This window comes from Crinia signifera, chromosome 9, assembly GCF_055691185.1.
Source record: "Crinia signifera chromosome 9, ASM5569118v1, whole genome shotgun sequence".
Lineage (NCBI taxonomy): Eukaryota > Metazoa > Chordata > Amphibia > Anura > Myobatrachidae > Crinia > Crinia signifera.
This window is the reverse complement of record NC_139225.1, coordinates 36,413,901-36,485,989: the sequence shown is the minus strand read 5'-3', so window position 1 is coordinate 36,485,989 and position 72,089 is coordinate 36,413,901.

Genomic DNA, 72,089 nt, shown 5'->3' with positions numbered 1-72,089 from the left:
ACACAAAAAAAGGCACTATACTGTATCAATCAATCTATCTATCTATCTTATCTATCTTATCTATCTATAAAAAACTGAATACCTTGTGCTGGCCAACCATTCGCAAGGCGGGTTAGATTGACCAGCAAGGATTGAAATTCGCATTCGAGCGAATATCGTATCTATCTATCTTATCTATCTATCTTATCTATCTATAAAAAACTGAATACCTGGTACCGGCCAACCATTCGCAAGGCGGGTTAGATTGACCAGCAAGGATTGAAATTCGCATTCGAGCGAATATCGTATCTATCTATCTTATCTATCTATAAAAAACTGAATACCTGGTACCGGCCAACCATTCGCAAGGCGGGTTAGATTGACCAGCAAGGATTGAAATTCGCATTCGAGCGAATATCGTATCTATCTATCTTATCTATCTATCTTATCTATCTATCTTATCTATCTATAAAAAACTGAATACCTGGTACCGGCCAACCATTCGCAAGGCGGGTTAGATTGACCAGCAAGGATTGAAATTCGCATTCGAGCGAATATCGTATCTATCTATCTTATCTATCTATCTTATCTATCTATAAAAAACTGAATACCTGGTACCGGCCAACCATTCGCAAGGCGGGTTAGATTGACCGGCAAGGATTGAAATTCGCATCCGAGCGAATATCGTATCTATCTATCTTATCTATCTATAAAAAACTGTATGGCTGGTGCCGGCAAATCATTCGCAAGGCGGGGTTAGGGTGACCGGCAAGGATTCAAATTCACATCCGAGCAAGTCAACCTGAACAAGGGCCTATGGCCTATGGATTGGCTAGACACGTTTTTTAGTGTGAATGTATACCGGGTACATATTATCAGTAATTAATATTATTAATTACCTGTCTTGTGTCTCCTGTGTCGGTACTTCGTCATTGATCGTTGTCTTGAATCGAAGTTTGCAGTTACCTAAAAAAATAAGAAAAGAGGTGTGATAATATGTTCTCGATACACATTGACACAAAAAAGGCACTATACTGTATCAATCAATCTATCTATCTATCTTATCTATCTTATCTATCTATAAAAAACTGAATACCTTGTGCTGGCCAACCATTCGCAAGGCGGGTTAGATTGACCAGCAAGGATTGAAATTCGCATTCGAGCGAATATCGTATTTATCTATCTTATCTATCTATCTTATCTATCTATAAAAAACTGAATACCTGGTACCGGCCAACCATTCGCAAGGCGGGTTAGATTGACCAGCAAGAATTGAAATTCGCATTCGAGCGAATATCGTATCTATCTATCTTATCTATCTATAAAAAACTGAAGGTACTTATGTAATATCTGGGCTCCCGTTTTTCTTATGAGACCGCGTCCCCTCGCGGGGCTCGCTGCGCTCGCCACGCTTCGGGCACGGTGGCTCGCTGCGCTCGCCACACTATATAAAATCAACTCCATGCGTAGTTGGATAGTAGGGGTATGAAAAAATGGGGTGCATTTAACATGGGAGCCCAGATAATACATAAGTACCAAACTGAATACCTGGTACCGGCCAACCATTCGCAAGGCGGGTTAGATTGACCAGCAAGGATTGAAATTCGCATTCGAGCGAATATCGTATCTATCTATCTTATCTATCTATCTTATCTATCTATAAAAAACTGAATACCTGGTACCGGCCAACCATTCGCAAGGCGGGTTAGATTGACCAGCAAGGATTGAAATTCGCATTCGAGCGAATATCGTATCTATCTATCTTATCTATCTATCTTATCTATCTATAAAAAACTGAATACCTGGTACCGGCCAACCATTCGCAAGGCGGGTTAGATTGACCGGCAAGGATTGAAATTCGCATCCGAGCGAATATCGTATCTATCTATCTTATCTATCTTATCTATCTATAAAAAACTGTATGGCTGGTGCCGGCAAATCATTCGCAAGGCGGGGTTAGGGTGACCGGCAAGGATTCAAATTCACATCCGAGCAAGTCAACCTGAACAAGGGCCTATGGCCTATGGATTGGCTAGACACGTTTTTTAGTGTGAATGTATACCGGGTACATATTATCAGTAATTAATATTATTAATTACCTGTCTTGTGTCTCCTGTGTCGGTACTTCGTCATTGATCGTTGTCTTGAATCGAAGTTTGCAGTTACCTAAAAAAATAAGAAAAGAGGTGTGATAATATGTTCTCGATACACATTGACACAAAAAAAGGCACTATACTGTATCAATCAATCTATCTATCTATCTTATCTATCTTATCTATCTATAAAAAACTGAATACCTTGTGCTGGCCAACCATTCGCAAGGCGGGTTAGATTGACCAGCAAGGATTGAAATTCGCATTCGAGCGAATATCGTATCTATCTATCTTATCTATCTATCTTATCTATCTATAAAAAACTGAATACCTGGTACCGGCCAACCATTCGCAAGGCGGGTTAGATTGACCAGCAAGGATTGAAATTCGCATTCGAGCGAATATCGTATCTATCTATCTTATCTATCTATAAAAAACTGAATACCTGGTACCGGCCAACCATTCGCAAGGCGGGTTAGATTGACCAGCAAGGATTGAAATTCGCATTCGAGCGAATATCGTATCTATCTATCTTATCTATCTATCTTATCTATCTATAAAAAACTGAATACCTGGTACCGGCCAACCATTCGCAAGGCGGGTTAGATTGACCAGCAAGGATTGAAATTCGCATTCGAGCGAATATCGTATCTATCTATCTTATCTATCTATCTTATCTATCTATAAAAAACTGAATACCTGGTACCGGCCAACCATTCGCAAGGCGGGTTAGATTGACCGGCAAGGATTGAAATTCGCATCCGAGCGAATATCGTATCTATCTATCTTATCTATCTTATCTATCTATAAAAAACTGTATGGCTGGTGCCGGCAAATCATTCGCAAGGCGGGGTTAGGGTGACCGGCAAGGATTCAAATTCACATCCGAGCAAGTCAACCTGAACAAGGGCCTATGGCCTATGGATTGGCTAGACACGTTTTTTAGTGTGAATGTATACCGGGTACATATTATCAGTAATTAATATTATTAATTACCTGTCTTGTGTCTCCTGTGTCGGTACTTCGTCATTGATCGTTGTCTTGAATCGAAGTTTGCAGTTACCTAAAAAAATAAGAAAAGAGGTGTGATAATATGTTCTCGATACACATTGACACAAAAAAAGGCACTATACTGTATCAATCAATCTATCTATCTATCTTATCTATCTTATCTATCTATAAAAAACTGAATACCTTGTGCTGGCCAACCATTCGCAAGGCGGGTTAGATTGACCAGCAAGGATTGAAATTCGCATTCGAGCGAATATCGTATCTATCTATCTTATCTATCTTATCTATCTATAAAAAACTGAATACCTTGTGCTGGCCAACCATTCGCAAGGCGGGTTAGATTGACCAGCAAGGATTGAAATTCGCATTCGAGCGAATATCGTATCTATCTATCTTATCTATCTATCTTATCTATCTATTAAAAACTGAATACCTGGTACCGGCCAACCATTCGCAAGGCGGGTTAGATTGACCAGCAAGGATTGAAATTCGCATTCGAGCGAATATCGTATCTATCTATCTTATCTATCTATAAAAAACTGAATACCTGGTACCGGCCAACCATTCGCAAGGCGGGTTAGATTGACCAGCAAGGATTGAAATTCGCATTCAAGCGAATATCGTATCTATCTATCTTATCTATCTATCTTATCTATCTATAAAAAACTGAATACCTGGTACCGGCCAACCATTCGCAAGGTGGGTTAGATTGACCGGCAAGGATTGAAATTCGCATCCGAGCGAATATCGTATCTATCTATCTTATCTATCTTATCTATCTATAAAAAACTGTATGGCTGGTGCCGGCAAATCATTCGCAAGGCGGGGTTAGGGTGACCGGCAAGGATTCAAATTCACATCCGAGCAAGTCAACCTGAACAAGGGCCTATGGCCTATGGATTGGCTAGACACGTTTTTTAGTGTGAATGTATACCGGGTACATATTATCAGTAATTAATATTATTAATTACCTGTCTTGTGTCTCCTGTGTCGGTACTTCGTCATTGATCGTTGTCTTGAATCGAAGTTTGCAGTTACCTAAAAAAATAAGAAAAGAGGTGTGATAATATGTTCTCGATACACATTGACACAAAAAAAGGCACTATACTGTATCAATCAATCTATCTATCTATCTTATCTATCTTATCTATCTATAAAAAACTGAATACCTTGTGCTGGCCAACCATTCGCAAGGCGGGTTAGATTGACCAGCAAGGATTGAAATTCGCATTCGAGCGAATATCGTATCTAACTATCTTATCTATCTATCTTATCTATCTATAAAAAACTGAATACCTGGTACCGGCCAACCATTCGCAAGGCGGGTTAGATTGACCAGCAAGGATTGAAATTCGCATTCGAGCGAATATCGTATCTATCTATCTTATCTATCTATAAAAAACTGAATACCTGGTACCGGCCAACCATTCGCAAGGCGGGTTAGATTGACCAGCAAGGATTGAAATTCGCATTCGAGCGAATATCGTATCTATCTATATTATCTATCTATCTTATCTATCTATAAAAAACTGAATACCTGGTACCGGCCAACCATTCGCAAGGCGGGTTAGATTGACCGGCAAGGATTGAAATTCGCATCCGAGCGAATATCGTATCTATCTATCTTATCTATCTTATCTATCTATAAAAAACTGTATGGCTGGTGCCGGCAAATCATTCGCAAGGCGGGGTTAGGGTGACCGGCAAGGATTCAAATTCACATCCGAGCAAGTCAACCTGAACAAGGGCCTATGGCCTATGGATTGGCTAGACACGTTTTTTAGTGTGAATGTATACCGGGTACATATTATCAGTAATTAATATTATTAATTACCTGTCTTGTGTCTCCTGTGTCGGTACTTCGTCATTGATCGTTGTCTTGAATCGAAGTTTGCAGTTACCTAAAAAAATAAGAAAAGAGGTGTGATAATATGTTCTCGATACACATTGACACAAAAAAAGGCACTATACTGTATCAATCAATCTATCTATCTATCTTATCTATCTTATCTATCTATAAAAAACTGAATACCTTGTGCTGGCCAACCATTCGCAAGGCGGGTTAGATTGACCAGCAAGGATTGAAATTCGCATTCGAGCGAATATCGTATCTATCTATCTTATCTATCTTATCTATCTATAAAAAACTGAATACCTTGTGCTGGCCAACCATTCGCAAGGCGGGTTAGATTGACCAGCAAGGATTGAAATTCGCATTCGAGCGAATATCGTATCTATCTATCTTATCTATCTATCTTATCTATCTATTAAAAACTGAATACCTGGTACCGGCCAACCATTCGCAAGGCGGGTTAGATTGACCAGCAAGGATTGAAATTCGCATTCGAGCGAATATCGTATCTATCTATCTTATCTATCTATAAAAAACTGAATACCTGGTACCGGCCAACCATTCGCAAGGCGGGTTAGATTGACCAGCAAGGATTGAAATTCGCATTCAAGCGAATATCGTATCTATCTATCTTATCTATCTATCTTATCTATCTATAAAAAACTGAATACCTGGTACCGGCCAACCATTCGCAAGGTGGGTTAGATTGACCGGCAAGGATTGAAATTCGCATCCGAGCGAATATCGTATCTATCTATCTTATCTATCTTATCTATCTATAAAAACTGTATGGCTGGTGCCGGCAAATCATTCGCAAGGCGGGGTTAGGGTGACCGGCAAGGATTCAAATTCACATCCGAGCAAGTCAACCTGAACAAGGGCCTATGGCCTATGGATTGGCTAGACACGTTTTTTAGTGTGAATGTATACCGGGTACATATTATCAGTAATTAATATTATTAATTACCTGTCTTGTGTCTCCTGTGTCGGTACTTCGTCATTGATCGTTGTCTTGAATCGAAGTTTGCAGTTACCTAAAAAAATAAGAAAAGAGGTGTGATAATATGTTCTCGATACACATTGACACAAAAAAAGGCACTATACTGTATCAATCAATCTATCTATCTATCTTATCTATCTTATCTATCTATAAAAAACTGAATACCTTGTGCTGGCCAACCATTCGCAAGGCGGGTTAGATTGACCAGCAAGGATTGAAATTCGCATTCGAGCGAATATCGTATCTAACTATCTTATCTATCTATCTTATCTATCTATAAAAAACTGAATACCTGGTACCGGCCAACCATTCGCAAGGCGGGTTAGATTGACCAGCAAGGATTGAAATTCGCATTCGAGCGAATATCGTATCTATCTATCTTATCTATCTATAAAAAACTGAATACCTGGTACCGGCCAACCATTCGCAAGGCGGGTTAGATTGACCAGCAAGGATTGAAATTCGCATTCGAGCGAATATCGTATCTATCTATCTTATCTATCTATCTTATCTATCTATAAAAAACTGAATACCTGGTACCGGCCAACCATTCGCAAGGCGGGTTAGATTGACCAGCAAGGATTGAAATTCGCATCCGAGCGAATATCGTATCTATCTATCTTATCTATCTTATCTATCTATAAAAAACTGTATGGCTGGTGCCGGCAAATCATTCGCAAGGCGGGGTTAGGGTGACCGGCAAGGATTCAAATTCACATCCGAGCAAGTCAACCTGAACAAGGGCCTATGGCCTATGGATTGGCTAGACACGTTTTTTAGTGTGAATGTATACCGGGTACATATTATCAGTAATTAATATTATTAATTACCTGTCTTGTGTCTCCTGTGTCGGTACTTCGTCATTGATCGTTGTCTTGAATCGAAGTTTGCAGTTACCTAAAAAAATAAGAAAAGAGGTGTGATAATATGTTCTCGATACACATTGACACAAAAAAAGGCACTATACTGTATCAATCAATCTATCTATCTATCTTATCTATCTTATCTATCTATAAAAAACTGAATACCTTGTGCTGGCCAACCATTCGCAAGGCGGGTTAGATTGACCAGCAAGGATTGAAATTCGCATTCGAGCGAATATCGTATCTATCTATCTTATCTATCTATCTTATCTATCTATAAAAAACTGAATACCTGGTACCGGCCAACCATTCGCAAGGCGGGTTAGATTGACCAGCAAGGATTGAAATTCGCATTCGAGCGAATATCGTATCTATCTATCTTATCTATCTATAAAAAACTGAATACCTGGTACCGGCCAACCATTCGCAAGGCGGGTTAGATTGACCAGCAAGGATTGAAATTCGCATCCGAGCGAATATCGTATCTATCTTATCTATCTTATCTATCTATAAAAAACTGTATGGCTGGTGCCGGCAAATCATTCGCAAGGCGGGGTTAGGGTGACCGGCAAGGATTCAAATTCACATCCGAGCAAGTCAACCTGAACAAGGGCCTATGGCCTATGGATTGGCTAGACACGTTTTTTAGTGTGAATGTATACCGGGTACATATTATCAGTAATTAATATTATTAATTACCTGTCTTGTGTCTCCTGTGTCGGTACTTCGTCATTGATCGTTGTCTTGAATCGAAGTTTGCAGTTACCTAAAAAAATAAGAAAAGAGGTGTGATAATATGTTCTCGATACACATTGACACAAAAAAAGGCACTATACTGTATCAATCAATCTATCTATCTATCTTATCTATCTTATCTATCTATAAAAAACTGAATACCTTGTGCTGGCCAACCATTCGCAAGGCGGGTTAGATTGACCAGCAAGGATTGAAATTCGCATTCGAGCGAATATCGTATCTATCTATCTTATCTATCTATCTTATCTATCTATAAAAAACTGAATACCTGGTACCGGCCAACCATTCGCAAGGCGGGTTAGATTGACCAGCAAGGATTGAAATTCGCATTCGAGCGAATATCGTATCTATCTATCTTATCTATCTATAAAAAACTGAATACCTGGTACCGGCCAACCATTCGCAAGGCGGGTTAGATTGACCAGCAAGGATTGAAATTCGCATTCGAGCGAATATCGTATCTATCTATCTTATCTATCTATCTTATCTATCTATAAAAAACTGAATACCTGGTACCGGCCAACCATTCGCAAGGCGGGTTAGATTGACCAGCAAGGATTGAAATTCGCATTCGAGCGAATATCGTATCTATCTATCTTATCTATCTATCGTATCTATCTATAAAAAACTGAATACCTGGTACCGGCCAACCATTCGCAAGGCGGGTTAGATTGACCGGCAAGGATTGAAATTCGCATCCGAGCGAATATCGTATCTATCTATCTTATCTATCTTATCTATCTATAAAAAACTGTATGGCTGGTGCCGGCAAATCATTCGCAAGGCGGGGTTAGGGTGACCGGCAAGGATTCAAATTCACATCCGAGCAAGTCAACCTGAACAAGGGCCTATGGCCTATGGATTGGCTAGACACGTTTTTTAGTGTGAATGTATACCGGGTACATATTATCAGTAATTAATATTATTAATTACCTGTCTTGTGTCTCCTGTGTCGGTACTTCGTCATTGATCGTTGTCTTGAATCGAAGTTTGCAGTTACCTAAAAAAATAAGAAAAGAGGTGTGATAATATGTTCTCGATACACATTGACACAAAAAAAGGCACTATACTGTATCAATCAATCTATCTATCTATCTTATCTATCTTATCTATCTATAAAAAACTGAATACCTTGTGCTGGCCAACCATTCGCAAGGCGGGTTAGATTGACCAGCAAGGATTGAAATTCGCATTCGAGCGAATATCGTATCTATCTATCTTATCTATCTTATCTATCTATAAAAAACTGAATACCTTGTGCTGGCCAACCATTCGCAAGGCGGGTTAGATTGACCAGCAAGGATTGAAATTCGCATTCGAGCGAATATCGTATCTATCTATCTTATCTATCTATCTTATCTATCTATTAAAAACTGAATACCTGGTACCGGCCAACCATTCGCAAGGCGGGTTAGATTGACCAGCAAGGATTGAAATTCGCATTCGAGCGAATATCGTATCTATCTTATCTATCTATAAAAAACTGAATACCTGGTACCGGCCAACCATTCGCAAGGCGGGTTAGATTGACCAGCAAGGATTGAAATTCGCATTCGAGCGAATATCGTATCTATCTATCTTATCTATCTATCTTATCTATCTATAAAAAACTGAATACCTGGTACCGGCCAACCATTCGCAAGGTGGGTTAGATTGACCGGCAAGGATTGAAATTCGCATCCGAGCGAATATCGTATCTATCTATCTTATCTATCTTATCTATCTATAAAAAACTGTATGGCTGGTGCCGGCAAATCATTCGCAAGGCGGGGTTAGGGTGACCGGCAAGGATTCAAATTCACATCCGAGCAAGTCAACCTGAACAAGGGCCTATGGCCTATGGATTGGCTAGACACGTTTTTTAGTGTGAATGTATACCGGGTACATATTATCAGTAATTAATATTATTAATTACCTGTCTTGTGTCTCCTGTGTCGGTACTTCGTCATTGATCGTTGTCTTGAATCGAAGTTTGCAGTTACCTAAAAAAATAAGAAAAGAGGTGTGATAATATGTTCTCGATACACATTGACACAAAAAAAGGCACTATACTGTATCAATCAATCTATCTATCTATCTTATCTATCTTATCTATCTATAAAAAACTGAATACCTTGTGCTGGCCAACCATTCGCAAGGCGGGTTAGATTGACCAGCAAGGATTGAAATTCGCATTCGAGCGAATATCGTATCTATCTATCTTATCTATCTATCTTATCTATCTATAAAAAACTGAATACCTGGTACCGGCCAACCATTCGCAAGGCGGGTTAGATTGACCAGCAAGGATTGAAATTCGCATTCGAGCGAATATCGTATCTATCTATCTTATCTATCTATAAAAAACTGAATACCTGGTACCGGCCAACCATTCGCAAGGCGGGTTAGATTGACCAGCAAGGATTGAAATTCGCATTCGAGCGAATATCGTATCTATCTATCTTATCTATCTATCTTATCTATCTATAAAAAACTGAATACCTGGTACCGGCCAACCATTCGCAAGGCGGGTTAGATTGACCAGCAAGGATTGAAATTCGCATCCGAGCGAATATCGTATCTATCTATCTTATCTATCTTATCTATCTATAAAAAACTGTATGGCTGGTGCCGGCAAATCATTCGCAAGGCGGGGTTAGGGTGACCGGCAAGGATTCAAATTCACATCCGAGCAAGTCAACCTGAACAAGGGCCTATGGCCTATGGATTGGCTAGACACGTTTTTTAGTGTGAATGTATACCGGGTACATATTATCGGTAATTAATATTATTAATTACCTGTCTTGTGTCTCCTGTGTCGGTACTTCGTCATTGATCGTTGTCTTGAATCGAAGTTTGCAGTTACCTAAAAAAATAAGAAAAGAGGTGTGATAATATGTTCTCGATACACATTGACACAAAAAAAGGCACTATACTGTATCAATCAATCTATCTATCTATCTTATCTATCTTATCTATCTATAAAAAACTGAATACCTTGTGCTGGCCAACCATTCGCAAGGCGGGTTAGATTGACCAGCAAGGATTGAAATTCGCATTCGAGCGAATATCGTATCTATCTATCTTATCTATCTATCTTATCTATCTATAAAAAACTGAATACCTGGTACCGGCCAACCATTCGCAAGGCGGGTTAGATTGACCAGCAAGGATTGAAATTCGCATTCGAGCGAATATCGTATCTATCTATCTTATCTATCTATAAAAAACTGAATACCTGGTACCGGCCAACCATTCGCAAGGCGGGTTAGATTGACCAGCAAGGATTGAAATTCGCATCCGAGCGAATATCGTATCTATCTTATCTATCTATAAAAAACTGTATGGCTGGTGCCGGCAAATCATTCGCAAGGCGGGGTTAGGGTGACCGGCAAGGATTCAAATTCACATCCGAGCAAGTCAACCTGAACAAGGGCCTATGGCCTATGGATTGGCTAGACACGTTTTTTAGTGTGAATGTATACCGGGTACATATTATCAGTAATTAATATTATTAATTACCTGTCTTGTGTCTCCTGTGTCGGTACTTCGTCATTGATCGTTGTCTTGAATCGAAGTTTGCAGTTACCTAAAAAAATAAGAAAAGAGGTGTGATAATATGTTCTCGATACACATTGACACAAAAAAAGGCACTATACTGTATCAATCAATCTATCTATCTATCTTATCTATCTTATCTATCTATAAAAAACTGAATACCTTGTGCTGGCCAACCATTCGCAAGGCGGGTTAGATTGACCAGCAAGGATTGAAATTCGCATTCGAGCGAATATCGTATCTATCTATCTTATCTATCTATCTTATCTATCTATAAAAAACTGAATACCTGGTACCGGCCAACCATTCGCAAGGCGGGTTAGATTGACCAGCAAGGATTGAAATTCGCATTCGAGCGAATATCGTATCTATCTATCTTATCTATCTATCTTATCTATCTATAAAAAACTGAATACCTGGTACCGGCCAACCATTCGCAAGGCGGGTTAGATTGACCGGCAAGGATTGAAATTCGCATCCGAGCGAATATCGTATCTATCTATCTTATCTATCTTATCTATCTATAAAAAACTGTATGGCTGGTGCCGGCAAATCATTCGCAAGGCGGGGTTAGGGTGACCGGCAAGGATTCAAATTCACATCCGAGCAAGTCAACCTGAACAAGGGCCTATGGCCTATGGATTGGCTAGACACGTTTTTTAGTGTGAATGTATACCGGGTACATATTATCAGTAATTAATATTATTAATTACCTGTCTTGTGTCTCCTGTGTCGGTACTTCGTCATTGATCGTTGTCTTGAATCGAAGTTTGCAGTTACCTAAAAAAATAAGAAAAGAGGTGTGATAATATGTTCTCGATACACATTGACACAAAAAAAGGCACTATACTGTATCAATCAATCTATCTATCTATCTTATCTATCTTATCTATCTATAAAAAACTGAATACCTTGTGCTGGCCAACCATTCGCAAGGCGGGTTAGATTGACCAGCAAGGATTGAAATTCGCATTCGAGCGAATATCGTATCTATCTATCTTATCTATCTTATCTATCTATAAAAAACTGAATACCTTGTGCTGGCCAACCATTCGCAAGGCGGGTTAGATTGACCAGCAAGGATTGAAATTCGCATTCGAGCGAATATCGTATCTATCTATCTTATCTATCTATCTTATCTATCTATTAAAAACTGAATACCTGGTACCGGCCAACCATTCGCAAGGCGGGTTAGATTGACCAGCAAGGATTGAAATTCGCATTCGAGCGAATATCGTATCTATCTATCTTATCTATCTATAAAAAACTGAATACCTGGTACCGGCCAACCATTCGCAAGGCGGGTTAGATTGACCAGCAAGGATTGAAATTCGCATTCAAGCGAATATCGTATCTATCTATCTTATCTATCTATCTTATCTATCTATAAAAAACTGAATACCTGGTACCGGCCAACCATTCGCAAGGTGGGTTAGATTGACCGGCAAGGATTGAAATTCGCATCCGAGCGAATATCGTATCTATCTATCTTATCTATCTTATCTATCTATAAAAAACTGTATGGCTGGTGCCGGCAAATCATTCGCAAGGCGGGGTTAGGGTGACCGGCAAGGATTCAAATTCACATCCGAGCAAGTCAACCTGAACAAGGGCCTATGGCCTATGGATTGGCTAGACACGTTTTTTAGTGTGAATGTATACCGGGTACATATTATCAGTAATTAATATTATTAATTACCTGTCTTGTGTCTCCTGTGTCGGTACTTCGTCATTGATCGTTGTCTTGAATCGAAGTTTGCAGTTACCTAAAAAAATAAGAAAAGAGGTGTGATAATATGTTCTCGATACACATTGACACAAAAAAAGGCACTATACTGTATCAATCAATCTATCTATCTATCTTATCTATCTTATCTATCTATAAAAAACTGAATACCTTGTGCTGGCCAACCATTCGCAAGGCGGGTTAGATTGACCAGCAAGGATTGAAATTCGCATTCGAGCGAATATCGTATCTAACTATCTTATCTATCTATCTTATCTATCTATAAAAAACTGAATACCTGGTACCGGCCAACCATTCGCAAGGCGGGTTAGATTGACCAGCAAGGATTGAAATTCGCATTCGAGCGAATATCGTATCTATCTATCTTATCTATCTATAAAAAACTGAATACCTGGTACCGGCCAACCATTCGCAAGGCGGGTTAGATTGACCAGCAAGGATTGAAATTCGCATTCGAGCGAATATCGTATCTATCTATCTTATCTATCTATCTTATCTATCTATAAAAAACTGAATACCTGGTACCGGCCAACCATTCGCAAGGCGGGTTAGATTGACCGGCAAGGATTGAAATTCGCATCCGAGCGAATATCGTATCTATCTATCTTATCTATCTTATCTATCTATAAAAAACTGTATGGCTGGTGCCGGCAAATCATTCGCAAGGCGGGGTTAGGGTGACCGGCAAGGATTCAAATTCACATCCGAGCAAGTCAACCTGAACAAGGGCCTATGGCCTATGGATTGGCTAGACACGTTTTTTAGTGTGAATGTATACCGGGTACATATTATCAGTAATTAATATTATTAATTACCTGTCTTGTGTCTCCTGTGTCGGTACTTCGTCATTGATCGTTGTCTTGAATCGAAGTTTGCAGTTACCTAAAAAAATAAGAAAAGAGGTGTGATAATATGTTCTCGATACACATTGACACAAAAAAAGGCACTATACTGTATCAATCAATCTATCTATCTATCTTATCTATCTTATCTATCTATAAAAAACTGAATACCTTGTGCTGGCCAACCATTCGCAAGGCGGGTTAGATTGACCAGCAAGGATTGAAATTCGCATTCGAGCGAATATCGTATCTATCTATCTTATCTATCTTATCTATCTATAAAAAACTGAATACCTTGTGCTGGCCAACCATTCGCAAGGCGGGTTAGATTGACCAGCAAGGATTGAAATTCGCATTCGAGCGAATATCGTATCTATCTATCTTATCTATCTATCTTATCTATCTATTAAAAACTGAATACCTGGTACCGGCCAACCATTCGCAAGGCGGGTTAGATTGACCAGCAAGGATTGAAATTCGCATTCGAGCGAATATCGTATCTATCTATCTTATCTATCTATAAAAAACTGAATACCTGGTACCGGCCAACCATTCGCAAGGCGGGTTAGATTGACCAGCAAGGATTGAAATTCGCATTCAAGCGAATATCGTATCTATCTATCTTATCTATCTATCTTATCTATCTATAAAAAACTGAATACCTGGTACCGGCCAACCATTCGCAAGGTGGGTTAGATTGACCGGCAAGGATTGAAATTCGCATCCGAGCGAATATCGTATCTATCTATCTTATCTATCTTATCTATCTATAAAAAACTGTATGGCTGGTGCCGGCAAATCATTCGCAAGGCGGGGTTAGGGTGACCGGCAAGGATTCAAATTCACATCCGAGCAAGTCAACCTGAACAAGGGCCTATGGCCTATGGATTGGCTAGACACGTTTTTTAGTGTGAATGTATACCGGGTACATATTATCAGTAATTAATATTATTAATTACCTGTCTTGTGTCTCCTGTGTCGGTACTTCGTCATTGATCGTTGTCTTGAATCGAAGTTTGCAGTTACCTAAAAAAATAAGAAAAGAGGTGTGATAATATGTTCTCGATACACATTGACACAAAAAAAGGCACTATACTGTATCAATCAATCTATCTATCTATCTTATCTATCTTATCTATCTATAAAAAACTGAATACCTTGTGCTGGCCAACCATTCGCAAGGCGGGTTAGATTGACCAGCAAGGATTGAAATTCGCATTCGAGCGAATATCGTATCTAACTATCTTATCTATCTATCTTATCTATCTATAAAAAACTGAATACCTGGTACCGGCCAACCATTCGCAAGGCGGGTTAGATTGACCAGCAAGGATTGAAATTCGCATTCGAGCGAATATCGTATCTATCTATCTTATCTATCTATAAAAAACTGAATACCTGGTACCGGCCAACCATTCGCAAGGCGGGTTAGATTGACCAGCAAGGATTGAAATTCGCATTCGAGCGAATATCGTATCTATCTATCTTATCTATCTATCTTATCTATCTATAAAAAACTGAATACCTGGTACCGGCCAACCATTCGCAAGGCGGGTTAGATTGACCAGCAAGGATTGAAATTCGCATCCGAGCGAATATCGTATCTATCTATCTTATCTATCTTATCTATCTATAAAAAACTGTATGGCTGGTGCCGGCAAATCATTCGCAAGGCGGGGTTAGGGTGACCGGCAAGGATTCAAATTCACATCCGAGCAAGTCAACCTGAACAAGGGCCTATGGCCTATGGATTGGCTAGACACGTTTTTTAGTGTGAATGTATACCGGGTACATATTATCAGTAATTAATATTATTAATTACCTGTCTTGTGTCTCCTGTGTCGGTACTTCGTCATTGATCGTTGTCTTGAATCGAAGTTTGCAGTTACCTAAAAAAATAAGAAAAGAGGTGTGATAATATGTTCTCGATACACATTGACACAAAAAAAGGCACTATACTGTATCAATCAATCTATCTATCTATCTTATCTATCTTATCTATCTATAAAAAACTGAATACCTTGTGCTGGCCAACCATTCGCAAGGCGGGTTAGATTGACCAGCAAGGATTGAAATTCGCATTCGAGCGAATATCGTATCTATCTATCTTATCTATCTATCTTATCTATCTATAAAAAACTGAATACCTGGTACCGGCCAACCATTCGCAAGGCGGGTTAGATTGACCAGCAAGGATTGAAATTCGCATTCGAGCGAATATCGTATCTATCTATCTTATCTATCTATAAAAAACTGAATACCTGGTACCGGCCAACCATTCGCAAGGCGGGTTAGATTGACCAGCAAGGATTGAAATTCGCATCCGAGCGAATATCGTATCTATCTTATCTATCTTATCTATCTATAAAAAACTGTATGGCTGGTGCCGGCAAATCATTCGCAAGGCGGGGTTAGGGTGACCGGCAAGGATTCAAATTCACATCCGAGCAAGTCAACCTGAACAAGGGCCTATGGCCTATGGATTGGCTAGACACGTTTTTTAGTGTGAATGTATACCGGGTACATATTATCAGTAATTAATATTATTAATTACCTGTCTTGTGTCTCCTGTGTCGGTACTTCGTCATTGATCGTTGTCTTGAATCGAAGTTTGCAGTTACCTAAAAAAATAAGAAAAGAGGTGTGATAATATGTTCTCGATACACATTGACACAAAAAAAGGCACTATACTGTATCAATCAATCTATCTATCTATCTTATCTATCTTATCTATCTATAAAAAACTGAATACCTTGTGCTGGCCAACCATTCGCAAGGCGGGTTAGATTGACCAGCAAGGATTGAAATTCGCATTCGAGCGAATATCGTATCTATCTATCTTATCTATCTATCTTATCTATCTATAAAAAACTGAATACCTGGTACCGGCCAACCATTCGCAAGGCGGGTTAGATTGACCAGCAAGGATTGAAATTCGCATTCGAGCGAATATCGTATCTATCTATCTTATCTATCTATAAAAAACTGAATACCTGGTACCGGCCAACCATTCGCAAGGCGGGTTAGATTGACCAGCAAGGATTGAAATTCGCATTCGAGCGAATATCGTATCTATCTATCTTATCTATCTATCTTATCTATCTATAAAAAACTGAATACCTGGTACCGGCCAACCATTCGCAAGGCGGGTTAGATTGACCAGCAAGGATTGAAATTCGCATTCGAGCGAATATCGTATCTATCTATCTTATCTATCTATCGTATCTATCTATAAAAAACTGAATACCTGGTACCGGCCAACCATTCGCAAGGCGGGTTAGATTGACCGGCAAGGATTGAAATTCGCATCCGAGCGAATATCGTATCTATCTATCTTATCTATCTTATCTATCTATAAAAAACTGTATGGCTGGTGCCGGCAAATCATTCGCAAGGCGGGGTTAGGGTGACCGGCAAGGATTCAAATTCACATCCGAGCAAGTCAACCTGAACAAGGGCCTATGGCCTATGGATTGGCTAGACACGTTTTTTAGTGTGAATGTATACCGGGTACATATTATCAGTAATTAATATTATTAATTACCTGTCTTGTGTCTCCTGTGTCGGTACTTCGTCATTGATCGTTGTCTTGAATCGAAGTTTGCAGTTACCTAAAAAAATAAGAAAAGAGGTGTGATAATATGTTCTCGATACACATTGACACAAAAAAAGGCACTATACTGTATCAATCAATCTATCTATCTATCTTATCTATCTTATCTATCTATAAAAAACTGAATACCTTGTGCTGGCCAACCATTCGCAAGGCGGGTTAGATTGACCAGCAAGGATTGAAATTCGCATTCGAGCGAATATCGTATCTATCTATCTTATCTATCTTATCTATCTATAAAAAACTGAATACCTTGTGCTGGCCAACCATTCGCAAGGCGGGTTAGATTGACCAGCAAGGATTGAAATTCGCATTCGAGCGAATATCGTATCTATCTATCTTATCTATCTATCTTATCTATCTATTAAAAACTGAATACCTGGTACCGGCCAACCATTCGCAAGGCGGGTTAGATTGACCAGCAAGGATTGAAATTCGCATTCGAGCGAATATCGTATCTATCTTATCTATCTATAAAAAACTGAATACCTGGTACCGGCCAACCATTCGCAAGGCGGGTTAGATTGACCAGCAAGGATTGAAATTCGCATTCGAGCGAATATCGTATCTATCTATCTTATCTATCTATCTTATCTATCTATAAAAAACTGAATACCTGGTACCGGCCAACCATTCGCAAGGTGGGTTAGATTGACCGGCAAGGATTGAAATTCGCATCCGAGCGAATATCGTATCTATCTATCTTATCTATCTTATCTATCTATAAAAAACTGTATGGCTGGTGCCGGCAAATCATTCGCAAGGCGGGGTTAGGGTGACCGGCAAGGATTCAAATTCACATCCGAGCAAGTCAACCTGAACAAGGGCCTATGGCCTATGGATTGGCTAGACACGTTTTTTAGTGTGAATGTATACCGGGTACATATTATCAGTAATTAATATTATTAATTACCTGTCTTGTGTCTCCTGTGTCGGTACTTCGTCATTGATCGTTGTCTTGAATCGAAGTTTGCAGTTACCTAAAAAAATAAGAAAAGAGGTGTGATAATATGTTCTCGATACACATTGACACAAAAAAAGGCACTATACTGTATCAATCAATCTATCTATCTATCTTATCTATCTTATCTATCTATAAAAAACTGAATACCTTGTGCTGGCCAACCATTCGCAAGGCGGGTTAGATTGACCAGCAAGGATTGAAATTCGCATTCGAGCGAATATCGTATCTATCTATCTTATCTATCTATCTTATCTATCTATAAAAAACTGAATACCTGGTACCGGCCAACCATTCGCAAGGCGGGTTAGATTGACCAGCAAGGATTGAAATTCGCATTCGAGCGAATATCGTATCTATCTATCTTATCTATCTATAAAAAACTGAATACCTGGTACCGGCCAACCATTCGCAAGGCGGGTTAGATTGACCAGCAAGGATTGAAATTCGCATTCGAGCGAATATCGTATCTATCTATCTTATCTATCTATCTTATCTATCTATAAAAAACTGAATACCTGGTACCGGCCAACCATTCGCAAGGCGGGTTAGATTGACCAGCAAGGATTGAAATTCGCATCCGAGCGAATATCGTATCTATCTATCTTATCTATCTTATCTATCTATAAAAAACTGTATGGCTGGTGCCGGCAAATCATTCGCAAGGCGGGGTTAGGGTGACCGGCAAGGATTCAAATTCACATCCGAGCAAGTCAACCTGAACAAGGGCCTATGGCCTATGGATTGGCTAGACACGTTTTTTAGTGTGAATGTATACCGGGTACATATTATCAGTAATTAATATTATTAATTACCTGTCTTGTGTCTCCTGTGTCGGTACTTCGTCATTGATCGTTGTCTTGAATCGAAGTTTGCAGTTACCTAAAAAAATAAGAAAAGAGGTGTGATAATATGTTCTCGATACACATTGACACAAAAAAAGGCACTATACTGTATCAATCAATCTATCTATCTATCTTATCTATCTTATCTATCTATAAAAAACTGAATACCTTGTGCTGGCCAACCATTCGCAAGGCGGGTTAGATTGACCAGCAAGGATTGAAATTCGCATTCGAGCGAATATCGTATCTATCTATCTTATCTATCTATCTTATCTATCTATAAAAAACTGAATACCTGGTACCGGCCAACCATTCGCAAGGCGGGTTAGATTGACCAGCAAGGATTGAAATTCGCATTCGAGCGAATATCGTATCTATCTATCTTATCTATCTATAAAAAACTGAATACCTGGTACCGGCCAACCATTCGCAAGGCGGGTTAGATTGACCAGCAAGGATTGAAATTCGCATCCGAGCGAATATCGTATCTATCTTATCTATCTATAAAAAACTGTATGGCTGGTGCCGGCAAATCATTCGCAAGGCGGGGTTAGGGTGACCGGCAAGGATTCAAATTCACATCCGAGCAAGTCAACCTGAACAAGGGCCTATGGCCTATGGATTGGCTAGACACGTTTTTTAGTGTGAATGTATACCGGGTACATATTATCAGTAATTAATATTATTAATTACCTGTCTTGTGTCTCCTGTGTCGGTACTTCGTCATTGATCGTTGTCTTGAATCGAAGTTTGCAGTTACCTAAAAAAATAAGAAAAGAGGTGTGATAATATGTTCTCGATACACATTGACACAAAAAAAGGCACTATACTGTATCAATCAATCTATCTATCTATCTTATCTATCTTATCTATCTATAAAAAACTGAATACCTTGTGCTGGCCAACCATTCGCAAGGCGGGTTAGATTGACCAGCAAGGATTGAAATTCGCATTCGAGCGAATATCGTATCTATCTATCTTATCTATCTATCTTATCTATCTATAAAAAACTGAATACCTGGTACCGGCCAACCATTCGCAAGGCGGGTTAGATTGACCAGCAAGGATTGAAATTCGCATTCGAGCGAATATCGTATCTATCTATCTTATCTATCTATAAAAAACTGAATACCTGGTACCGGCCAACCATTCGCAAGGCGGGTTAGATTGACCAGCAAGGATTGAAATTCGCATTCGAGCGAATATCGTATCTATCTATCTTATCTATCTATCTTATCTATCTATAAAAAACTGAATACCTGGTACCGGCCAACCATTCGCAAGGCGGGTTAGATTGACCAGCAAGGATTGAAATTCGCATTCGAGCGAATATCGTATCTATCTATCTTATCTATCTTATCTATCTATAAAAAACTGTATGGCTGGTGCCGGCAAATCATTCGCAAGGCGGGGTTAGGGTGACCGGCAAGGATTCAAATTCACATCCGAGCAAGTCAACCTGAACAAGGGCCTATGGCCTATGGATTGGCTAGACACGTTTTTTAGTGTGAATGTATACCGGGTACATATTATCAGTAATTAATATTATTAATTACCTGTCTTGTGTCTCCTGTGTCGGTACTTCGTCATTGATCGTTGTCTTGAATCGAAGTTTGCAGTTACCTAAAAAAATAAGAAAAGAGGTGTGATAATATGTTCTCGATACACATTGACACAAAAAAAGGCACTATACTGTATCAATCAATCTATCTATCTATCTTATCTATCTTATCTATCTATAAAAAACTGAATACCTTGTGCTGGCCAACCATTCGCAAGGCGGGTTAGATTGACCAGCAAGGATTGAAATTCGCATTCGAGCGAATATCGTATCTATCTATCTTATCTATCTATCTTATCTATCTATAAAAAACTGAATACCTGGTACCGGCCAACCATTCGCAAGGCGGGTTAGATTGACCAGCAAGGATTGAAATTCGCATTCGAGCGAATATCGTATCTATCTATCTTATCTATCTATAAAAAACTGAATACCTGGTACCGGCCAACCATTCGCAAGGCGGGTTAGATTGACCAGCAAGGATTGAAATTCGCATCCGAGCGAATATCGTATCTATCTTATCTATCTTATCTATCTATAAAAAACTGTATGGCTGGTGCCGGCAAATCATTCGCAAGGCGGGGTTAGGGTGACCGGCAAGGATTCAAATTCACATCCGAGCAAGTCAACCTGAACAAGGGCCTATGGCCTATGGATTGGCTAGACACGTTTTTTAGTGTGAATGTATACCGGGTACATATTATCAGTAATTAATATTATTAATTACCTGTCTTGTGTCTCCTGTGTCGGTACTTCGTCATTGATCGTTGTCTTGAATCGAAGTTTGCAGTTACCTAAAAAAATAAGAAAAGAGGTGTGATAATATGTTCTCGATACACATTGACACAAAAAAAGGCACTATACTGTATCAATCAATCTATCTATCTATCTTATCTATCTTATCTATCTATAAAAAACTGAATACCTTGTGCTGGCCAACCATTCGCAAGGCGGGTTAGATTGACCAGCAAGGATTGAAATTCGCATTCGAGCGAATATCGTATCTATCTATCTTATCTATCTATCTTATCTATCTATAAAAAACTGAATACCTGGTACCGGCCAACCATTCGCAAGGCGGGTTAGATTGACCAGCAAGGATTGAAATTCGCATTCGAGCGAATATCGTATCTATCTATCTTATCTATCTATAAAAAACTGAATACCTGGTACCGGCCAACCATTCGCAAGGCGGGTTAGATTGACCAGCAAGGATTGAAATTCGCATTCGAGCGAATATCGTATCTATCTATCTTATCTATCTATCTTATCTATCTATAAAAAACTGAATACCTGGTACCGGCCAACCATTCGCAAGGCGGGTTAGATTGACCAGCAAGGATTGAAATTCGCATTCGAGCGAATATCGTATCTATCTATCTTATCTATCTATCGTATCTATCTATAAAAAACTGAATACCTGGTACCGGCCAACCATTCGCAAGGCGGGTTAGATTGACCGGCAAGGATTGAAATTCGCATCCGAGCGAATATCGTATCTATCTATCTTATCTATCTTATCTATCTATAAAAAACTGTATGGCTGGTGCCGGCAAATCATTCGCAAGGCGGGGTTAGGGTGACCGGCAAGGATTCAAATTCACATCCGAGCAAGTCAACCTGAACAAGGGCCTATGGCCTATGGATTGGCTAGACACGTTTTTTAGTGTGAATGTATACCGGGTACATATTATCAGTAATTAATATTATTAATTACCTGTCTTGTGTCTCCTGTGTCGGTACTTCGTCATTGATCGTTGTCTTGAATCGAAGTTTGCAGTTACCTAAAAAAATAAGAAAAGAGGTGTGATAATATGTTCTCGATACACATTGACACAAAAAAAGGCACTATACTGTATCAATCAATCTATCTATCTATCTTATCTATCTTATCTATCTATAAAAAACTGAATACCTTGTGCTGGCCAACCATTCGCAAGGCGGGTTAGATTGACCAGCAAGGATTGAAATTCGCATTCGAGTGAATATCGTATCTATCTATCTTATCTATCTATCTTATCTATCTATAAAAAACTGAATACCTGGTACCGGCCAACCATTCGCAAGGCGGGTTAGATTGACCAGCAAGGATTGAAATTCGCATTCGAGCGAATATCGTATCTATCTATCTTATCTATCTATAAAAAACTGAATACCTGGTACCGGCCAACCATTCGCAAGGCGGGTTAGATTGACCAGCAAGGATTGAAATTCGCATCCGAGCGAATATCGTATCTATCTTATCTATCTTATCTATCTATAAAAAACTGTATGGCTGGTGCCGGCAAATCATTCGCAAGGCGGGGTTAGGGTGACCGGCAAGGATTCAAATTCACATCCGAGCAAGTCAACCTGAACAAGGGCCTATGGCCTATGGATTGGCTAGACACGTTTTTTAGTGTGAATGTATACCGGGTACATATTATCAGTAATTAATATTATTAATTACCTGTCTTGTGTCTCCTGTGTCGGTACTTCGTCATTGATCGTTGTCTTGAATCGAAGTTTGCAGTTACCTAAAAAAATAAGAAAAGAGGTGTGATAATATGTTCTCGATACACATTGACACAAAAAAGGCACTATACTGTATCAATCAATCTATCTATCTATCTTATCTATCTTATCTATCTATAAAAAACTGAATACCTTGTGCTGGCCAACCATTCGCAAGGCGGGTTAGATTGACCAGCAAGGATTGAAATTCGCATTCGAGCGAATATCGTATCTATCTATCTTATCTATCTATCTTATCTATCTATAAAAAACTGAATACCTGGTACCGGCCAACCATTCGCAAGGCGGGTTAGATTGACCAGCAAGGATTGAAATTCGCATTCGAGCGAATATCGTATCTATCTATCTTATCTATCTATAAAAAACTGAATACCTGGTACCGGCCAACCATTCGCAAGGCGGGTTAGATTGACCAGCAAGGATTGAAATTCGCATTCGAGCGAATATCGTATCTATCTATCTTATCTATCTATCTTATCTATCTATAAAAAACTGAATACCTGGTACCGGCCAACCATTCGCAAGGCGGGTTAGATTGACCGGCAAGGATTGAAATTCGCATCCGAGCGAATATCGTATCTATCTATCTTATCTATCTTATCTATCTATAAAAAACTGTATGGCTGGTGCCGGCAAATCATTCGCAAGGCGGGGTTAGGGTGACCGGCAAGGATTCAAATTCACATCCGAGCAAGTCAACCTGAACAAGGGCCTATGGCCTATGGATTGGCTAGACACGTTTTTTAGTGTGAATGTATACCGGGTACATATTATCAGTAATTAATATTATTAATTACCTGTCTTGTGTCTCCTGTGTCGGTACTTCGTCATTGATCGTTGTCTTGAATCGAAGTTTGCAGTTACCTAAAAAAATAAGAAAAGAGGTGTGATAATATGTTCTCGATACACATTGACACAAAAAAAGGCACTATACTGTATCAATCAATCTATCTATCTATCTTATCTATCTTATCTATCTATAAAAAACTGAATACCTTGTGCTGGCCAACCATTCGCAAGGCGGGTTAGATTGACCAGCAAGGATTGAAATTCGCATTCGAGCGAATATCGTATCTATCTATCTTATCTATCTATCTTATCTATCTATAAAAAACTGAATACCTGGTACCGGCCAACCATTCGCAAGGCGGGTTAGATTGACCAGCAAGGATTGAAATTCGCATTCGAGCGAATATCGTATCTATCTATCTTATCTATCTTATCTATCTATAAAAAACTGAATACCTGGTACCGGCCAACCATTCGCAAGGCGGGTTAGATTGACCAGCAAGGATTGAAATTCGCATTCGAGCGAATATCGTATCTATCTATCTTATCTATCTATCTTATCTATCTATAAAAAACTGAATACCTGGTACCGGCCAACCATTCGCAAGGCGGGTTAGATTGACCAGCAAGGATTGAAATTCGCATTCGAGCGAATATCGTATCTATCTATCTTATCTATCTATCTTATCTATCTATAAAAAACTGAATACCTGGTACCGGCCAACCATTCGCAAGGCGGGTTAGATTGACCGGCAAGGATTGAAATTCGCATCCGAGCGAATATCGTATCTATCTATCTTATCTATAAAAAACTGTATGGCTGGTGCCGGCAAATCATTCGCAAGGCGGGGTTAGGGTGACCGGCAAGGATTCAAATTCACATCCGAGCAAGTCAACCTGAACAAGGGCCTATGGCCTATGGATTGGCTAGACACGTTTTTTAGTGTGAATGTATACCGGGTACATATTATCAGTAATTAATATTATTAATTACCTGTCTTGTGTCTCCTGTGTCGGTACTTCGTCATTGATCGTTGTCTTGAATCGAAGTTTGCAGTTACCTAAAAAAATAAGAAAAGAGGTGTGATAATATGTTCTCGATACACATTGACACAAAAAAAGGCACTATACTGTATCAATCAATCTATCTATCTATCTTATCTATCTTATCTATCTATAAAAAACTGAATACCTTGTGCTGGCCAACCATTCGCAAGGCGGGTTAGATTGACCAGCAAGGATTGAAATTCGCATTCGAGCGAATATCGTATCTATCTATCTTATCTATCTATCTTATCTATCTATAAAAAACTGAATACCTGGTACCGGCCAACCATTCGCAAGGCGGGTTAGATTGACCAGCAAGGATTGAAATTTGCATTCGAGCGAATATCGTATCTATCTATCTTATCTATCTATAAAAAACTGAATACCTGGTACCGGCCAACCATTCGCAAGGCGGGTTAGATTGACCAGCAAGGATTGAAATTCGCATTCGAGCGAATATCGTATCTATCTATCTTATCTATCTATCTTATCTATCTATAAAAAACTGAATACCTGGTACCGGCCAACCATTCGCAAGGCGGGTTAGATTGACCAGCAAGGATTGAAATTCGCATTCGAGCGAATATCGTATCTATCTATCTTATCTATCTATCGTATCTATCTATAAAAAACTGAATACCTGGTACCGGCCAACCATTCGCAAGGCGGGTTAGATTGACCGGCAAGGATTGAAATTCGCATCCGAGCGAATATCGTATCTATCTATCTTATCTATCTTATCTATCTATAAAAAACTGTATGGCTGGTGCCGGCAAATCATTCGCAAGGCGGGGTTAGGGTGACCGGCAAGGATTCAAATTCACATCCGAGCAAGTCAACCTGAACAAGGGCCTATGGCCTATGGATTGGCTAGACACGTTTTTTAGTGTGAATGTATACCGGGTACATATTATCAGTAATTAATATTATTAATTACCTGTCTTGTGTCTCCTGTGTCGGTACTTCGTCATTGATCGTTGTCTTGAATCGAAGTTTGCAGTTACCTAAAAAAATAAGAAAAGAGGTGTGATAATATGTTCTCGATACACATTGACACAAAAAAAGGCACTATACTGTATCAATCAATCTATCTATCTATCTTATCTATCTTATCTATCTATAAAAAACTGAATACCTTGTGCTGGCCAACCATTCGCAAGGCGGGTTAGATTGACCAGCAAGGATTGAAATTCGCATTCGAGCGAATATCGTATCTATCTATCTTATCTATCTATCTTATCTATCTATAAAAAACTGAATACCTGGTACCGGCCAACCATTCGCAAGGCGGGTTAGATTGACCAGCAAGGATTGAAATTCGCATTCGAGCGAATATCGTATCTATCTATCTTATCTATCTATAAAAAACTGAATACCTGGTACCGGCCAACCATTCGCAAGGCGGGTTAGATTGACCAGCAAGGATTGAAATTCGCATTCGAGCGAATATCGTATCTATCTATCTTATCTATCTATCTTATCTATCTATAAAAAACTGAATACCTGGTACCGGCCAACCATTCGCAAGGCGGGTTAGATTGACCGGCAAGGATTGAAATTCGCATCCGAGCGAATATCGTATCTATCTATCTTATCTATCTTATCTATCTATAAAAAACTGTATGGCTGGTGCCGGCAAATCATTCGCAAGGCGGGGTTAGGGTGACCGGCAAGGATTCAAATTCACATCCGAGCAAGTCAACCTGAACAAGGGCCTATGGCCTATGGATTGGCTAGACACGTTTTTTAGTGTGAATGTATACCGGGTACATATTATCAGTAATTAATATTATTAATTACCTGTCTTGTGTCTCCTGTGTCGGTACTTCGTCATTGATCGTTGTCTTGAATCGAAGTTTGCAGTTACCTAAAAAAATAAGAAAAGAGGTGTGATAATATGTTCTCGATACACATTGACACAAAAAAAGGCACTATACTGTATCAATCAATCTATCTATCTATCTTATCTATCTTATCTATCTATAAAAAACTGAATACCTTGTGCTGGCCAACCATTCGCAAGGCGGGTTAGATTGACCAGCAAGGATTGAAATTCGCATTCGAGCGAATATCGTATCTATCTATCTTATCTATCTATCTTATCTATCTATAAAAAACTGAATACCTGGTACCGGCCAACCATTCGCAAGGCGGGTTAGATTGACCAGCAAGGATTGAAATTCGCATTCGAGCGAATATCGTATCTATCTATCTTATCTATCTTATCTATCTATAAAAAACTGAATACCTGGTACCGGCCAACCATTCGCAAGGCGGGTTAGATTGACCAGCAAGGATTGAAATTCGCATTCGAGCGAATATCGTATCTATCTATCTTATCTATCTATCTTATCTATCTATAAAAAACTGAATACCTGGTACCGGCCAACCATTCGCAAGGCGGGTTAGATTGACCAGCAAGGATTGAAATTCGCATTCGAGCGAATATCGTATCTATCTATCTTATCTATCTATCTTATCTATCTATAAAAAACTGAATACCTGGTACCGGCCAACCATTCGCAAGGCGGGTTAGATTGACCGGCAAGGATTGAAATTCGCATCCGAGCGAATATCGTATCTATCTATCTTATCTATAAAAAACTGTATGGCTGGTGCCGGCAAATCATTCGCAAGGCGGGGTTAGGGTGACCGGCAAGGATTCAAATTCACATCCGAGCAAGTCAACCTGAACAAGGGCCTATGGCCTATGGATTGGCTAGACACGTTTTTTAGTGTGAATGTATACCGGGTACATATTATCAGTAATTAATATAATTAATTACCTGTCTTGTGTCTCCTGTGTCGGTACTTCGTCATTGATCGTTGTCTTGAATCGAAGTTTGCAGTTACCTAAAAAAATAAGAAAAGAGGTGTGATAATATGTTCTCGATACACATTGACACAAAAAAAGGCACTATACTGTATCAATCAATCTATCTATCTATCTTATCTATCTTATCTATCTATAAAAAACTGAATACCTTGTGCTGGCCAACCATTCGCAAGGCGGGTTAGATTGACCAGCAAGGATTGAAATTCGCATTCGAGCGAATATCGTATCTATCTATCTTATCTATCTATCTTATCTATCTATAAAAAACTGAATACCTGGTACCGGCCAACCATTCGCAAGGCGGGTTAGATTGACCAGCAAGGATTGAAATTCGCATTCGAGCGAATATCGTATCTATCTATCTTATCTATCTATAAAAAACTGAATACCTGGTACCGGCCAACCATTCGCAAGGCGGGTTAGATTGACCAGCAAGGATTGAAATTCGCATCCGAGCGAATATCGTATCTATCTTATCTATCTTATCTATCTATAAAAAACTGTATGGCTGGTGCCGGCAAATCATTCGCAAGGCGGGGTTAGGGTGACCGGCAAGGATTCAAATTCACATCCGAGCAAGTCAACCTGAACAAGGGCCTATGGCCTATGGATTGGCTAGACACGTTTTTTAGTGTGAATGTATACCGGGTACATATTATCAGTAATTAATATTATTAATTACCTGTCTTGTGTCTCCTGTGTCGGTACTTCGTCATTGATCGTTGTCTTGAATCGAAGTTTGCAGTTACCTAAAAAAATAAGAAAAGAGGTGTGATAATATGTTCTCGATACACATTGACACAAAAAAAGGCACTATACTGTATCAATCAATCTATCTATCTATCTTATCTATCTTATCTATCTATAAAAAACTGAATACCTTGTGCTGGCCAACCATTCGCAAGGCGGGTTAGATTGACCAGCAAGGATTGAAATTCGCATTCGAGCGAATATCGTATCTATCTATCTTATCTATCTATCTTATCTATCTATAAAAAACTGAATACCTGGTACCGGCCAACCATTCGCAAGGCGGGTTAGATTGACCAGCAAGGATTGAAATTCGCATTCGAGCGAATATCGTATCTATCTATCTTATCTATCTATAAAAAACTGAATACCTGGTACCGGCCAACCATTCGCAAGGCGGGTTAGATTGACCAGCAAGGATTGAAATTCGCATTCGAGCGAATATCGTATCTATCTATCTTATCTATCTATCTTATCTATCTATAAAAAACTGAATACCTGGTACCGGCCAACCATTCGCAAGGCGGGTTAGATTGACCGGCAAGGATTGAAATTCGCATCCGAGCGAATATCGTATCTATCTATCTTATCTATCTTATCTATCTATAAAAAACTGTATGGCTGGTGCCGGCAAATCATTCGCAAGGCGGGGTTAGGGTGACCGGCAAGGATTCAAATTCACATCCGAGCAAGTCAACCTGAACAAGGGCCTATGGCCTATGGATTGGCTAGACACGTTTTTTAGAGTGAATGTATACCGGGTACATATTATCAGTAATTAATATTATTAATTACCTGTCTTGTGTCTCCTGTGTCGGTACTTCGTCATTGATCGTTGTCTTGAATCGAAGTTTGCAGTTACCTAAAAAAATAAGAAAAGAGGTGTGATAATATGTTCTCGATACACATTGACACAAAAAAAGGCACTATACTGTATCAATCAATCTATCTATCTATCTTATCTATCTTATCTATCTATAAAAAACTGAATACCTTGTGCTGGCCAACCATTCGCAAGGCGGGTTAGATTGACCAGCAAGGATTGAAATTCGCATTCGAGCGAATATCGTATCTATCTATCTTATCTATCTATCTTATCTATCTATAAAAAACTGAATACCTGGTACCGGCCAACCATTCGCAAGGCGGGTTAGATTGACCAGCAAGGATTGAAATTCGCATTCGAGCGAATATCGTATCTATCTATCTTATCTATCTTATCTATCTATAAAAAACTGAATACCTGGTACCGGCCAACCATTCGCAAGGCGGGTTAGATTGACCAGCAAGGATTGAAATTCGCATTCGAGCGAATATCGTATCTATCTATCTTATCTATCTATCTTATCTATCTATAAAAAACTGAATACCTGGTACCGGCCAACCATTCGCAAGGCGGGTTAGATTGACCAGCAAGGATTGAAATTCGCATTCGAGCGAATATCGTATCTATCTATCTATCTTATCTATCTATCTTATCTATCTATAAAAAACTGAATACCTGGTACCGGCCAACCATTCGCAAGGCGGGTTAGATTGACCGGCAAGGATTGAAATTCGCATCCGAGCGAATATCGTATCTATCTATCTTATCTATAAAAAACTGTATGGCTGGTGCCGGCAAATCATTCGCAAGGCGGGGTTAGGGTGACCGGCAAGGATTCAAATTCACATCCGAGCAAGTCAACCTGAACAAGGGCCTATGGCCTATGGATTGGCTAGACACGTTTTTTAGTGTGAATGTATACCGGGTACATATTATCAGTAATTAATATTATTAATTACCTGTCTTGTGTCTCCTGTGTCGGTACTTCGTCATTGATCGTTGTCTTGAATCGAAGTTTGCAGTTACCTAAAAAAATAAGAAAAGAGGTGTGATAATATGTTCTCGATACACATTGACACAAAAAAAGGCACTATACTGTATCAATCAATCTATCTATCTATCTTATCTATCTTATCTATCTATAAAAAACTGAATACCTTGTGCTGGCCAACCATTCGCAAGGCGGGTTAGATTGACCAGCAAGGATTGAAATTCGCATTCGAGCGAATATCGTATCTATCTATCTTATCTATCTATCTTATCTATCTATAAAAAACTGAATACCTGGTACCGGCCAACCATTCGCAAGGCGGGTTAGATTGACCAGCAAGGATTGAAATTTGCATTCGAGCGAATATCGTATCTATCTATCTTATCTATCTATAAAAAACTGAATACCTGGTACCGGCCAACCATTCGCAAGGCGGGTTAGATTGACCAGCAAGGATTGAAATTCGCATTCGAGCGAATATCGTATCGATCTATCTTATCTATCTATCTTATCTATCTATAAAAAACTGAATACCTGGTACCGGCCAACCATTCGCAAGGCGGGTTAGATTGACCAGCAAGGATTGAAATTCGCATTCGAGCGAATATCGTATCTATCTATCTTATCTATCTATCGTATCTATCTATAAAAAACTGAATACCTGGTACCGGCCAACCATTCGCAAGGCGGGTTAGATTGACCGGCAAGGATTGAAATTCGCATCCGAGCGAATATCGTATCTATCTATCTTATCTATCTTATCTATCTATAAAAAACTGTATGGCTGGTGCCGGCAAATCATTCGCAAGGCGGGGTTAGGGTGACCGGCAAGGATTCAAATTCACATCCGAGCAAGTCAACCTGAACAAGGGCCTATGGCCTATGGATTGGCTAGACACGTTTTTTAGTGTGAATGTATACCGGGTACATATTATCAGTAATTAATATTATTAATTACCTGTCTTGTGTCTCCTGTGTCGGTACTTCGTCATTGATCGTTGTCTTGAATCGAAGTTTGCAGTTACCTAAAAAAATAAGAAAAGAGGTGTGATAATATGTTCTCGATACACATTGACACAAAAAAAGGCACTATACTGTATCAATCAATCTATCTATCTATCTTATCTATCTTATCTATCTATAAAAAAACTGAATACCTTGTGCTGGCCAACCATTCGCAAGGCGGGTTAGATTGACCAGCAAGGATTGAAATTCGCATTCGAGCGAATATCGTATCTATCTATCTTATCTATCTATCTTATCTATCTATAAAAAACTGAATACCTGGTACCGGCCAACCATTCGCAAGGCGGGTTAGATTGACCAGCAAGGATTGAAATTCGCATTCGAGCGAATATCGTATCTATCTATCTTATCTATCTATAAAAAACTGAATACCTGGTACCGGCCAACCATTCGCAAGGCGGGTTAGATTGACCAGCAAGGATTGAAATTCGCATTCGAGCGAATATCGTATCTATCTATCTTATCTATCTATCTTATCTATCTATAAAAAACTGAATACCTGGTACCGGCCAACCATTCGCAAGGCGGGTTCGATTGACCGGCAAGGATTGAAATTCGCATCCGAGCGAATATCGTATCTATCTATCTTATCTATCTTATCTATCTATAAAAAACTGTATGGCTGGTGCCGGCAAATCATTCGCAAGGCGGGGTTAGGGTGACCGGCAAGGATTCAAATTCACATCCGAGCAAGTCAACCTGAACAAGGGCCTATGGCCTATGGATTGGCTAGACACGTTTTTTAGTGTGAATGTATACCGGGTACATATTATCAGTAATTAATATTATTAATTACCTGTCTTGTGTCTCCTGTGTCGGTACTTCGTCATTGATCGTTGTCTTGAATCGAAGTTTGCAGTTACCTAAAAAAATAAGAAAAGAGGTGTGATAATATGTTCTCGATACACATTGACACAAAAAAAGGCACTATACTGTATCAATCAATCTATCTATCTATCTTATCTATCTTATCTATCTATAAAAAACTGAATACCTTGTGCTGGCCAACCATTCGCAAGGCGGGTTAGATTGACCAGCAAGGATTGAAATTCGCATTCGAGCGAATATCGTATCTATCTATCTTATCTATCTACCTTATCTATCTATAAAAAACTGAATACCTGGTACCGGCCAACCATTCGCAAGGCGGGTTAGATTGACCAGCAAGGATTGAAATTCGCATTCGAGCGAATATCGTATCTATCTATCTTATCTATCTTATCTATCTATAAAAAACTGAATACCTGGTACCGGCCAACCATTCGCAAGGCGGGTTAGATTGACCAGCAAGGATTGAAATTCGCATTCGAGCGAATATCGTATCTATCTATCTTATCTATCTATCTTATCTATCTATAAAAAACTGAATACCTGGTACCGGCCAACCATTCGCAAGGCGGGTTAGATTGACCAGCAAGGATTGAAATTCGCATTCGAGCGAATATCGTATCTATCTATCTTATCTATCTATCTTATCTATCTATAAAAAACTGAATACCTGGTACCGGCCAACCATTCGCAAGGCGGGTTAGATTGACCGGCAAGGATTGAAATTCGCATCCGAGCGAATATCGTATCTATCTATCTTATCTATAAAAAACTGTATGGCTGGTGCCGGCAAATCATTCGCAAGGCGGGGTTAGGGTGACCGGCAAGGATTCAAATTCACATCCGAGCAAGTCAACCTGAACAAGGGCCTATGGCCTATGGATTGGCTAGACACGTTTTTTAGTGTGAATGTATACCGGGTACATATTATCAGTAATTAATATTATTAATTACCTGTCTTGTGTCTCCTGTGTCGGTACTTCGTCATTGATCGTTGTCTTGAATCGAAGTTTGCAGTTACCTAAAAAAATAAGAAAAGAGGTGTGATAATATGTTCTCGATACACATTGACACAAAAAAAGGCACTATACTGTATCAATCAATCTATCTATCTATCTTATCTATCTTATCTATCTATAAAAAACTGAATACCTTGTGCTGGCCAACCATTTGCAAGGCGGGTTAGATTGACCAGCAAGGATTGAAATTCGCATTCGAGCGAATATCGTATCTATCTATCTTATCTATCTATCTTATCTATCTATAAAAAACTGAATACCTGGTACCGGCCAACCATTCGCAAGGCGGGTTAGATTGACCAGCAAGGATTGAAATTCGCATTCGAGCGAATATCGTATCTATCTATCTTATCTATCTATAAAAAACTGAATACCTGGTACCGGCCAACCATTCGCAAGGCGGGTTAGATTGACCAGCAAGGATTGAAATTCGCATTCGAGCGAATATCGTATCTATCTATCTTATCTATCTATCTTATCTATCTATAAAAAACTGAATACCTGGTACCGGCCAACCATTCGCAAGGCGGGTTAGATTGACCAGCAAGGATTGAAATTCGCATTCGAGCGAATATCGTATCTATCTATCTTATCTATCTATCGTATCTATCTATAAAAAACTGAATACCTGGTACCGGCCAACCATTCGCAAGGCGGGTTAGATTGACCGGCAAGGATTGAAATTCGCATCCGAGCGAATATCGTATCTATCTATCTTATCTATCTTATCTATCTATAAAAAACTGTATGGCTGGTGCCGGCAAATCATTCGCAAGGCGGGGTTAGGGTGACCGGCAAGGATTCAAATTCACATCCGAGCAAGTCAACCTGAACAAGGGCCTATGGCCTATGGATTGGCTAGACACGTTTTTTAGTGTGAATGTATACCAGGTACATATTATCAGTAATTAATATTATTAATTACCTGTCTTGTGTCTCCTGTGTCGGTACTTCGTCATTGATCGTTGTCTTGAATCGAAGTTTGCAGTTACCTAAAAAAATAAGAAAAGAGGTGTGATAATATGTTCTCGATACACATTGACACAAAAAAAGGCACTATACTGTATCAATCAATCTATCTATCTATCTTATCTATCTTATCTATCTATAAAAAACTGAATACCTTGTGCTGGCCAACCATTCGCAAGGCGGGTTAGATTGACCAGCAAGGATTGAAATTCGCATTCGAGCGAATATCGTATCTATCTATCTTATCTATCTATCTTATCTATCTATAAAAAACTGAATACCTGGTACCGGCCAACCATTCGCAAGGCGGGTTAGATTGACCAGCAAGGATTGAAATTCGCATTCGAGCGAATATCGTATCTATCTATCTTATCTATCTATAAAAAACTGAATACCTGGTACCGGCCAACCATTCGCAAGGCGGGTTAGATTGACCAGCAAGGATTGAAATTCGCATCCGAGCGAATATCGTATCTATCTTATCTATCTTATCTATCTATAAAAAACTGTATGGCTGGTGCCGGCAAATCATTCGCAAGGCGGGGTTAGGGTGACCGGCAAGGATTCAAATTCACATCCGAGCAAGTCAACCTGAACAAGGGCCTATGGCCTATGGATTGGCTAGACACGTTTTTTAGTGTGAATGTATACCGGGTACATATTATCAGTAATTAATATTATTAATTACCTGTCTTGTGTCTCCTGTGTCGGTACTTCGTCATTGATCGTTGTCTTGAATCGAAGTTTGCAGTTACCTAAAAAAATAAGAAAAGAGGTGTGATAATATGTTCTCGATACACATTGACACAAAAAAGGCACTATACTGTATCAATCAATCTATCTATCTATCTTATCTATCTTATCTATCTATAAAAAACTGAATACCTTGTGCTGGCCAACCATTCGCAAGGCGGGTTAGATTGACCAGCAAGGATTGAAATTCGCATTCGAGCGAATATCGTATCTATCTATCTTATCTATCTATCTTATCTATCTATAAAAAACTGAATACCTGGTACCGGCCAACCATTCGCAAGGCGGGTTAGATTGACCAGCAAGGATTGAAATTCGCATTCGAGCGAATATCGTATCTATCTATCTTATCTATCTATAAAAAACTGAATACCTGGTACCGGCCAACCATTCGCAAGGCGGGTTAGATTGACCAGCAAGGATTGAAATTCGCATTCGAGCGAATATCGTATCTATCTATCTTATCTATCTATCTTATCTATCTATAAAAAACTGAATACCTGGTACCGGCCAACCATTCGCAAGGCGGGTTAGATTGACCGGCAAGGATTGAAATTCGCATCCGAGCGAATATCGTATCTATCTATCTTATCTATCTTATCTATCTATAAAAAACTGTATGGCTGGTGCCGGCAAATCATTCGCAAGGCGGGGTTAGGGTGACCGGCAAGGATTCAAATTCACATCCGAGCAAGTCAACCTGAACAAGGGCCTATGGCCTATGGATTGGCTAGACACGTTTTTTAGTGTGAATGTATACCGGGTACATATTATCAGTAATTAATATTATTAATTACCTGTCTTGTGTCTCCTGTGTCGGTACTTCGTCATTGATCGTTGTCTTGAATCGAAGTTTGCAGTTACCTAAAAAAATAAGAAAAGAGGTGTGATAATATGTTCTCGATACACATTGACACAAAAAAAGGCACTATACTGTATCAATCAATCTATCTATCTATCTTATCTATCTTATCTATCTATAAAAAACTGAATACCTTGTGCTGGCCAACCATTCGCAAGGCGGGTTAGATTGACCAGCAAGGATTGAAATTCGCATTCGAGCGAATATCGTATCTATCTATCTTATCTATCTATCTTATCTATCTATAAAAAACTGAATACCTGGTACCGGCCAACCATTCGCAAGGCGGGTTAGATTGACCAGCAAGGATTGAAATTCGCATTCGAGCGAATATCGTATCTATCTATCTTATCTATCTTATCTATCTATAAAAAACTGAATACCTGGTACCGGCCAACCATTCGCAAGGCGGGTTAGATTGACCAGCAAGGATTGAAATTCGCATTCGAGCGAATATCGTATCTATCTATCTTATCTATCTATCTTATCTATCTATAAAAAACTGAATACCTGGTACCGGCCAACCATTCGCAAGGCGGGTTAGATTGACCAGCAAGGATTGAAATTCGCATTCGAGCGAATATCGTATCTATCTATCTTATCTATCTATCTTATCTATCTATAAAAAACTGAATACCTGGTACCGGCCAACCATTCGCAAGGCGGGTTAGATTGACCGGCAAGGATTGAAATTCGCATCCGAGCGAATATCGTATCTATCTATCTTATCTATAAAAAACTGTATGGCTGGTGCCGGCAAATCATTCGCAAGGCGGGGTTAGGGTGACCGGCAAGGATTCAAATTCACATCCGAGCAAGTCAACCTGAACAAGGGCCTATGGCCTATGGATTGGCTAGACACGTTTTTTAGTGTGAATGTATACCGGGTACATATTATCAGTAATTAATATTATTAATTACCTGTCTTGTGTCTCCTGTGTCGGTACTTCGTCATTGATCGTTGTCTTGAATCGAAGTTTGCAGTTACCTAAAAAAATAAGAAAAGAGGTGTGATAATATGTTCTCGATACACATTGACACAAAAAAAGGCACTATACTGTATCAATCAATCTATCTATCTATCTTATCTATCTTATCTATCTATAAAAAACTGAATACCTTGTGCTGGCCAACCATTCGCAAGGCGGGTTAGATTGACCAGCAAGGATTGAAATTCGCATTCGAGCGAATATCGTATCTATCTATCTTATCTATCTATCTTATCTATCTATAAAAAACTGAATACCTGGTACCGGCCAACCATTCGCAAGGCGGGTTAGATTGACCAGCAAGGATTGAAATTCGCATTCGAGCGAATATCGTATCTATCTATCTTATCTATCTATAAAAAACTGAATACCTGGTACCGGCCAACCATTCGCAAGGCGGGTTAGATTGACCAGCAAGGATTGAAATTCGCATTCGAGCGAATATCGTATCTATCTATCTTATCTATCTATCTTATCTATCTATAAAAAACTGAATACCTGGTACCGGCCAACCATTCGCAAGGCGGGTTAGATTGACCAGCAAGGATTGAAATTCGCATTCGAGCGAATATCGTATCTATCTATCTTATCTATCTATCGTATCTATCTATAAAAAACTGAATACCTGGTACCGGCCAACCATTCGCAAGGCGGGTTAGATTGACCGGCAAGGATTGAAATTCGCATCCGAGCGAATATCGTATCTATCTATCTTATCTATCTTATCTATCTATAAAAAACTGTATGGCTGGTGCCGGCAAATCATTCGCAAGGCGGGGTTAGGGTGACCGGCAAGGATTCAAATTCACATCCGAGCAAGTCAACCTGAACAAGGGCCTATGGCCTATGGATTGGCTAGACACGTTTTTTAGTGTGAATGTATACCGGGTACATATTATCAGTAATTAATATTATTAATTACCTGTCTTGTGTCTCCTGTGTCGGTACTTCGTCATTGATCGTTGTCTTGAATCGAAGTTTGCAGTTACCTAAAAAAATAAGAAAAGAGGTGTGATAATATGTTCTCGATACACATTGACACAAAAAAGGCACTATACTGTATCAATCAATCTATCTATCTATCTTATCTATCTTATCTATCTATAAAAAACTGAATACCTTGTGCTGGCCAACCATTCGCAAGGCGGGTTAGATTGACCAGCAAGGATTGAAATTCGCATTCGAGCGAATATCGTATCTATCTATCTTATCTATCTATCTTATCTATCTATAAAAAACTGAATACCTGGTACCGGCCAACCATTCGCAAGGCGGGTTAGATTGACCAGCAAGGATTGAAATTCGCATTCGAGCGAATATCGTATCTATCTATCTTATCTATCTATAAAAAACTGAATACCTGGTACCGGCCAACCATTCGCAAGGCGGGTTAGATTGACCAGCAAGGATTGAAATTCGCATCCGAGCGAATATCGTATCTATCTTATCTATCTTATCTATCTATAAAAAACTGTATGGCTGGTGCCGGCAAATCATTCGCAAGGCGGGGTTAGGGTGACCGGCAAGGATTCAAATTCACATCCGAGCAAGTCAACCTGAACAAGGGCCTATGGCCTATGGATTGGCTAGACACGTTTTTTAGTGTGAATGTATACCGGGTACATATTATCAGTAATTAATATTATTAATTACCTGTCTTGTGTCTCCTGTGTCGGTACTTCGTCATTGATCGTTGTCTTGAATCGAAGTTTGCAGTTACCTAAAAAAATAAGAAAAGAGGTGTGATAATATGTTCTCGATACACATTGACACAAAAAAAGGCACTATACTGTATCAATCAATCTATCTATCTATCTTATCTATCTTATCTATCTATAAAAAACTGAATACCTTGTGCTGGCCAACCATTTGCAAGGCGGGTTAGATTGACCAGCAAGGATTGAAATTCGCATTCGAGCGAATATCGTATCTATCTATCTTATCTATCTATCTTATCTATCTATAAAAAACTGAATACCTGGTACCGGCCAACCATTCGCAAGGCGGGTTAGATTGACCAGCAAGGATTGAAATTCGCATTCGAGCGAATATCGTATCTATCTATCTTATCTATCTATAAAAAACTGAATACCTGGTACCGTCCAACCATTCGCAAGGCGGGTTAGATTGACCAGCAAGGATTGAAATTCGCATTCGAGCGAATATCGTATCTATCTATCTTATCTATCTATCTTATCTATCTATAAAAAACTGAATACCTGGTACCGGCCAACCATTCGCAAGGCGGGTTAGATTGACCGGCAAGGATTGAAATTCGCATCCGAGCGAATATCGTATCTATCTATCTTATCTATCTTATCTATCTATAAAAAACTGTATGGCTGGTGCCGGCAAATCATTCGCAAGGCGGGGTTAGGGTGACCGGCAAGGATTCAAATTCACATCCGAGCAAGTCAACCTGAACAAGGGCCTATGGCCTATGGATTGGCTAGACACGTTTTTTAGTGTGAATGTATACCGGGTACATATTATCAGTAATTAATATTATTAATTACCTGTCTTGTGTCTCCTGTGTCGGTACTTCGTCATTGATCGTTGTCTTGAATCGAAGTTTGCAGTTACCTAAAAAAATAAGAAAAGAGGTGTGATAATATGTTCTCGATACACATTGACACAAAAAAAGGCACTATACTGTATCAATCAATCTATCTATCTATCTTATCTATCTTATCTATCTATAAAAAACTGAATACCTTGTGCTGGCCAACCATTCGCAAGGCGGGTTAGATTGACCAGCAAGGATTGAAATTCGCATTCGAGCGAATATCGTATCTATCTATCTATCTATCTTATCTATCTATAAAAAACTGAATACCTTGTGCTGGCCAACCATTCGCAAGGCGGGTTAGATTGACCAGCAAGGATTGAAATTCGCAATCGAGCGAATATCGTATCTATCTATCTTATCTATCTATCTTATCTATCTATTAAAAACTGAATACCTGGTACCGGCCAACCATTCGCAAGGCGGGTTAGATTGACCAGCAAGGATTGAAATTCGCATTCGAGCGAATATCGTATCTATCTATCTTATCTATCTATAAAAAACTGAATACCTAGTACCGGCCAACCATTCGCAAGGCGAGTTAGATTAACCAGCAAGGATTGAAATTCGCATTCGAGCGAATATCGTATCTATCTATCTTATCTATCTATCTTATCTATCTATAAAAAACTGAATACCTGGTACCGGCCAACCATTCGCAAGGTGGGTTAGATTGACCGGCAAGGATTGAAATTCGCATCCGAGCGAATATCGTATCTATCTATCTTATCTATCTTATCTATCTATAAAAAACTGTATGGCTGGTGCCGGCAAATCATTCGCAAGGCGGGGTTAGGGTGACCGGCAAGGATTCAAATTCACATCCGAGCAAGTCAACCTGAACAAGGGCCTATGGCCTATGGATTGGCTAGACACGTTTTTTAGTGTGAATGTATACCGGGTACATATTATCAGTAATTAATATTATTAATTACCTGTCTTGTGTCTCCTGTGTCGGTACTTCGTCATTGATCGTTGTCTTGAATCGAAGTTTGCAGTTACCTAAAAAAATAAGAAAAGAGGTGTGATAATATGTTCTCGATACACATTGACACAAAAAAAGGCACTATACTGTATCAATCAATCTATCTATCTATCTTATCTATCTTATCTATCTATAAAAAACTGAATACCTTGTGCTGGCCAACCATTCGCAAGGCGGGTTAGATTGACCAGCAAGGATTGAAATTCGCATTCGAGCGAATATCGTATCTATCTATCTTATCTATCTATCTTATCTATCTATAAAAAACTGAATACCTGGTACCGGCCAACCATTCGCAAGGCGGGTTAGATTGACCAGCAAGGATTGAAATTCGCATTCGAGCGAATATCGTATCTATCTATCTTATCTATCTATAAAAAACTGAATACCTGGTACCGGCCAACCATTCGCAAGGCGGGTTAGATTGACCAGCAAGGATTGAAATTCGCATTCGAGCGAATATCGTATCTATCTATCTTATCTATCTATCTTATCTATCTATAAAAAACTGAATACCTGGTACCGGCCAACCATTCGCAAGGCGGGTTAGATTGACCGGCAAGGATTGAAATTCGCATCCGAGCGAATATCGTATCTATCTATCTTATCTATCTTATCTATCTATAAAAAACTGTATGGCTGGTGCCGGCAAATCATTCGCAAGGCGGGGTTAGGGTGACCGGCAAGGATTCAAATTCACATCCGAGCAAGTCAACCTGAACAAGGGCCTATGGCCTATGGATTGGCTAGACACGTTTTTTAGTGTGAATGTATACCGGGTACATATTATCAGTAATTAATATTATTAATTACCTGTCTTGTGTCTCCTGTGTCGGTACTTCGTCATTGATCGTTGTCTTGAATCGAAGTTTGCAGTTACCTAAAAAAATAAGAAAAGAGGTGTGATAATATGTTCTCGATACACATTGACACAAAAAAAGGCACTATACTGTATCAATCAATCTATCTATCTATCTTATCTATCTTATCTATCTATAAAAAACTGAATACCTTGTGCTGGCCAACCATTCGCAAGGCGGGTTAGATTGACCAGCAAGGATTGAAATTCGCATTCGAGCGAATATCGTATCTATCTATCTTATCTATCTATCTTATCTATCTATAAAAAACTGAATACCTGGTACCGGCCAACCATTCGCAAGGCGGGTTAGATTGACCAGCAAGGATTGAAATTCGCATTCGAGCGAATATCGTATCTATCTATCTTATCTATCTATAAAAAACTGAATACCTGGTACCGGCCAACCATTCGCAAGGCGGGTTAGATTGACCAGCAAGGATTGAAATTCGCATTCGAGCGAATATCGTATCTATCTATCTTATCTATCTATCTTATCTATCTATAAAAAACTGAATACCTGGTACCGGCCAACCATTCGCAAGGCGGGTTAGATTGACCAGCAAGGATTGAAATTCGCATTCGAGCGAATATCGTATCTATCTATCTTATCTATCTATCTTATCTATCTATAAAAAACTGAATACCTGGTACCGGCCAACCATTCGCAAGGCGGGTTAGATTGACCGGCAAGGATTGAAATTCGCATCCGAGCGAATATCGTATCTATCTATCTTATCTATAAAAAACTGTATGGCTGGTGCCGGCAAATCATTCGCAAGGCGGGGTTAGGGTGACCGGCAAGGATTCAAATTCACATCCGAGCAAGTCAACCTGAACAAGGGCCTATGGCCTATGGATTGGCTAGACACGTTTTTTAGTGTGAATGTATACCGGGTACATATTATCAGTAATTAATATTATTAATTACCTGTCTTGTGTCTCCTGTGTCGGTACTTCGTCATTGATCGTTGTCTTGAATCGAAGTTTGCAGTTACCTAAAAAAATAAGAAAAGAGGTGTGATAATATGTTCTCGATACACATTGACACAAAAAAAGGCACTATACTGTATCAATCAATCTATCTATCTATCTTATCTATCTTATCTATCTATAAAAAACTGAATACCTTGTGCTGGCCAACCATTCGCAAGGCGGGTTAGATTGACCAGCAAGGATTGAAATTCGCATTCGAGCGAATATCGTATCTATCTATCTTATCTATCTATCTTATCTATCTATAAAAAACTGAATACCTGGTACCGGCCAACCATTCGCAAGGCGGGTTAGATTGACCAGCAAGGATTGAAATTCGCATTCGAGCGAATATCGTATCTATCTATCTTATCTATCTATAAAAAACTGAATACCTGGTACCGGCCAACCATTCGCAAGGCGGGTTAGATTGACCAGCAAGGATTGAAATTCGCATTCGAGCGAATATCGTATCTATCTATCTTATCTATCTATCTTATCTATCTATAAAAAACTAAATACCTGGTACCGGCCAACCATTCGCAAGGCGGGTTAGATTGACCAGCAAGGATTGAAATTCGCATTCGAGCGAATATCGTATCTATCTATCTTATCTATCTATCGTATCTATCTATAAAAAACTGAATACCTGGTACCGGCCAACCATTCGCAAGGCGGGTTAGATTGACCGGCAAGGATTGAAATTCGCATCCGAGCGAATATCGTATCTATCTATCTTATCTATCTTATCTATCTATAAAAAACTGTATGGCTGGTGCCGGCAAATCATTCGCAAGGCGGGGTTAGGGTGACCGGCAAGGATTCAAATTCACATCCGAGCAAGTCAACCTGAACAAGGGCCTATGGCCTATGGATTGGCTAGACACGTTTTTTAGTGTGAATGTATACCGGGTACATATTATCAGTAATTAATATTATTAATTACCTGTCTTGTGTCTCCTGTGTCGGTACTTCGTCATTGATCGTTGTCTTGAATCGAAGTTTGCAGTTACCTAAAAAAATAAGAAAAGAGGTGTGATAATATGTTCTCGATACACATTGACACAAAAAAAGGCACTATACTGTATCAATCAATCTATCTATCTATCTTATCTATCTTATCTATCTATAAAAAACTGAATACCTTGTGCTGGCCAACCATTCGCAAGGCGGGTTAGATTGACCAGCAAGGATTGAAATTCGCATTCGAGCGAATATCGTATCTATCTATCTTATCTATCTATCTTATCTATCTATAAAAAACTGAATACCTGGTACCGGCCAACCATTCGCAAGGCGGGTTAGATTGACCAGCAAGGATTGAAATTCGCATTCGAGCGAATATCGTATCTATCTATCTTATCTATCTATAAAAAACTGAATACCTGGTACCGGCCAACCATTCGCAAGGCGGGTTAGATTGACCAGCAAGGATTGAAATTCGCATCCGAGCGAATATCGTATCTATCTTATCTATCTTATCTATCTATAAAAAACTGTATGGCTGGTGCCGGCAAATCATTCGCAAGGCGGGGTTAGGGTGACCGGCAAGGATTCAAATTCACATCCGAGCAAGTCAACCTGAACAAGGGCCTATGGCCTATGGATTGGCTAGACACGTTTTTTAGTGTGAATGTATACCGGGTACATATTATCAGTAATTAATATTATTAATTACCTGTCTTGTGTCTCCTGTGTCGGTACTTCGTCATTGATCGTTGTCTTGAATCGAAGTTTGCAGTTACCTAAAAAAATAAGAAAAGAGGTGTGATAATATGTTCTCGATACACATTGACACAAAAAAGGCACTATACTGTATCAATCAATCTATCTATCTATCTTATCTATCTTATCTATCTATAAAAAACTGAATACCTTGTGCTGGCCAACCATTCGCAAGGCGGGTTAGATTGACCAGCAAGGATTGAAATTCGCATTCGAGCGAATATCGTATCTATCTATCTTATCTATCTATCTTATCTATCTATAAAAAACTGAATACCTGGTACCGGCCAACCATTCGCAAGGCGGGTTAGATTGACCAGCAAGGATTGAAATTCGCATTCGAGCGAATATCGTATCTATCTATCTTATCTATCTATAAAAAACTGAATACCTGGTACCGGCCAACCATTCGCAAGGCGGGTTAGATTGACCAGCAAGGATTGAAATTCGCATTCGAGCGAATATCGTATCTATCTATCTTATCTATCTATCTTATCTATCTATAAAAAACTGAATACCTGGTACCGGCCAACCATTCGCAAGGCGGGTTAGATTGACCGGCAAGGATTGAAATTCGCATCCGAGCGAATATCGTATCTATCTATCTTATCTATCTTATCTATCTATAAAAAACTGTATGGCTGGTGCCGGCAAATCATTCGCAAGGCGGGGTTAGGGTGACCGGCAAGGATTCAAATTCACATCCGAGCAAGTCAACCTGAACAAGGGCCTATGGCCTATGGATTGGCTAGACACGTTTTTTAGTGTGAATGTATACCGGGTACATATTATCAGTAATTAATATTATTAATTACCTGTCTTGTGTCTCCTGTGTCGGTACTTCGTCATTGATCGTTGTCTTGAATCGAAGTTTGCAGTTACCTAAAAAAATAAGAAAAGAGGTGTGATAATATGTTCTCGATACACATTGACACAAAAAAAGGCACTATACTGTATCAATCAATCTATCTATCTATCTTATCTATCTTATCTATCTATAAAAAACTGAATACCTTGTGCTGGCCAACCATTCGCAAGGCGGGTTAGATTGACCAGCAAGGATTGAAATTCGCATTTGAGCGAATATCGTATCTATCTATCTTATCTATCTTATCTATCTATAAAAAACTGAATACCTTGTGCTGGCCAACCATTCGCAAGGCGGGTTAGATTGACCAGCAAGGATTGAAATTCGCATTCGAGCGAATATCGTATCTATCTATCTTATCTATCTATCTTATCTATCTATAAAAAACTGAATACCTGGTACCGGCCAACCATTCGCAAGGCGGGTTAGATTGACCAGCAAGGATTGAAATTCGCATTCGAGCGAATATCGTATCTATCTATCTTATCTATCTATAAAAAACTGAATACCTGGTACCGGCCAACCATTCGCAAGGCGGGTTAGATTGACCAGCAAGGATTGAAATTCGCATTCGAGCGAATATCGTATCTATCTATCTATCTTATCTATCTTATCTATCTATAAAAAACTGAATACCTGGTACCGGCCAACCATTCGCAAGGCGGGTTAGATTGACCGGCAAGGATTGAAATTCGCATCCGAGCGAATATCGTATCTATCTATCTTATCTATCTTATCTATCTATAAAAAACTGTATGGCTGGTGCCGGCAAATCATTCGCAAGGCGGGGTTAGGGTGACCGGCAAGGATTCAAATTCACATCCGAGCAAGTCAACCTGAACAAGGGCCTATGGCCTATGGATTGGCTAGACACGTTTTTTAGTGTGAATGTATACCGGGTACATATTATCAGTAATTAATATTATTAATTACCTGTCTTGTGTCTCCTGTGTCGGTACTTCGTCATTGATCGTTGTCTTGAATCGAAGTTTGCAGTTACCTAAAAAAATAAGAAAAGAGGTGTGATAATATGTTCTCGATACACATTGACACAAAAAAAGGCACTATACTGTATCAATCAATCTATCTATCTATCTTATCTATCTTATCTATCTATAAAAAACTGAATACCTTGTGCTGGCCAACCATTCGCAAGGCGGGTTAGATTGACCAGCAAGGATTGAAATTCGCATTCGAGCGAATATCGTATCTATCTATCTTATCTATCTATCTTATCTATCTATAAAAAACTGAATACCTGGTACCGGCCAACCATTCGCAAGGCGGGTTAGATTGACCAGCAAGGATTGAAATTCGCATTCGAGCGAATATCGTATCTATCTATCTTATCTATCTATAAAAAACTGAATACCTGGTACCGGCCAACCATTCGCAAGGTGGGTTAGATTGACCAGCAAGGATTGAAATTCGCATTCGAGCGAATATCGTATCTATCTATCTTATCTATCTATCTTATCTATCTATAAAAAACTGAATACCTGGTACCGGCCAACCATTCGCAAGGCGGGTTAGATTGACCGGCAAGGATTGAAATTCGCATCCGAGCGAATATCGTATCTATCTATCTTATCTATCTTATCTATCTATAAAAAACTGTATGGCTGGTGCCGGCAAATCATTCGCAAGGCGGGGTTAGGGTGACCGGCAAGGATTCAAATTCACATCCGAGCAAGTCAACCTGAACAAGGGCCTATGGCCTATGGATTGGCTAGACACGTTTTTTAGTGTGAATGTATACCGGGTACATATTATCAGTAATTAATATTATTAATTACCTGTCTTGTGTCTCCTGTGTCGGTACTTCGTCATTGATCGTTGTCTTGAATCGAAGTTTGCAGTTACCTAAAAAAATAAGAAAAGAGGTGTGATAATATGTTCTCGATACACATTGACACAAAAAAAGGCACTATACTGTATCAATCAATCTATCTATCTATCTTATCTATCTTATCTATCTATAAAAAACTGAATACCTTGTGCTGGCCAACCATTCGCAAGGCGGGTTAGATTGACCAGCAAGGATTGAAATTCGCATTTGAGCGAATATCGTATCTATCTATCTTATCTATCTTATCTATCTATAAAAAACTGAATACCTTGTGCTGGCCAACCATTCGCAAGGCGGGTTAGATTGACCAGCAAGGATTGAAATTCGCATTCGAGCGAATATCGTATCTATCTATCTTATCTATCTATCTTATCTATCTATAAAAAACTGAATACCTGGTACCGGCCAACCATTCACAAGGCGGGTTAGATTGACCAGCAAGGATTGAAATTCGCATTCGAGCGAATATCGTATCTATCTATCTTATCTATCTATAAAAAACTGAATACCTGGTACCGGCCAACCATTCGCAAGGCGGGGTTAGGGTGACCGGCAAGGATTCAAATTCACATCCGAGCAAGTCAACCTGAACAAGGGCCTATGGCCTATGGATTGGCTAGACACGTTTTTTAGTGTGAATGTATACCGGGTACATATTATCAGTAATTAATATTATTAATTACCTGTCTTGTGTCTCCTGTGTCGGTACTTCGTCATTGATCGTTGTCTTGAATCGAAGTTTGCAGTTACCTAAAAAAATAAGAAAAGAGGTGTGATAATATGTTCTCGATACACATTGACACAAAAAAAGGCACTATACTGTATCAATCAATCTATCTATCTATCTTATCTATCTATAAAAAACTGAATACCTTGTGCTGGCCAACCATTCGCAAGGCGGGTTAGATTGACCAGCAAGGATTGAAATTCGCATTCGAGCGAATATCGTATCTATCTATCTTATCTATCTATCTTATCTATCTATAAAAAACTGAATACCTGGTACCGGCCAACCATTCGCAAGGCGGGTTAGATTGACCAGCAAGGATTGAAATTCGCATTCGAGCGAATATCGTATCTATCTATCTTATCTATCTATAAAAAACTGAATACCTGGTACCGGCCAACCATTCGCAAGGTGGGTTAGATTGACCAGCAAGGATTGAAATTCGCATTCGAGCGAATATCGTATCTATCTATCTTATCTATCTATCTTATCTATCTATAAAAAACTGAATACCTGGTACCGGCCAACCATTCGCAAGGCGGGTTAGATTGACCGGCAAGGATTGAAATTCGCATCCGAGCGAATATCGTATCTATCTATCTATCTTATCTATCTTATCTATCTATAAAAAACTGTATGGCTGGTGCCGGCAAATCATTCGCAAGGCGGGGTTAGGGTGACCGGCAAGGATTCAAATTCACATCCGAGCAAGTCAACCTGAACAAGGGCCTATGGCCTATGGATTGGCTAGACACGTTTTTTAGTGTGAATGTATACCGGGTACATATTATCAGTAATTAATATTATTAATTACCTGTCTTGTGTCTCCTGTGTCGGTACTTCGTCATTGATCGTTGTCTTGAATCGAAGTTTGCAGTTACCTAAAAAAATAAGAAAAGAGGTGTGATAATATGTTCTCGATACACATTGACACAAAAAAAGGCACTATACTGTATCAATCAATCTATCTATCTATCTTATCTATCTTATCTATCTATAAAAAACTGAATACCTTGTGCTGGCCAACCATTCGCAAGGCGGGTTAGATTGACCAGCAAGGATTGAAATTCGCATTCGAGCGAATATCGTATCTATCTATCTTATCTATCTATCTTATCTATCTATAAAAAACTGAATACCTGGTACCGGCCAACCATTCGCAAGGCGGGTTAGATTGACCAGCAAGGATTGAAATTCGCATTCGAGCGAATATCGTATCTATCTATCTTATCTATAAAAAACTGAATACCTGGTACCGGCCAACCATTCGCAAGGCGGGTTAGATTGACCAGCAAGGATTGAAATTCGCATTCGAGCGAATATCGTATCTATCTATCTTACCTATCTATCTTATCTATCTATAAAAAACTGAATACCTGGTACCGGCCAACCATTCGCAAGGCGGGTTAGATTGACCAGCAAGGATTGAAATTCGCATTCGAGCGAATATCGTATCTATCTATCTTATCTATCTATCTTATCTATCTATAAAAAACTGAATACCTGGTACCGGCCAACCATTCGCAAGGCGGGTTAGATTGACCGGCAAGGATTGAAATTCGCATCCGAGCGAATATCGTATCTATCTATCTTATCTATCTTATCTATCTATAAAAAACTGTATGGCTGGTGCCGGCAAATCATTCGCAAGGCGGGGTTAGGGTGACCGGCAAGGATTCAAATTCACATCCGAGCAAGTCAACCTGAACAAGGGCCTATGGCCTATGGATTGGCTAGACACGTTTTTTAGTGTGAATGTATACCGGGTACATATTATCAGTAATTAATATTATTAATTACCTGTCTTGTGTCTCCTGTGTCGGTACTTCGTCATTGATCGTTGTCTTGAATCGAAGTTTGCAGTTACCTAAAAAAATAAGAAAAGAGGTGTGATAATATGTTCTCGATACACATTGACACAAAAAAAGGCACTATACTGTATCAATCAATCTATCTATCTATCTTATCTATCTTATCTATCTATAAAAAACTGAATACCTTGTGCTGGCCAACCATTCGCAAGGCGGGTTAGATTGACCAGCAAGGATTGAAATTCGCATTTGAGCGAATATCGTATCTATCTATCTTATCTATCTTATCTATCTATAAAAAACTGAATACCTTGTGCTGGCCAACCATTCGCAAGGCGGGTTAGATTGACCAGCAAGGATTGAAATTCGCATTCGAGCGAATATCGTATCTATCTATCTTATCTATCTATCTTATCTATCTATAAAAAACTGAATACCTGGTACCGGCCAACCATTCGCAAGGCGGGTTAGATTGACCAGCAAGGATTGAAATTCGCATTCGAGCGAATATCGTATCTATCTATCTTATCTATCTATAAAAAACTGAATACCTGGTACCGGCCAACCATTCGCAAGGCGGGTTAGATTGACCAGCAAGGATTGAAATTCGCATTCGAGCGAATATCGTATCTATCTATCTATCTTATCTATCTTATCTATCTATAAAAAACTGAATACCTGGTACCGGCCAACCATTCGCAAGGCGGGTTAGATTGACCGGCAAGGATTGAAATTCGCATCCGAGCGAATATCGTATCTATCTATCTTATCTATCTTATCTATCTATAAAAAACTGTATGGCTGGTGCCGGCAAATCATTCGCAAGGCGGGGTTAGGGTGACCGGCAAGGATTCAAATTCACATCCGAGCAAGTCAACCTGAACAAGGGCCTATGGCCTATGGATTGGCTAGACACGTTTTTTAGTGTGAATGTATACCGGGTACATATTATCAGTAATTAATATTATTAATTACCTGTCTTGTGTCTCCTGTGTCGGTACTTCGTCATTGATCGTTGTCTTGAATCGAAGTTTGCAGTTACCTAAAAAAATAAGAAAAGAGGTGTGATAATATGTTCTCGATACACATTGACACAAAAAAAGGCACTATACTGTATCAATCAATCTATCTATCTATCTTATCTATCTTATCTATCTATAAAAAACTGAATACCTTGTGCTGGCCAACCATTCGCAAGGCGGGTTAGATTGACCAGCAAGGATTGAAATTCGCATTCGAGCGAATATCGTATCTATCTATCTTATCTATCTATCTTATCTATCTATAAAAAACTGAATACCTGGTACCGGCCAACCATTCGCAAGGCGGGTTAGATTGACCAGCAAGGATTGAAATTCGCATTCGAGCGAATATCGTATCTATCTATCTTATCTATCTATAAAAAACTGAATACCTGGTACCGGCCAACCATTCGCAAGGTGGGTTAGATTGACCAGCAAGGATTGAAATTCGCATTCGAGCGAATATCGTATCTATCTATCTTATCTATCTATCTTATCTATCTATAAAAAACTGAATACCTGCTACCGGCCAACCATTCGCATGGAGGGTTAGATTGACCGGCAAGGATTGAAATTCGCATCCGAGCGAATATCGTATCTATCTATCTTATCTATCTTATCTATCTATAAAAAACTGTATGGCTGGTGCCGGCAAATCATTCGCAAGGCGGGGTTAGGGTGACCGGCAAGGATTCAAATTCACATCCGAGCAAGTCAACCTGAACAAGGGCCTATGGCCTATGGATTGGCTAGACACGTTTTTTAGTGTGAATGTATACCGGGTACATATTATCAGTAATTAATATTATTAATTACCTGTCTTGTGTCTCCTGTGTCGGTACTTCGTCATTGATCGTTGTCTTGAATCGAAGTTTGCAGTTACCTAAAAAAATAAGAAAAGAGGTGTGATAATATGTTCTCGATACACATTGACACAAAAAAAGGCACTATACTGTATCAATCAATCTATCTATCTATCTTATCTATCTTATCTATCTATAAAAAACTGAATACCTTGTGCTGGCCAACCATTCGCAAGGCGGGTTAGATTGACCAGCAAGGATTGAAATTCGCATTCGAGCGAATATCGTATCTATCTATCTTATCTATCTATCTTATCTATCTATAAAAAACTGAATACCTGGTACCGGCCAACCATTCGCAAGGCGGGTTAGATTGACCAGCAAGGATTGAAATTCGCATTCGAGCGAATATCGTATCTATCTATCTTATCTATCTTATCTATCTATAAAAAACTGAATACCTGGTACCGGCCAACCATTCGCAAGGCGGGTTAGATTGACCAGCAAGGATTGAAATTCGCATTCGAGCGAATATCGTATCTATCTATCTTATCTATCTATCTTATCTATCTATAAAAAACTGAATACCTGGTACCGGCCAACCATTCGCAAGGCGGGTTAGATTGACCAGCAAGGATTGAAATTCGCATTCGAGCGAATATCGTATCTATCTATCTTATCTATCTATCTTATCTATCTATAAAAAACTGAATACCTGGTACCGGCCAACCATTCGCAAGGCGGGTTAGATTGACCGGCAAGGATTGAAATTCGCATCCGAGCGAATATCGTATCTATCTATCTTATCTATCTTATCTATCTATAAAAAACTGTATGGCTGGTGCCGGCAAATCATTCGCAAGGCGGGGTTAGGGTGACCGGCAAGGATTCAAATTCACATCCGAGCAAGTCAACCTGAACAAGGGCCTATGGCCTATGGATTGGCTAGACACGTTTTTTAGTGTGAATGTATACCGGGTACATATTATCAGTAATTAATATTATTAATTACCTGTCTTGTGTCTCCTGTGTCGGTACTTCGTCATTGATCGTTGTCTTGAATCGAAGTTTGCAGTTACCTAAAAAAATAAGAAAAGAGGTGTGATAATATGTTCTCGATACACATTGACACAAAAAAAGGCACTATACTGTATCAATCAATCTATCTATCTATCTTATCTATCTTATCTATCTATAAAAAACTGAATACCTTGTGCTGGCCAACCATTCGCAAGGCGGGTTAGATTGACCAGCAAGGATTGAAATTCGCATTCGAGCGAATATCGTATCTATCTATCTTATCTATCTATCTTATCTATCTATAAAAAACTGAATACCTGGTACCGGCCAACCATTCGCAAGGCGGGTTAGATTGACCAGCAAGGATTGAAATTCGCATTCGAGCGAATATCGTATCTATCTATCTTATCTATCTATAAAAAACTGAATACCTGGTACCGGCCAACCATTCGCAAGGCGGGGTTAGGGTGACCGGCAAGGATTCAAATTCACATCCGAGCAAGTCAACCTGAACAAGGGCCTATGGCCTATGGATTGGCTAGACACGTTTTTTAGTGTGAATGTATACCGGGTACATATTATCAGTAATTAATATTATTAATTACCTGTCTTGTGTCTCCTGTGTCGGTACTTCGTCATTGATCGTTGTCTTGAATCGAAGTTTGCAGTTACCTAAAAAAATAAGAAAAGAGGTGTGATAATATGTTCTCGATACACATTGACACAAAAAAAGGCACTATACTGTATCAATCAATCTATCTATCTATCTTATCTATCTATAAAAAACTGAATACCTTGTGCTGGCCAACCATTCGCAAGGCGGGTTAGATTGACCAGCAAGGATTGAAATTCGCATTCGAGCGAATATCGTATCTATCTATCTTATCTATCTATCTTATCTATCTATAAAAAACTGAATACCTGGTACCGGCCAACCATTCGCAAGGCGGGTTAGATTGACCAGCAAGGATTGAAATTCGCATTCGAGCGAATATCGTATCTATCTATCTTATCTATCTATAAAAAACTGAATACCTGGTACCGGCCAACCATTCGCAAGGTGGGTTAGATTGACCAGCAAGGATTGAAATTCGCATTCGAGCGAATATCGTATCTATCTATCTTATCTATCTATCTTATCTATCTATAAAAAACTGAATACCTGGTACCGGCCAACCATTCGCAAGGCGGGTTAGATTGACCGGCAAGGATTGAAATTCGCATCCGAGCGAATATCGTATCTATCTATCTATCTTATCTATCTTATCTATCTATAAAAAACTGTATGGCTGGTGCCGGCAAATCATTCGCAAGGCGGGGTTAGGGTGACCGGCAAGGATTCAAATTCACATCCGAGCAAGTCAACCTGAACAAGGGCCTATGGCCTATGGATTGGCTAGACACGTTTTTTAGTGTGAATGTATACCGGGTACATATTATCAGTAATTAATATTATTAATTACCTGTCTTGTGTCTCCTGTGTCGGTACTTCGTCATTGATCGTTGTCTTGAATCGAAGTTTGCAGTTACCTAAAAAAATAAGAAAAGAGGTGTGATAATATGTTCTCGATACACATTGACACAAAAAAAGGCACTATACTGTATCAATCAATCTATCTATCTATCTTATCTATCTTATCTATCTATAAAAAACTGAATACCTTGTGCTGGCCAACCATTCGCAAGGCGGGTTAGATTGACCAGCAAGGATTGAAATTCGCATTCGAGCGAATATCGTATCTATCTATCTTATCTATCTATCTTATCTATCTATAAAAAACTGAATACCTGGTACCGGCCAACCATTCGCAAGGCGGGTTAGATTGACCAGCAAGGATTGAAATTCGCATTCGAGCGAATATCGTATCTATCTATCTTATCTATCTATAAAAAACTGAATACCTGGTACCGGCCAACCATTCGCAAGGCGGGTTAGATTGACCAGCAAGGATTGAAATTCGCATTCGAGCGAATATCGTATCTATCTATCTTATCTATCTATCTTATCTATCTATAAAAAACTGAATACCTGGTACCGGCCAACCATTCGCAAGGCGGGTTAGATTGACCAGCAAGGATTGAAATTCGCATTCGAGCGAATATCGTATCTATCTATCTTATCTATCTATCTTATCTATCTATAAAAAACTGAATACCTGGTACCGGCCAACCATTCGCAAGGCGGGTTAGATTGACCGGCAAGGATTGAAATTCGCATCCGAGCGAATATCGTATCTATCTATCTTATCTATCTTATCTATCTATAAAAAACTGTATGGCTGGTGCCGGCAAATCATTCGCAAGGCGGGGTTAGGGTGACCGGCAAGGATTCAAATTCACATCCGAGCAAGTCAACCTGAACAAGGGCCTATGGCCTATGGATTGGCTAGACACGTTTTTTAGTGTGAATGTATACCGGGTACATATTATCAGTAATTAATATTATTAATTACCTGTCTTGTGTCTCCTGTGTCGGTACTTCGTCATTGATCGTTGTCTTGAATCGAAGTTTGCAGTTACCTAAAAAAATAAGAAAAGAGGTGTGATAATATGTTCTCGATACACATTGACACAAAAAAAGGCACTATACTGTATCAATCAATCTATCTATCTATCTTATCTATCTTATCTATCTATAAAAAACTGAATACCTTGTGCTGGCCAACCATTCGCAAGGCGGGTTAGATTGACCAGCAAGGATTGAAATTCGCATTTGAGCGAATATCGTATCTATCTATCTTATCTATCTTATCTATCTATAAAAAACTGAATACCTTGTGCTGGCCAACCATTCGCAAGGCGGGTTAGATTGACCAGCAAGGATTGAAATTCGCATTCGAGCGAATATCGTATCTATCTATCTTATCTATCTATCTTATCTATCTATAAAAAACTGAATACCTGGTACCGGCCAACCATTCGCAAGGCGGGTTAGATTGACCAGCAAGGATTGAAATTCGCATTCGAGCGAATATCGTATCTATCTATCTTATCTATCTATAAAAAACTGAATACCTGGTACCGGCCAACCATTCGCAAGGCGGGTTAGATTGACCAGCAAGGATTGAAATTCGCATTCGAGCGAATATCGTATCTATCTATCTATCTTATCTATCTTATCTATCTATAAAAAACTGAATACCTGGTACCGGCCAACCATTCGCAAGGCGGGTTAGATTGACCGGCAAGGATTGAAATTCGCATCCGAGCGAATATCGTATCTATCTATCTTATCTATCTTATCTATCTATAAAAAACTGTATGGCTGGTGCCGGCAAATCATTCGCAAGGCGGGGTTAGGGTGACCGGCAAGGATTCAAATTCACATCCGAGCAAGTCAACCTGAACAAGGGCCTATGGCCTATGGATTGGCTAGACACGTTTTTTAGTGGGAATGTATACCGGGTACATATTATCAGTAATTAATATTATTAATTACCTGTCTTGTGTCTCCTGTGTCGGTACTTCGTCATTGATCGTTGTCTTGAATCGAAGTTTGCAGTTACCTAAAAAAATAAGAAAAGAGGTGTGATAATATGTTCTCGATACACATTGACACAAAAAAAGGCACTATACTGTATCAATCAATCTATCTATCTATCTTATCTATCTTATCTATCTATAAAAAACTGAATACCTTGTGCTGGCCAACCATTCGCAAGGCGGGTTAGATTGACCAGCAAGGATTGAAATTCGCATTCGAGCGAATATCGTATCTATCTATCTTATCTATCTATCTTATCTATCTATAAAAAACTGAATACCTGGTACCGGCCAACCATTCGCAAGGCGGGTTAGATTGACCAGCAAGGATTGAAATTCGCATTCGAGCGAATATCGTATCTATCTATCTTATCTATCTATAAAAAACTGAATACCTGGTACCGGCCAACCATTCGCAAGGTGGGTTAGATTGACCAGCAAGGATTGAAATTCGCATTCGAGCGAATATCGTATCTATCTATCTTATCTATCTATCTTATCTATCTATAAAAAACTGAATACCTGGTACCGGCCAACCATTCGCATGGCGGGTTAGATTGACCGGCAAGGATTGAAATTCGCATCCGAGCGAATATCGTATCTATCTATCTTATCTATCTTATCTATCTATAAAAAACTGTATGGCTGGTGCCGGCAAATCATTCGCAAGGCGGGGTTAGGGTGACCGGCAAGGATTCAAATTCACATCCGAGCAAGTCAACCTGAACAAGGGCCTATGGCCTATGGATTGGCTAGACACGTTTTTTAGTGTGAATGTATACCGGGTACATATTATCAGTAATTAATATTATTAATTACCTGTCTTGTGTCTCCTGTGTCGGTACTTCGTCATTGATCGTTGTCTTGAATCGAAGTTTGCAGTTACCTAAAAAAATAAGAAAAGAGGTGTGATAATATGTTCTCGATACACATTGACACAAAAAAAGGCACTATACTGTATCAATCAATCTATCTATCTATCTTATCTATCTTATCTATCTATAAAAAACTGAATACCTTGTGCTGGCCAACCATTCGCAAGGCGGGTTAGATTGACCAGCAAGGATTGAAATTCGCATTCGAGCGAATATCGTATCTATCTATCTTATCTATCTATCTTATCTATCTATAAAAAACTGAATACCTGGTACCGGCCAACCATTCGCAAGGCGGGTTAGATTGACCAGCAAGGATTGAAATTCGCATTCGAGCGAATATCGTATCTATCTATCTTATCTATCTTATCTATCTATAAAAAACTGAATACCTGGTACCGGCCAACCATTCGCAAGGCGGGTTAGATTGACCAGCAAGGATTGAAATTCGCATTCGAGCGAATATCGTATCTATCTATCTTATCTATCTATCTTATCTATCTATAAAAAACTGAATACCTGGTACCGGCCAACCATTCGCAAGGCGGGTTAGATTGACCAGCAAGGATTGAAATTCGCATTCGAGCGAATATCGTATCTATCTATCTTATCTATCTATCTTATCTATCTATAAAAAACTGAATACCTGGTACCGGCCAACCATTCGCAAGGCGGGTTAGATTGACCGGCAAGGATTGAAATTCGCATCCGAGCGAATATCGTATCTATCTATCTTATCTATCTTATCTATCTATAAAAAACTGTATGGCTGGTGCCGGCAAATCATTCGCAAGGCGGGGTTAGGGTGACCGGCAAGGATTCAAATTCACATCCGAGCAAGTCAACCTGAACAAGGGCCTATGGCCTATGGATTGGCTAGACACGTTTTTTAGTGTGAATGTATACCGGGTACATATTATCAGTAATTAATATTATTAATTACCTGTCTTGTGTCTCCTGTGTCGGTACTTCGTCATTGATCGTTGTCTTGAATCGAAGTTTGCAGTTACCTAAAAAAATAAGAAAAGAGGTGTGATAATATGTTCTCGATACACATTGACACAAAAAAAAGCACTATACTGTATCAATCAATCTATCTATCTATCTTATCTATCTTATCTATCTATAAAAAACTGAATACCTTGTGCTGGCCAACCATTCGCAAGGCGGGTTAGATTGACCAGCAAGGATTGAAATTCGCATTCGAGCGAATATCGTATCTATCTATCTTATCTATCTTATCTATCTATAAAAAACTGAATACCTTGTGCTGGCCAACCATTCGCAAGGCGGGTTAGATTGACCAGCAAGGATTGAAATTCGCATTCGAGCGAATATCGTATCTATCTATCTTATCTATCTATCTTATCTATCTATAAAAAACTGAATACCTGGTACCGGCCAACCATTCGCAAGGCGGGTTAGATTGACCAGCAAGGATTGAAATTCGCATTCGAGCGAATATCGTATCTATCTATCTTATCTATCTATAAAAAACTGAATACCTGGTACCGGCCAACCATTCGCAAGGTGGGTTAGATTGACCAGCAAGGATTGAAATTCGCATTCGAGCGAATATCGTATCTATCTATCTTATCTATCTATCTTATCTATCTATAAAAAACTGAATACCTGGTACCGGCCAACCATTCGCAAGGCGGGTTAGATTGACCGGCAAGGATTGAAATTCGCATCCGAGCGAATATCGTATTTATCTATCTTATCTATCTTATCTATCTATAAAAAACTGTATGGCTGGTGCCGGCAAATCATTCGCAAGGCGGGGTTAGGGTGACCGGCAAGGATTCAAATTCACATCCGAGCAAGTCAACCTGAACAAGGGCCTATGGCCTATTGATTGGCTAGACACGTTTTTTAGTGTGAATGTATACCGGGTACATATTATCAGTAATTAATATTATTAATTACCTGTCTTGTGTCTCCTGTGTCGGTACTTCGTCATTGATCGTTGTCTTGAATCGAAGTTTGCAGTTACCTAAAAAAATAAGAAAAGAGGTGTGATAATATGTTCTCGATACACATTGACACAAAAAAAGGCACTATACTGTATCAATCAATCTATCTATCTATCTTATCTATCTTATCTATCTATAAAAAACTGAATACCTTGTGCTGGCCAACCATTCGCAAGGCGGGTTAGATTGACCAGCAAGGATTGAAATTCGCATTCGAGCGAATATCGTATCTATCTATCTTATCTATCTATCTTATCTATCTATAAAAAACTGAATACCTGGTACCGGCCAACCATTCGCAAGGCGGGTTAGATTGACCAGCAAGGATTGAAATTCGCATTCGAGCGAATATCGTATCTATCTATCTTATCTATCTTATCTATCTATAAAAAACTGAATACCTGGTACCGGCCAACCATTCGCAAGGCGGGTTAGATTGACCAGCAAGGATTGAAATTCGCATTCGAGCGAATATCGTATCTATCTATCTTATCTATCTATCTTATCTATCTATAAAAAACTGAATACCTGGTACCGGCCAACCATTCGCAAGGCGGGTTAGATTGACCAGCAAGGATTGAAATTCGCATTCGAGCGAATATCGTATCTATCTATCTTATCTATCTATCTTATCTATCTATAAAAAACTGAATACCTGGTACCGGCCAACCATTCGCAAGGCGGGTTAGATTGACCGGCAAGGATTGAAATTCGCATCCGAGCGAATATCGTATCTATCTATCTTATCTATCTTATCTATCTATAAAAAACTGTATGGCTGGTGCCGGCAAATCATTCGCAAGGCGGGGTTAGGGTGACCGGCAAGGATTCAAATTCACATCCGAGCAAGTCAACCTGAACAAGGGCCTATGGCCTATGGATTGGCTAGACACGTTTTTTAGTGTGAATGTATACCGGGTACATATTATCAGTAATTAATATTATTAATTACCTGTCTTGTGTCTCCTGTGTCGGTACTTCGTCATTGATCGTTGTCTTGAATCGAAGTTTGCAGTTACCTAAAAAAATAAGAAAAGAGGTGTGATAATATGTTCTCGATACACATTGACACAAAAAAAGGCACTATACTGTATCAATCAATCTATCTATCTATCTTATCTATCTTATCTATCTATAAAAAACTGAATACCTTGTGCTGGCCAACCATTCGCAAGGCGGGTTAGATTGACCAGCAAGGATTGAAATTCGCATTCGAGCGAATATCGTATCTATCTATCTTATCTATCTTATCTATCTATAAAAAACTGAATACCTTGTGCTGGCCAACCATTCGCAAGGCGGGTTAGATTGACCAGCAAGGATTGAAATTCGCATTCGAGCGAATATCGTATCTATCTATCTTATCTATCTATCTTATCTATCTATAAAAAACTGAATACCTGGTACCGGCCAACCATTCGCAAGGCGGGTTAGATTGACCAGCAAAGATTGAAATTCGCATTCGAGCGAATATCGTATCTATCTATCTTATCTATCTATAAAAAACTGAATACCTGGTACCGGCCAACCATTCGCAAGGCGGGTTAGATTGACCAGCAAGGATTGAAATTCGCATTCGAGCGAATATCGTATCTATCTATCTTATCTATCTATCTTATCTATCTATAAAAAACTGAATACCTGGTACCGGCCAACCATTCGCAAGGCGGGTTAGATTGACCGGCAAGGATTGAAATTCGCATCCGAGCGAATATCGTATCTATCTTATCTATCTTATCTATCTATAAAAAACTGTATGGCTGGTGCCGGCAAATCATTCGCAAGGCGGGGTTAGGGTGACCGGCAAGGATTCAAATTCACATCCGAGCAAGTCAACCTGAACAAGGGCCTATGGCCTATGGATTGGCTAGACACGTTTTTTAGTGTGAATGTATACCGGGTACATATTATCAGTAATTAATATTATTAATTACCTGTCTTGTGTCTCCTGTGTCGGTACTTCGTCATTGATCGTTGTCTTGAATCGAAGTTTGCAGTTACCTAAAAAAATAAGAAAAGAGGTGTGATAATATGTTCTCGATACACATTGACACAAAAAAAGGCACTATACTGTATCAATCAATCTATCTATCTATCTTATCTATCTTATCTATCTATAAAAAACTGAATACCTTGTGCTGGCCAACCATTTGCAAGGCGGGTTAGATTGACCAGCAAGGATTGAAATTCGCATTCGAGCGAATATCGTATCTATCTATCTTATCTATCTATCTTATCTATCTATAAAAAACTGAATACCTGGTACCGGCCAACCATTCGCAAGGCGGGTTAGATTGACCAGCAAGGATTGAAATTCGCATTCGAGCGAATATCGTATCTATCTATCTTATCTATCTATAAAAAACTGAATACCTGGTACCGGCCAACCATTCGCAAGGCGGGTTAGATTGACCAGCAAGGATTGAAATTCGCATTCGAGCGAATATCGTATCTATCTATCTTATCTATCTATCTTATCTATCTATAAAAAACTGAATACCTGGTACCGGCCAACCATTCGCAAGGCGGGTTAGATTGACCGGCAAGGATTGAAATTCGCATCCGAGCGAATATCGTATCTATCTATCTTATCTATCTTATCTATCTATAAAAAACTGTATGGCTGGTGCCGGCAAATCATTCGCAAGGCGGGGTTAGGGTGACCGGCAAGGATTCAAATTCACATCCGAGCAAGTCAACCTGAACAAGGGCCTATGGCCTATGGATTGGCTAGACACGTTTTTTAGTGTGAATGTATACCGGGTACATATTATCAGTAATTAATATTATTAATTACCTGTCTTGTGTCTCCTGTGTCGGTACTTCGTCATTGATCGTTGTCTTGAATCGAAGTTTGCAGTTACCTAAAAAAATAAGAAAAGAGGTGTGATAATATGTTCTCGATACACATTGACACAAAAAAAGGCACTATACTGTATCAATCAATCTATCTATCTATCTTATCTATCTTATCTATCTATAAAAAACTGAATACCTTGTGCTGGCCAACCATTTGCAAGGCGGGTTAGATTGACCAGCAAGGATTGAAATTCGCATTCGAGCGAATATCGTATCTATCTATCTTATCTATCTATCTTATCTATCTATAAAAAACTGAATACCTGGTACCGGCCAACCATTCGCAAGGCGGGTTAGATTGACCAGCAAGGATTGAAATTCGCATTCGAGCGAATATCGTATCTATCTATCTTATCTATCTTATCTATCTATAAAAAACTGAATACCTGGTACCGGCCAACCATTCGCAAGGCGGGTTAGATTGACCAGCAAGGATTGAAATTCGCATTCGAGCGAATATCGTATCTATCTATCTTATCTATCTATCTTATCTATCTATAAAAAACTGAATACCTGGTACCGGCCAACCATTCGCAAGGCGGGTTAGATTGACCAGCAAGGATTGAAATTCGCATTCGAGCGAATATCGTATCTATCTATCTTATCTATCTATCTTATCTATCTATAAAAAACTGAATACCTGGTACCGGCCAACCATTCGCAAGGCGGGTTAGATTGACCAGCAAGGATTGAAATTCGCATTCGAGCGAATATCGTATCTATCTATCTTATCTATCTATCTTATCTATCTATAAAAAACTGAATACCTGGTACCGGCCAACCATTCGCAAGGCGGGTTAGATTGACCGGCAAGGATTGAAATTCGCATCCGAGCGAATATCGTATCTATCTATCTTATCTATCTTATCTATCTATAAAAAACTGTATGGCTGGTGCCGGCAAATCATTCGCAAGGCGGGGTTAGGGTGACCGGCAAGGATTCAAATTCACATCCGAGCAAGTCAACCTGAACAAGGGCCTATGGCCTATGGATTGGCTAGACACGTTTTTTAGTGTGAATGTATACCGGGTACATATTATCAGTAATTAATATTATTAATTACCTGTCTTGTGTCTCCTGTGTCGGTACTTCGTCATTGATCGTTGTCTTGAATCGAAGTTTGCAGTTACCTAAAAAAATAAGAAAAGAGGTGTGATAATATGTTCTCGATACACATTGACACAAAAAAAGGCACTATACTGTATCAATCAATCTATCTATCTATCTTATCTATCTTATCTATCTATAAAAAACTGAATACCTTGTGCTGGCCAACCATTCGCAAGGCGGGTTAGATTGACCAGCAAGGATTGAAATTCGCATTCGAGCGAATATCGTATCTATCTATCTTATCTATCTTATCTATCTATAAAAAACTGAATACCTTGTGCTGGCCAACCATTCGCAAGGCGGGTTAGATTGACCAGCAAGGATTGAAATTCGCATTCGAGCGAATATCGTATCTATCTATCTTATCTATCTATCTTATCTATCTATAAAAAACTGAATACCTGGTACCGGCCAACCATTCGCAAGGCGGGTTAGATTGACCAGCAAGGATTGAAATTCGCATTCGAGCGAATATCGTATCTATCTATCTTATCTATCTATAAAAAACTGAATACCTGGTACCGGCCAACCATTCGCAAGGCGGGTTAGATTGACCAGCAAGGATTGAAATTCGCATTCGAGCGAATATCGTATCTATCTATCTTATCTATCTATCTTATCTATCTATAAAAAACTGAATACCTGGTACCGGCCAACCATTCGCAAGGCGGGTTAGATTGACCGGCAAGGATTGAAATTCGCATCCGAGCGAATATCGTATCTATCTTATCTATCTTATCTATCTATAAAAAACTGTATGGCTGGTGCCGGCAAATCATTCGCAAGGCGGGGTTAGGGTGACCGGCAAGGATTCAAATTCACATCCGAGCAAGTCAACCTGAACAAGGGCCTATGGCCTATGGATTGGCTAGACACGTTTTTTAGTGTGAATGTATACCGGGTACATATTATCAGTAATTAATATTATTAATTACCTGTCTTGTGTCTCCTGTGTCGGTACTTCGTCATTGATCGTTGTCTTGAATCGAAGTTTGCAGTTACCTAAAAAAATAAGAAAAGAGGTGTGATAATATGTTCTCGATACACATTGACACAAAAAAAGGCACTATACTGTATCAATCAATCTATCTATCTATCTTATCTATCTTATCTATCTATAAAAAACTGAATACCTTGTGCTGGCCAACCATTTGCAAGGCGGGTTAGATTGACCAGCAAGGATTGAAATTCGCATTCGAGCGAATATCGTATCTATCTATCTTATCTATCTATCTTATCTATCTATAAAAAACTGAATACCTGGTACCGGCCAACCATTCGCAAGGCGGGTTAGATTGACCAGCAAGGATTGAAATTCGCATTCGAGCGAATATCGTATCTATCTATCTTATCTATCTATAAAAAACTGAATACCTGGTACCGGCCAACCATTCGCAAGGCGGGTTAGATTGACCAGCAAGGATTGAAATTCGCATTCGAGCGAATATCGTATCTATCTATCTTATCTATCTATCTTATCTATCTATAAAAAACTGAATACCTGGTACCGGCCAACCATTCGCAAGGCGGGTTAGATTGACCGGCAAGGATTGAAATTCGCATCCGAGCGAATATCGTATCTACAGTATCTATCTTATCTATCTTATCTATCTATAAAAAACTGTATGGCTGGTGCCGGCAAATCATTCGCAAGGCGGGGTTAGGGTGACCGGCAAGGATTCAAATTCACATCCGAGCAAGTCAACCTGAACAAGGGCCTATGGCCTATGGATTGGCTAGACACGTTTTTTAGTGTGAATGTATACCGGGTACATATTATCAGTAATTAATATTATTAATTACCTGTCTTGTGTCTCCTGTGTCGGTACTTCGTCATTGATCGTTGTCTTGAATCGAAGTTTGCAGTTACCTAAAAAAATAAGAAAAGAGGTGTGATAATATGTTCTCGATACACATTGACACAAAAAAAGGCACTATACTGTATCAATCAATCTATCTATCTATCTTATCTATCTTATCTATCTATAAAAAACTGAATACCTTGTGCTGGCCAACCATTTGCAAGGCGGGTTAGATTGACCAGCAAGGATTGAAATTCGCATTCGAGCGAATATCGTATCTATCTATCTTATCTATCTATCTTATCTATCTATAAAAAACTGAATACCTGGTACCGGCCAACCATTCGCAAGGCGGGTTAGATTGACCAGCAAGGATTGAAATTCGCATTCGAGCGAATATCGTATCTATCTATCTTATCTATCTATAAAAAACTGAATACCTGGTACCGGCCAACCATTCGCAAGGCGGGTTAGATTGACCAGCAAGGATTGAAATTCGCATTCGAGCGAATATCGTATCTATCTATCTTATCTATCTATCTTATCTATCTATAAAAAACTGAATACCTGGTACCGGCCAACCATTCGCAAGGCGGGTTAGATTGACCAGCAAGGATTGAAATTCGCATTCGAGCGAATATCGTATCTATCTATCTTATCTATCTATCTTATCTATCTATAAAAAACTGAATACCTGGTACCGGCCAACCATTCGCAAGGCGGGTTAGATTGACCGGCAAGGATTGAAATTCGCATCCGAGCGAATATCGTATCTATCTATCTTATCTATCTATAAAAAACTGTATGGCTGGTGCCGGCAAATCATTCGCAAGGCGGGGTTAGGGTGACCGGCAAGGATTCAAATTCACATCCGAGCAAGTCAACCTGAACAAGGGCCTATGGCCTATGGATTGGCTAGACACGTTTTTTAGTGTGAATGTATACCGGGTACATATTATCAGTAATTAATATTATTAATTACCTGTCTTGTGTCTCCTGTGTCGGTACTTCGTCATTGATCGTTGTCTTGAATCGAAGTTTGCAGTTACCTAAAAAAATAAGAAAAGAGGTGTGATAATATGTTCTCGATACACATTGACACAAAAAAAGGCACTATACTGTATCAATCAATCTATCTATCTATCTTATCTATCTTATCTATCTATAAAAAACTGAATACCTTGTGCTGGCCAACCATTCGCAAGGCGGGTTAGATTGACCAGCAAGGATTGAAATTCGCATTCGAGCGAATATCGTATCTATCTATCTTATCTATCTATCTTATCTATCTATAAAAAACTGAATACCTGGTACCGGCCAACCATTCGCAAGGCGGGTTAGATTGACCAGCAAGGATTGAAATTCGCATTCGAGCGAATATCGTATCTATCTATCTTATCTATCTTATCTATCTATAAAAAACTGAATACCTGGTACCGGCCAACCATTCGCAAGGCGGGTTAGATTGACCAGCAAGGATTGAAATTTGCATTCGAGCGAATATCGTATCTATCTATCTTATCTATCTATCTTATCTATCTATAAAAAACTGAATACCTGGTACCGGCCAACCATTCGCAAGGCGGGTTAGATTGACCAGCAAGGATTGAAATTCGCATTCGAGCGAATATCGTATCTATCTATCTTATCTATCTATCTTATCTATCTATAAAAAACTGAATACCTGGTACCGGCCAACCATTCGCAAGGCGGGTTAGATTGACCGGCAAGGATTGAAATTCGCATCCGAGCGAATATCGTATCTATCTATCTTATCTATCTTATCTATCTATAAAAAACTGTATGGCTGGTGCCGGCAAATCATTCGCAAGGCGGGGTTAGGGTGACCGGCAAGGATTCAAATTCACATCCGAGCAAGTCAACCTGAACAAGGGCCTATGGCCTATGGATTGGCTAGACACGTTTTTTAGTGTGAATGTATACCGGGTACATATTATCAGTAATTAATATTATTAATTACCTGTCTTGTGTCTCCTGTGTCGGTACTTCGTCATTGATCGTTGTCTTGAATCGAAGTTTGCAGTTACCTAAAAAAATAAGAAAAGAGGTGTGATAATATGTTCTCGATACACATTGACACAAAAAAAGGCACTATACTGTATCAATCAATCTATCTATCTATCTTATCTATCTTATCTATCTATAAAAAACTGAATACCTTGTGCTGGCCAACCATTCGCAAGGCGGGTTAGATTGACCAGCAAGGATTGAAATTCGCATTTGAGCGAATATCGTATCTATCTATCTTATCTATCTTATCTATCTATAAAAAACTGAATACCTTGTGCTGGCCAACCATTCGCAAGGCGGGTTAGATTGACCAGCAAGGATTGAAATTCGCATTCGAGCGAATATCGTATCTATCTATCTTATCTATCTATCTTATCTATCTATAAAAAACTGAATACCTGGTAACGGCCAACCATTCGCAAGGCGGGTTAGATTGACCAGCAAGGATTGAAATTCGCATTCGAGCGAATATCGTATCTATCTATCTTATCTATCTATAAAAAACTGAATACCTGGTACCGGCCAACCATTCGCAAGGCGGGTTAGATTGACCAGCAAGGATTGAAATTCGCATTCGAGCGAATATCGTATCTATCTATCTTATCTATCTTATCTATCTATAAAAAACTGAATACCTGGTACCGGCCAACCATTCGCAAGGCGGGTTAGATTGACCGGCAAGGATTGAAATTCGCATCCGAGCGAATATCGTATCTATCTATCTTATCTATCTTATCTATCTATAAAAAACTGTATGGCTGGTGCCGGCAAATCATTCGCAAGGCGGGGTTAGGGTGACCGGCAAGGATTCAAATTCACATCCGAGCAAGTCAACCTGAACAAGGGCCTATGGCCTATGGATTGGCTAGACACGTTTTTTAGTGTGAATGTATACCGGGTACATATTATCAGTAATTAATATTATTAATTACCTGTCTTGTGTCTCCTGTGTCGGTACTTCGTCATTGATCGTTGTCTTGAATCGAAGTTTGCAGTTACCTAAAAAAATAAGAAAAGAGGTGTGATAATATGTTCTCGATACACATTGACACAAAAAAAGGCACTATACTGTATCAATCAATCTATCTATCTATCTTATCTATCTTATCTATCTATAAAAAACTGAATACCTTGTGCTGGCCAACCATTCGCAAGGCGGGTTAGATTGACCAGCAAGGATTGAAATTCGCATTCGAGCGAATATCGTATCTATCTATCTTATCTATCTATCTTATCTATCTATAAAAAACTGAATACCTGGTACCGGCCAACCATTCGCAAGGCGGGTTAGATTGACCAGCAAGGATTGAAATTCGCATTCGAGCGAATATCGTATCTATCTATCTTATCTATCTATAAAAAACTGAATACCTGGTACCGGCCAACCATTCGCAAGGTGGGTTAGATTGACCAGCAAGGATTGAAATTCGCATTCGAGCGAATATCGTATCTATCTATCTTATCTATCTATCTTATCTATCTATAAAAAACTGAATACCTGGTACCGGCCAACCATTCGCAAGGCGGGTTAGATTGACCGGCAAGGATTGAAATTCGCTTCCGAGCGAATATCGTATCTATCTATCTTATCTATCTTATCTATCTATAAAAAACTGTATGGCTGGTGCCGGCAAATCATTCGCAAGGCGGGGTTAGGGTGACCGGCAAGGATTCAAATTCACATCCGAGCAAGTCAACCTGAACAAGGGCCTATGGCCTATGGATTGGCTAGACACGTTTTTTAGTGTGAATGTATACCGGGTACATATTATCAGTAATTAATATTATTAATTACCTGTCTTGTGTCTCCTGTGTCGGTACTTCGTCATTGATCGTTGTCTTGAATCGAAGTTTGCAGTTACCTAAAAAAATAAGAAAAGAGGTGTGATAATATGTTCTCGATACACATTGACACAAAAAAAGGCACTATACTGTATCAATCAATCTATCTATCTATCTTATCTATCTTATCTATCTATAAAAAACTGAATACCTTGTGCTGGCCAACCATTCGCAAGGCGGGTTAGATTGACCAGCAAGGATTGAAATTCGCATTCGAGCGAATATCGTATCTATCTATCTTATCTATCTATCTTATCTATCTATAAAAAACTGAATACCTGGTACCGGCCAACCATTCGCAAGGCGGGTTAGATTGACCAGCAAGGATTGAAATTCGCATTCGAGCGAATATCGTATCTATCTATCTTATCTATCTTATCTATCTATAAAAAACTGAATACCTGGTACCGGCCAACCATTCGCAAGGCGGGTTAGATTGACCAGCAAGGATTGAAATTCGCATTCGAGCGAATATCGTATCTATCTATCTTATCTATCTATCTTATCTATCTATAAAAAACTGAATACCTGGTACCGGCCAACCATTCGCAAGGCGGGTTAGATTGACCAGCAAGGATTGAAATTCGCATTCGAGCGAATATCGTATCTATCTATCTTATCTATCTATCTTATCTATCTATAAAAAACTGAATACCTGGTACCGGCCAACCATTCGCAAGGCGGGTTAGATTGACCGGCAAGGATTGAAATTCGCATCCGAGCGAATATCGTATCTATCTATCTTATCTATCTTATCTATCTATAAAAAACTGTATGGCTGGTGCCGGCAAATCATTCGCAAGGCGGGGTTAGGGTGACCGGCAAGGATTCAAATTCACATCCGAGCAAGTCAACCTGAACAAGGGCCTATGGCCTATGGATTGGCTAGACACGTTTTTTAGTGTGAATGTATACCGGGTACATATTATCAGTAATTAATATTATTAATTACCTGTCTTGTGTCTCCTGTGTCGGTACTTCGTCATTGATCGTTGTCTTGAATCGAAGTTTGCAGTTACCTAAAAAAATAAGAAAAGAGGTGTGATAATATGTTCTCGATACACATTGACACAAAAAAAGGCACTATACTGTATCAATCAATCTATCTATCTATCTTATCTATCTTATCTATCTATAAAAAACTGAATACCTTGTGCTGGCCAACCATTCGCAAGGCGGGTTAGATTGACCAGCAAGGATTGAAATTCGCATTCGAGCGAATATCGTATCTATCTATCTTATCTATCTTATCTATCTATAAAAAACTGAATACCTTGTGCTGGCCAACCATTCGCAAGGCGGGTTAGATTGACCAGCAAGGATTGAAATTCGCATTCGAGCGAATATCGTATCTATCTATCTTATCTATATATCTTATCTATCTATAAAAAACTGAATACCTGGTACCGGCCAACCATTCGCAAGGCGGGTTAGATTGACCAGCAAGGATTGAAATTCGCATTCGAGCGAATATCGTATCTATCTATCTTATCTATCTATAAAAAACTGAATACCTGGTACCGGCCAACCATTCGCAAGGCGGGTTAGATTGACCAGCAAGGATTGAAATTCGCATTCGAGCGAATATCGTATCTATCTATCTTATCTATCTATCTTATCTATCTATAAAAAACTGAATACCTGGTACCGGCCAACCATTCGCAAGGCGGGTTAGATTGACCGGCAAGGATTGAAATTCGCATCCGAGCGAATATCGTATCTATCTATCTTATCTATCTTATCTATCTATAAAAAACTGTATGGCTGGTGCCGGCAAATCATTCGCAAGGCGGGGTTAGGGTGACCGGCAAGGATTCAAATTCACATCCGAGCAAGTCAACCTGAACAAGGGCCTATGGCCTATGGATTGGCTAGACACGTTTTTTAGTGTGAATGTATACCGGGTACATATTATCAGTAATTAATATTATTAATTACCTGTCTTGTGTCTCCTGTGTCGGTACTTCGTCATTGATCGTTGTCTTGAATCGAAGTTTGCAGTTACCTAAAAAAATAAGAAAAGAGGTGTGATAATATGTTCTCGATACACATTGACACAAAAAAAGGCACTATACTGTATCAATCAATCTATCTATCTATCTTATCTATCTTATCTATCTATAAAAAACTGAATACCTTGTGCTGGCCAACCATTCGCAAGGCGGGTTAGATTGACCAGCAAGGATTGAAATTCGCATTCGAGCGAATATCGTATCTATCTATCTTAACTATCTATCTTATCTATCTATAAAAAACTGAATACCTGGTACCGGCCAACCATTCGCAAGGCGGGTTAGATTGACCAGCAAGGATTGAAATTCGCATTCGAGCGAATATCGTATCTATCTATCTTATCTATCTATAAAAAACTGAATACCTGGTACCGGCCAACCATTCGCAAGGTGGGTTAGATTGACCAGCAAGGATTGAAATTCGCATTCGAGCGAATATCGTATCTATCTATCTTATCTATCTATCTTATCTATCTATAAAAAACTGAATACCTGGTACCGGCCAACCATTCGCAAGGCGGGTTAGATTGACCGGCAAGGATTGAAATTCGCATCCGAGCGAATATCGTATCTATCTATCTTATCTATCTTATCTATCTATAAAAAACTGTATGGCTGGTGCCGGCAAATCATTCGCAAGGCGGGGTTAGGGTGACCGGCAAGGATTCAAATTCACATCCGAGCAAGTCAACCTGAACAAGGGCCTATGGCCTATGGATTGGCTAGACACGTTTTTTAGTGTGAATGTATACCGGGTACATATTATCAGTAATTAATATTATTAATTACCTGTCTTGTGTCTCCTGTGTCGGTACTTCGTCATTGATCGTTGTCTTGAATCGAAGTTTGCAGTTACCTAAAAAAATAAGAAAAGAGGTGTGATAATATGTTCTCGATACACATTGACACAAAAAAAGGCACTATACTGTATCAATCAATCTATCTATCTATCTTATCTATCTTATCTATCTATAAAAAACTGAATACCTTGTGCTGGCCAACCATTCGCAAGGCGGGTTAGATTGACCAGCAAGGATTGAAATTCGCATTCGAGCGAATATCGTATCTATCTATCTTAACTATCTATCTTATCTATCTATAAAAAACTGAATACCTGGTACCGGCCAACCATTCGCAAGGCGGGTTAGATTGACCAGCAAGGATTGAAATTCGCATTCGAGCGAATATCGTATCTATCTATCTTATCTATCTATAAAAAACTAAATACCTGGTACCGGCCAACCATTCGCAAGGTGGGTTAGATTGACCAGCAAGGATTGAAATTCGCATTCGAGCGAATATCGTATCTATCTATCTTATCTATCTATCTTATCTATCTATAAAAAACTGAATACCTGGTACCGGCCAACCATTCGCAAGGCGGGTTAGATTGACCGGCAAGGATTGAAATTCGCATCCGAGCGAATATCGTATCTATCTATCTTATCTATCTTATCTATCTATAAAAAACTGTATGGCTGGTGCCGGCAAATCATTCGCAAGGCGGGGTTAGGGTGAAAACTGTATGGCTGGTGCCGGCAAATCATTCGCAAGGCGGGGTTAGGGTGACCGGCAAGGATTCAAATTCACATCCGAGCAAGTCAACCTGAACAAGGGCCTATGGCCTATGGATTGGCTAGACACGTTTTTTAGTGTGAATGTATACCGGGTACATATTATCAGTAATTAATATTATTAATTACCTGTCTTGTGTCTCCTGTGTCGGTACTTCGTCATTGATCGTTGTCTTGAATCGAAGTTTGCAGTTACCTAAAAAAATAAGAAAAGAGGTGTGATAATATGTTCTCGATACACATTGACACAAAAAAAGGCACTATACTGTATCAATCAATCTATCTATCTATCTTATCTATCTTATCTATCTATAAAAAACTGAATACCTTGTGCTGGCCAACCATTCGCAAGGCGGGTTAGATTGACCAGCAAGGATTGAAATTCGCATTCGAGCGAATATCGTATCTATCTATCTTATCTATCTATCTTATCTATCTATAAAAAACTGAATACC